At 44.8% G+C, this 65,932-nt stretch overlaps 3 protein-coding genes across 5 annotated transcripts; 1 reads left to right on the forward strand and 2 right to left on the reverse strand.

Moving 5' to 3' along the window:
• Window positions 1-8,081: 8,081 nt before the first annotated feature.
• TSPAN2 (tetraspanin 2) lies at window positions 8,082-31,837 on the forward strand. 2 transcript variants are annotated; one of them, XM_068995906.1, is made up of 8 exons: window positions 8,082-8,253; window positions 10,191-10,293; window positions 22,996-23,093; window positions 23,517-23,591; window positions 24,102-24,203; window positions 25,404-25,478; window positions 26,207-26,290; window positions 27,833-31,837. In XM_068995906.1, exons 1-8 carry the CDS (start codon window positions 8,185-8,187, stop codon window positions 27,896-27,898), a joined length of 672 nt encoding a protein of 223 aa, XP_068852007.1. In that variant the 5' UTR covers window positions 8,082-8,184; the 3' UTR covers window positions 27,899-31,837. The 2 variants fall into 2 exon arrangements, with proteins under 2 accessions (XP_068852007.1, XP_068852006.1); XM_068995905.1 differs by having other exon boundaries at window positions 8,108-8,253; window positions 31,772-31,837.
• Window positions 31,838-36,004: 4,167 nt separating this feature from the next.
• TSHB (thyroid stimulating hormone subunit beta) lies at window positions 36,005-37,112 on the reverse strand. The gene is made up of 2 exons (XM_068995897.1): window positions 36,951-37,112; window positions 36,005-36,253 (listed from the first exon to the last, which is right to left on the reverse strand). Exons 1-2 carry the CDS (start codon window positions 37,110-37,112, stop codon window positions 36,011-36,013), a joined length of 405 nt encoding a protein of 134 aa, XP_068851998.1. The 3' UTR covers window positions 36,005-36,010.
• Window positions 37,113-46,592: 9,480 nt separating this feature from the next.
• LOC138098905 (bile acid receptor-like) lies at window positions 46,593-59,675 on the reverse strand. 2 transcript variants are annotated; one of them, XM_068995812.1, is made up of 11 exons: window positions 59,439-59,675; window positions 54,979-55,104; window positions 53,461-53,817; window positions 52,447-52,587; window positions 51,715-51,854; window positions 51,521-51,625; window positions 51,331-51,430; window positions 50,105-50,233; window positions 49,720-49,839; window positions 48,536-48,649; window positions 46,593-48,382 (listed from the first exon to the last, which is right to left on the reverse strand). In XM_068995812.1, exons 2-11 carry the CDS (start codon window positions 55,067-55,069, stop codon window positions 48,153-48,155), a joined length of 1,527 nt encoding a protein of 508 aa, XP_068851913.1. In that variant the 5' UTR covers window positions 55,070-55,104; window positions 59,439-59,675; the 3' UTR covers window positions 46,593-48,152. The 2 variants fall into 2 exon arrangements, with proteins under 2 accessions (XP_068851913.1, XP_068851914.1); XM_068995813.1 differs by lacking the exon at window positions 59,439-59,675 and adding an exon at window positions 56,394-56,721.
• Window positions 59,676-65,932: the final 6,257 nt, after the last annotated feature.

Raw genomic sequence — 65,932 nt, forward strand, 5'->3', positions numbered from 1 at the left:
GCCCCTGCTGTCAGTGAAATCTTCATCCCCTGCCAGCTGGAGGCAGCTCTGAACTGCAGCCAGGCTCTGCTGGAGGGAGCACACCCAGCAACGCATCCCTCCCTCCCCAGGAGCTGACCCGGCTCCCAGACCTCACTGGTGGAACTGGTATTTCTCATGGTGTTACAAATCAGCCCAGTCCCCGGTGTCAGTCAAGTGAAAGGCAGAGACGACGTGGCACGTTTCACCACTCACTTCTCTGATTTCACATTCCAGCCGTGATGCATTTTTGAAGGACCACAGAAATGTGCAGTTTAAAACCTGTCTAGTAAACTTCCTTGATCCTGAGGCATAAGCTTTGAATTTGAGTAACTTTATTATTTTCCATTGCTCTTTGGAGCAGTTTCCTTTTCCTACTTGGCTCAAACAATTTTCAAGTCAAGACAGCAGCAGCAGCAGCAACAGCTTGTTCCCTCCTGTGATGCAGATTGTGAGTCAGGGCCTTTGGGACCTCCGTGCTGACTGCATGAAATTCCACGTGCCCCCAGGGGATCGCCCCAGGGGTATTCCTGGAATGGCTGGCAATGTTTGGAGTGCTGTACAGCACCCTGGGTTTCTGCTGTTGCTGCTTTCCAGGCTAAGGGCAGAGCTGCACACCCTCCTCTAGCTCATAGAATCATTAAGGTTGGAAAAGATGATGGAACACAGCTCAGAGATTAGCAGAGCTTTTTAATAGGCTTTCTGTAATAAACAGTCCCAGAGCACTATGAAATAAGTCACTCTTAGACCCTTTTATGTGTATTAGATTTTAATTCCCTAAAGAGAACAACAGATTATATGGGAGTAAACCACAGGGCTGAGCTAGGACAACACTCAAGAACTTACAGTTCTGGGATCACTCCAGTGGCCCAATCTCTGCAGAAAATCTCCACTTCACCCTGGTTGTGATACGTGTCCCCTGGACCTGTGGAACACTCCTGAGCCCAGAGACAATGAACACACAAAAGTTCTAGAAAAAATGCCTTTTCCTTTATCACTGGGCACTGAGGTCAGGCAGTACCTCGAGGTGTTCAGTGTGTAAGAATGAGGATTAGAATGTCAGTCCTTCTCACTGGGAAGGCTGTAAATGCAGGAGAAATGTCCACGTGGAAGTAGGGACCCTCTTTTTCTGGGAACTGCTCCCACTGTAATCCACAGCAGAGACTCTTTGGCCTGGGCAAAATGAATTAATCCCTGTCCAGCTGTCCCAGACCCCCTGTGACTCATCATGGAATCAGTTCCATACCTCATTTTCCATGCTGACCCAAACAGCCAGATTAGCTCAAAAAGCCCTCAGCCATCACACATAGCAGAAGAATTCCTTCTAATTAAACTTGAGCAATAGTTTTGATAACCTGTTTTTCCTTAGTGATTTTTGCAGTTTGACAGACCATGTTATTATCTTCTAGGCCAGGTTTCCTGGGAAACAAAGCATCTTCTTACTTTTCTAATCCATCCAGGGAAATGATGCCAAATTAAAACATTTCATGAGCATTCATTACATTTTATCAGAGATGGTTCATTGATAAATCAACATCAACTTCCCAGAATGTGCTACTGCTTAATGGGGAGCAGAAACAATTAAACTTGCTTTTTCAAAGTCTGCTTCATGGCCAGAGGCAACATTAACCAGGGACAAAAGTTCCTCTCTGGCAGTTCTGTGTTTTGGCCAAGGACACTCCACTGCTGAGAATGGGATGTTGCTACGGAAGAATGTGGGAAAGGGGCTCTTCCTGTGGACAGCAACTCCAGCTCTTCCTGCATCACAGAATCCCAGAATGGTTTGGGTGGGAAAGGACCTTAAAGCCCATCTCGTTGAATCCCCTGCCATGGGCAGGGACACCTTCCACTATCCCAGGTTGCTCCAAGCTCCGTCCAACCTGGCCTCAGACATTCCCAGGGATGGGGCAGCCACAGCTTCTCTGGGCACCCTGTGCCAGGGCCTGCCCTCTGAGGGAAGCCATTCCCCCTTGTCCTGTCCTTCCAGGACCTTGTCTCTCTCCATCTTTCTTGTCCAGCCCTTCAGCTCCTGGAAGACCACAATAAGGTCACCCCAAAGCTTCTCTTCTCCAGGCTGAACAATCCCAGCTCTCCCAGCCTTTCCTCACAGCAGGGCTGCTCCATTCCTTGATCATCCTGGTGCCTCCTCTGGACTCACTCCAGCAGCTCCAGGTCCTTCCTGTGCTGGGCCCCAGGGCTGGAGGTAGCTCTGCAGGTGGGGTTTTACCTGAGCAGGGCAGAGAGGCTGAACTATGATATGGAAGCTTCTTTTCCTTGGCAAGGGAAGATTTAGTGGGAATGTTCCTTTGGAGCACTCACATCTAAGAGGCTGTGGAGGCTGTGGCTGTTACAAGAGCCTGCAAACCAGATCATCCTCTGTTCCTGCCCACCAAAATCACACACAGGATGATCATCTGGGTAAGCGTCAGGGACCACTCACCTGCACCTTGCAGAGGGACTCAGCAGGAAGAGTTGCTTAATCCAAGTGGGATTGTGCAGCTCACATCTACCTGAGTAGAGAGAAACCAGGCACAAGAGCAGAAGGAATCTGCAAAGAGAGAATATAACTGGTAATTGGACAAATCCCTCTCATTAGTTTAGTGGAGAGCTGGGATGGGACTCAAAATGCCAAGCTGGGACTGGGAAAGGCTTGTTGGAACACAACAGAAAAGCAAACCTGGTGTTCTTCTATTTTCCTTCCCACTTTGGCCTTCAAGGGGTGATGCTAGAAATAATATCTAGATTATGCTTGCTATAGAAATTAAGTAGTTTTCAGGATTCTGGGATTTTACACCCTTGCAGTGCATTTTCTGAGAAGCAGCATTCAGAGACAGGCCAGGACTTGAAGCACAGCAAATTCTGAACCCTCCTGAACAGAGAAAACCAGGCCAGTGCAGTTGTCAGGACATCCAACCAGTTCTCAACAGCCTCATATGAGCTTTGCAGACTGATCCAGCATGCAAGTGCCTGATGCAAAGCAAGTAAATATATCGAAAACAAATTTAAAAGCATGGGAGGAAACAAAGGAGCAGACGATTTGCCCAGACACTTGGAGAAGTACAGTCCCTTCTGATCTTCTTTGTATTCCAGGGAGCAATTCCTGAGCTGCATTCAGAGACAGAGACAGTGTTGCCGGGCCCAGAATTCCAGCAATTACTCAGTGGAAATGGAAACAGCAACACAGATGCCAAAGGTATGATGCAAGTTTCATTGTCCCTGGAAGAATGGGAGTCCAGTATGGGTTTGGGGTTGTTTGCTTGGAATTTAAAATCAGTTGTAGTTCCATGCAAATGAAATATTTAAGTCAGGGAATAAGATTATTAAGGAAGCTCCTCTTCATTCCCTGGCCATGGCAGGGGGTGGCACTGGATGAGCTTTAAGGTCCCTCCCAACCCAAACCATTCTATAATTTTATTCTATAATGCTATGAAATCTGAACAATCCTCTGCAGAGCTAAGAAACACTCATAGGAGTTCTGCTGTTCATAAAACATAAAACTGGAATTGTAAAACACTTAGGAAACAGTCAAACACCGGAAAGAAAAAAGAATATTGTGTTCTCCTGGTATCTGAAAGGTTAGTGGGTTACCAGAGAACCATTTGGAAGACTGAAAAACAGAGGAAGTGTAGGTCAGACCTGGAAGGAGAATGGTAAAATTCATCCCCTCCCTCATCCAAATACATTTTAAAATATTTTAATTCTGAAGTCAGGATGATCTTTATGGGAATAATAACTCAGGCTTTCTTCTAGTAATTGAAATTAAACTGCACTTGCTCTAGCAAGGACAGTTTCTTTTTCATCTCTCACTACAAGTACAAGTAATTCCATGTTTTTAGCAGTATCTGAACTCCTCGTGCCACAGCTGGACATCACTTCACTGAGAAGTTTCCAAGCATGGTCTGCAATCAGAAAATAACCAAAACCAAATAGTCTTTGCCCCAGAATCTGCATAATTGTAAATCTAACTGCAAATAAATTGCCAGACTTGAAGCCTGTTACAAATATCCACATGCTTGTTTCATCTAAGAACCTCAGGGGGAAAGGACACTTTGATAACAGAAGGGTCTTTAATATAAAAAGCAATAAAATCCATGGATTTTGAAGCTGGACATGTTCAAGATGGAAAGCTCACTCTTCCCAGCAAACAGGACTAACTAGAGTAACTCATGGAATAATACTGTGAATTGCCTACCAAGCAAACGCCTCCTTCGCAATCAAAAATTCAACGCCTCTCTTCTTTCCTTAACGATACTGATTTGTTCCGAATAGCCTACGAAATGAAACCCCTGGCCGCCTTCGTGCTTTTCCTCAAACACCCCCTTGATCCATGGGAAAGCCGGAAACCAGCGCCGCTACCGGAGCGAGCCCGGGCCCGCGGGGCCGCGCGCTGAGGGGAGCAGCGGCGGGAGGCGCAGCGGGGCACGGCCGAGCCAGCAGGGGGCGCTGCCGCCCGCGGGACGGACGGGCCGTGAGGGCCCGAGCGGGAAGCGCGGAGCCCTCATGGAACTGAGGGATGTATCCGCGGAGCCCTCATGGAACTGAGGGATATATCCGCGGAGCCCTCATGGAACTGAGGGGGTATATCCGCGGAGCCCTCATGGAACTGAGGGATATATCCGCGGAGCCCTCATGGAACTGAGGGGGTATATCCGCGGAGCCCTCACGGAACTGAGGGATGTATCCGCGGAGCCCTCATGGAACTGAGGGATATATCCGCGGAGCCCTCACGGAACTGAGGGATGTATCCGCGGAGCCCTCATGGAACTGAGGGATATATCCGCGGAGCCCTCATGGAACTGAGGGGGTATATCCGCGGACCCCTCACGGAACTGAGGGATGTATCCGCGGAGCCCTCATGGAACTGAGGGATATATCCGCGGAGCCCTCACGGAACTGAGGGGATATATCCGCGGAGCCCTCACGGAACTGAGGGATGTATCCGCGGAGCCCTCATGGAACTGAGGGATATATCCGCGGAGCCCTCACGGAACTGAGGGGATATATCCGCGGAGCCCTCATGGAACTGAGGGATATATCCACGGAGCCCTCATGGAACTGAGGGGATATATCCGCAGAGCCCTCATGGAACTGAGGGGATATCCGCGGAGCCCTCATGGAACTGAGGGGATATATCCGCGGAGCCCTCATGGAACTGAGGGATATCCGCGGAGCCCTCATGGAACTGAGGGATATCCACGGCCCCGCAAGGATCATCAACCCCTGTGTCACGATCCGCTAATGCAAGCGGGGGTCGTGATGGTTCGTTTATCGATCTCAGAGTGTAAAAGGACACAAGAGATTTCAGTTTTAATCAGAACAGTGCACCTTTATTAAGTGCCCACAACACAGTAATGCGATAGAAGAGAGAGAGAGAGAGAAACACAAAGTAGAGAGGAAGAAAAACAGGGGGGGGCAATAGCTACCAACGGATGAGACAAAGTCCTCGTGGTCTTCCGCCAATAGATTCGTCTTCTTTCCGTGGGGAGATCTCCGACTTGGTTATTTCAGAAAGTCCCTTTATAGTCCTTTTCAGAAGCGAGGGGCAACTGGCCAAGAGGTTGGGAAATCTACAGCCGTTGTTATGGGGTCCGTTGTTTTGGGAGACAGGTACAGGACAGATGCACAAGACCGGTGTGCAGGACAGGTGTGCAGGACAGGTCGTTCCTTTCCGCTTCAGCGCAGTCCTTCCCACCTGGGCAGCAAGAACGGCGCAGTCCATTGTTACCTGCACTAATTTTCCTCAGGAATGCGTCCCAGTTCCCAGTGGGCACACCCATAGGCAACACTTGGCAGACATCCCACCTCAGCCAGGCCAGGACTCCTGTGTTCAGTCTCTGTCGTCAGCGATGATCGTGAGGCAGATGAGGGATCTTCGGACCGTCTCTTACACCCTGCCCTGCACAGGGCACCCCAACAGTCCCACCGCACCCCTGGGAGCGCTGTCCAAACGCTCCTGGAGCTCTGGAAGCCTTGGGGCCGTGCCCATTCCCTGGGGAGCCTGGGCAGTGCCCAGTACCCTCTGGGGGAAGAACCTTTCCCTGATATCCAACCTCACCCTCCCTGACACGGCTCCAGCCCTTCCCTGGGTCCTGTCCCTGCTCACAGAGAGCAGAGCTCGGAGCTGTCCCTGTGCTGCCCTGCAGCCCCCGATGAGCTCTGACCTCAGGCTCGTTCAGGTTGAACAAACCAAGTGCCCTCAGCCGCTCCCCATGTGGCCCCTCGAGACCTGTCACCATCCTCGTGTCCCTCCTTTGGATGCTCTCCAACAACTTTATATCCTTCTCATATTGTGGCACCCAAAACTGCTCCCCAGGAGTGGAGGTTCAGCTGCCCCAGCCCAGAGCAGAACGGGACAATCCCTCCCTCACCCAGGCTGTGATGCTGGGCCTGGTGCCCCTCAGGACAGGGATGTCCCTCCTGGCTCCAGGACACACCGACTCAGATCCAACTTGCCATCGACAGGACCCCCGGGTGCCTTTCCATGCACTGATTTCCTGAGTCTCATTCCCCAGTCTGTTGGCACATCCAGGGTTACCGGGTTCTGCAACTATTCAGGTGCAGAATTCAGCACTTGCCCTTGTTAAATGCCACATGGTTGGTGATTGCCCAGCCTTCACATTTATTCAAGATCTCTCTGCCTCCAAGGAAGTCAACAGCTCTTCCCAGTTTAGTGTTGTTAGCAAAATTTCTCAGTATCCCTTCAAGTCCTGGTCCAAGTTGTTTTTGAAGACACTGCAGCACACTGGCCCTAAAACTGAGCCCACCAGTGACTTTTTGCCAGCATCATGTAATCCCTGTCCCCCGGGCATCCAAACCTGCCTGAACCCCCCGGGCACCCGAACCTGTGGGACCCCCGGGCAGTGCAGGAGGAAGCTGTGAAGTGCCTCCTAGGATGCCAAGAACTATGTGCTGAAAATCAGCACCTTGGGATTTATTCATTGCAAGAATTATGTGGGAAGGAGACCTACAACTTATGAAGGCTGAATGCTCCATTCCTACACTTTTAGAGAAAATCAGCATGAAAATTACTAGAGAAACAGAGAAGCCTAATAAAAGACTTTTTAAAAAACTATTTATGTTGCCATCATAATCCAAGGCAAAACCGCTCCCTCGTTTTTTCGCTGCTTCAAATGTATCAGGGAATAATGAAGTCTTTTGCTACTGTTTGATCTCATTTTCACAAAGTTCTTTTGATTATTCAAATGCATTCATGGTTGTGTTATTTTAGAAGGAATACATTGGAAACTCTGTCATTCCAATTCAAATAAACTGTTTGGAATTATTTTTTGAAAATGTGGCCGGGCTTTAAGACAACTGAAAATGAAGAGCAAAGTGAGTGAAAAAGGAAACCACCTCCAACATCCTTTGGTATTACTGCTTCATTAGATGAGTGTAATTCAAAATAACAACAGCAAACATCTTTTCCCACGCATTTTTGTATGGTTTCCACACACACCTCAGGGAAAATTGATTCAAAACATGAAAATAATCTGAATAGGTAAAACTCTACAGTTACGAATAAAGCACAAACTAAAATAAATTGGAAATAAGTGCTTTATTCGTTAAATGAGGAGAGGAAATATTTAATGTAGAAACCCCACTTTTCCAGAGACACAGCCTTACCTCGTGCTCCCCTGTCAAAGCCCCACAGGCAACTTTGGACTCAGAGTTCCTGGAGACCTCGAAGGAGCAGCTGAAAAAAATCGTAAGAGGAGAAAGCTGTGAAATTTTGACAGCAGAGTCAGCATTTTGGGTCAAATCAGAGAACAAATTAGTGACTGGAAAATTAACTTTAGGGGCTCTTAGCTATGGAGGTGAACCAAGACAATTTTAACGACATCACATTCTTGATTCTGCCTGTAATTTTGTGGGCAGCATCTGCAAGATCTGAGCGCCGTTTAGAGACACACAGGACGCCGAGAGGGATTTCATTGAGTGCCCGGGGCAAACGGGACGTCCGCCCCGCCCGTGCCCCGCCCGGGCAGCTGCGGCCGCAGGAACCCCCGGGCACGGCGCCGGGCACAAAGTCCGCCCCGGGGCGGGCCCAGGTCGGCGGATCCGCCCGGGCAGCGCCGGCCCCGCCCGGCCCCGCACCTGCCCCCGGGGCCGCCCCGCCGGAGTCGGGCCGAGCCGCCTCGGGAGCTGCTGCCTGAGCCGGCGCCCGCCATGGGCGTGGGGTACGGGGGGATGCGCTGCATCAAGATCCTGCTCTTCATCTTCAACCTGACCTTCTGGGTGAGCGCCGCGCCGAGCAGAGCGGGGCCGGGCGGGCAGGGGCACCTGCTGCGGGCGCTGCGGGGTGCGGGGGGCCGGGGTCGGGCGGGTGGCACGGGCGCGGGTCCCTCCCGGCAGCCCTGCGGGATCGGCTGCCCCAGCTGAGGTTGCGGGAGCGCCCGGCCAGCGATCCCGGCTTCTGCTCGCTCCTGCGGAGACACAGCTGTGCCTGGGGAAGCACCGACTTGGTGTAACATGACATTGCTGAGCAGAGACAGCATCTGTCTAAACTGATCATTTAAAGTAGCGACCATTTCCCCAGTAACTGCGCGGCTGCAGGAGGAGGCTGTGAGAAGTTCCCCCGGTGCAGTGCATTGAGCAGAACATTTCAGAGCATCACGGTGCTTTTTACTAATGCCGTTTCAAATAGGGAGCCAACAGCTGCTACAAGTTCATCCTAAGACAAAGTCCTCGCATCACCCCCAAGAGATTTAGGGAATGCTGTGTCCATTCTCCCCTCATTGCACCTTTTCAATAGTCTCACAGTTCCACAGCCCAGCTGAATTCACGCTTTCTCTTCTCTCACTTTCCCTCATGCTCTGTTCTCCCTTCAGCTTTCCAGAAAACAATCAGCAATGTTATCGTCTTAAATGTCTTTTTCTTTCCTTCTGATTCACTGGGGTCTTTTTAAAAGAAGTCACAAAGTCATCCTGTTCAGCCTCTCCGGACCAAGCAGTTTTGGGCTTTTGTCTCCTTTATGCTTGAAGCACAGTTAAACCAAAGGCTGTTCCCTCTTGGTGACAGCGCTGCGAGCTCCGGGGACACAGTGCTGCTGTGCTCGAGCTGGAGGGGCAGAGTGATGCTGCCCAGCTGCAGCTGCAAGGCAGCAGAAGGACAAAGCTTTGTGTTATTTGTTTCTAAAAAGTGACAAGTACTGTGTTTTGTTATCTGCCTTTCTCTGAGATGGAAGGAACCATCTCCTCAGCTGACTGGGACATTCATCCCAGACTGCCAGGGGCACTCCACAGCCTGGAGAGGCCCTGGCAGCCTTGGGCTGCCAGCGGGGAGGTCCCCATGCTGTGACAGGGTGGCAGGGGACCCTCACCCTCTGCTAGGACACATCTGTGAGGAAAGCTGTGATCCCGAGCTCTCCAGCTGTACAATTGCCTGCTCTCTCGACTGGTGGAGCTGTGCCAATGGATCAAGGGCCAGGGAATGCAGGACAGGTTAGAGGAGGCTGGCACGGACATGGGAAGCAGCAGGTGTTTGTGAGCCTTGTCCAGGTTGTGCGGGTGCCACAGACTGAGGCTCTGGGCCTGGATAGCAGCAGGACACTGTGCCTGGTCCTGAGGGATGCTGGAGCTGTCTGCAGGACACGCAGCACTGATCCTGTGGGATGCTGGAGCTCTCTGACGGGGCACACAGCATTGCCTGGCAAGCTGATGATCTGTCTAGCATGTGGTGAGGCTGAGACCTCTGACTGTAGGTCCTTCGCCTCAAACAACATGCTGTGACACTCCTTTGTGACCTAGTTTTGTTCACATTAAAGGGAATTTTTCCTTGCATTTGACAGCATCTATCACTGGTTTGTAATTTCTGTGATCCAAGATACCTACCCTGTAACAATCCTTGTACCTCCTAGTTTTGGTGGGTGTCCCCTGCCCCACTCCATTTCTCGTGGCAGTTCAGGCCAAGTTTTGATGATTAAATGACTGACAAGGTTTGAGAGTCACTAGTAAGTTCAGAAGCACCACTACACTGAAGAGCCGAAAGAAAGGAGTACATTGCACTGTAATAAGAATTTGTTGTTATCAGACCCTGGCAAGTGCTGTATGAATTTTCTGACAGGGCAATTCTGAGCTGTGAGATTTCAAGAAAGCAGAAGGTGCCAAGACACCTCTGTGATGTTCTCCAGCTGTTTGTCACTGCAGCCCTGACTGCTCTGTTTGTGTTTGCAGCTGGCGGGACTGGCTGTCATTGCCTGTGGGCTGTGGCTGCGCTTTGGTGGGCCCATGGCAGAGTTTGCTACAGACAAAAAGTCCCCAGAACTTTTCTTCATGGGTAAGTTACAGTGCTTGGGAGGGCAGCAGCCTTGGTTTCATCCTGGGGCAGGTGACACACCTTATGCATTGACTTATAGAAGGTCAACAATTCGTGGGCTGACCTACACAAACTGGACATTCTGGTGCTGCGTGCCATGTGTGTGATGGCTTTTGACCTTTCTCTGCTTGACATCCACTTCCTCAGATCTAACTAATCTCTTCTCCTGGATTTGATCCAGTCCCCACATATCCTAAGTGAATTGTGCTAATACTCTCAGAATAGAAGGTGAGACAGGTCAGAGACTTGTGGGGCTCACCAATATATCCCTACAGAGTTTTCTGTGCAGCTGCCAGCCAACAAAACAAGTGTTTCTTCAGAATGTTCCCAGAACCAGGAGAGCAGCAAAATTCTGCTCACCAGTTCTCCCTGTGGAGGCCTCAGTGGGACTGAAGTGTCAGAGCAAATCCTTCCACAGCTGAAAAGTGAAACTACCTGGTGTTCAGTCATCTCAGGAACTGTTTGTCCAACCTGGGCAGGAGTCAGCTAGTTCCTGTGCCCACAGAACTGGGATTAATCACATCTAATTTTAGCATTTAAGATAACTTTTTTCTCCTAGAATTTCCAGGTGGGTTTTCTGGAAATGCCACCTGTGTTTTGTATCTATAGACACCCTTAAATAGCAGCTGTCTGGGACTGCCAGCAACTGCAATTCTCTGTCACTAGTAATTGCAACATACCTTTACACCAGAAAAGTCGGATTATTTCTGTTTAATACATCACCCCTGGAGATGGATTCAGTAAAATCCTATTGGTGCAAACATTTTTGCCATCTACAAATGCCAAGTGTGAGTGAATACCCAGTCCTGCCCTGTCTATCCAGCCACTCTGACAGGGTGGAAGGACTGGGAGTTGACCCAAGGTGTCCTGCAGCAGTTACCCATCACTCCAGGATTGTGCAGTTAGTTTAAATACCCCTCTCTCAGTGGAGACTTTGACTCGGATCCACCACAGCCCTAGGCCCAAGTTTCTTTAACATCTGCAGCCAGGCTAGAGGCACAGAATTGGCTGTGCAGCTGTGGGAATAGATGGGGAGGATGTTATGTCCAGCAGTGTTTCTATGGGATTTTGTGAGGCTGAATAAAACCATTCAGATGAAAACGTTGTTTGGGACCTGAAGGTTATTGTAAAATACCCTGCAGCACCTCCACTGACACAGAGAGCCAGGAAGTACAATTTACTATTTCTCTTACATCTGAGCTGCTATGACAGCAGCATATTAGATCACCAACTTCGTTTCCAGATCCAGTTTATACCTGCTGAATTCCCTGTGCTGTAGATTGGAATGCTTCCCTGCCTCATCCACTTACGTTCGTCCCAGGAGAGCAAACAAGACAGAAGGATGTTCTGGCCTTCAAAATCAAGTGCTGGTTTGTTGGAAGCCAGAAAGTGCTACATCCTGTGCTGTGAATAAGCACCACAGGTTCACAGTACAGCCTGGAATACACGGTGTAAACAAGATATTCTTTGGTGCATGTGCATTTAAATCTCCAAAAGATTTAGTCTGCTTCTGCCCTGAGTAGAAATTACAAAAGTTGTTCAAAGTTGTTAATTTTGGGAAGTCCTGGGGAATGTTCTTGTAAAAGTTTCATCAGATACCATGACATTCAGCTCTTGGGCTGCCACCCATATTTATAGACCTGCCCGTTGAAATACGTTAACTGTGAGAGGAAGTGCTGAGGAACAGGGTACAGAGATGTCAGAATTCTTTTAAACTTGCACTTTGGACTGCATTCTAAAGGTTTTGCCCTTTTCTGTAATAGACACAGAACAAAGCATTTCTGTGAAAGAAAACCAAAGTTTTCTGCTGCCCTCCCTCCCTCATTACAAATCCTGCTGAATGCTGTTGTGACTCCTGAGCATCTGATGGCACAGCCGTGCTGGGGCTGTCAATAGTCTGGGACCAAAGCCGTGGTAAAAGGACAGTGAGAAGTTCAGTTACAGTGAGGTTTGCAGCAGACAAAGCTGCATTTGAAGGTCATGCTGAAGAGCTTTCCCTCTCGAGGAGATTTCAGCTCGGAGTCCCCCTTGGCAGTTGTGTATTGGGCCTTTCCCAGAGTCTCTGGGACTGTTGTTTATTTGGCTCTGTGTTTGCTCTCTAACATGCTTTCTGGGTGACAGCCAGGGTTTTGCATAGGAATTCTTAATATGGAACACTATGCAGCACACCAGGAGCAGCTGCCCTGAGGGCTGAAAGAGAAAGCAGATCAGCAGTATGACTTAAAATATAAGCATATAGCTATACAGCCAAAAATAATTTCTTTATCTCTGTTCCACTGATGGCTTTTGTGGCTCCTTGTGATAACCCAAGGCCCTGTGATCACATCAACTTTGTGTCAGTGCTTGGAACAACAGTGCAGGTGCATTTGGAGTTTGCTTTGTAGGCTGAAATGCCATCTTCTGAAAAACAGTTAATTTTCTTTCTTCTAAAGCACAGCACATTCTGCTCTTTCTGTACCTGGATTGAGCTGCCAGCCGAATCTAACCAGCTTCTCTCTTCTGCTTCCTTGTGATGGTTTTTTTCCTGGATCTGAAATGTTGGGTTAGTGTAAAATAATTGATAATTCTATCCTTGCATTTTCCATTAGGCCAGAGTGAGTCTCCTTAAATAGCCCTTGTCTTTACCAGCAGTCCAGCTGTCTTTTCTGCCCCTGGAATGATTCGGGCCATGACTTGGCAACCAGGCCTGTTCATCTTTTCCAGCCACTGAGATGTTTTTGTTGGTTGGAGAACAGCTTACAGGCAGCAGTGCTGTGGGCAAGCACATATGTGTTCTTAGCTTTCTGTTGCTTGTGGTTTTGTGTTTGGTGATCCATATTCCCCACTGCAGTTTGCTGTGAAAAACCTACAACAGCAAAGGTTGGAATTGGAACTTTTTGACCCACGCAGCCTCCAACCATTTTACCAGACATATCTTACACTGCAGCAGGCTCCTAAAATTGGACATCCTCTCCCTGCAGCTCCCCAGCTTTTGGAGTTCCCACTACAGCGGGACAATATTTTTGTTTCTCCATCTCACAGTACAGTTTTTGTGCCTGTGCTTCAAGTGGTGAAGCAAAACTGTAGCTTCCCTGTTCGGCTGCAGTTCAGCTCAAGTAGAGTTCATAGATCCCTGCACTTGAGAGAGAAAAAAGGAAAGAAAATAATATAATTTCAGCAAAGGTCCATAGCTGGCAGATACTTTTCATCTGAGCTGTCTGTGACACTGCACTGATCAAATGGAGAAAAAATCTGTAGAATTCAGGGAATTCCCTTGGACTGCTCATCCTTATAGAGACTCCTTTACCAAGACTGGCAAATTTTTTTACTGTGCAGGAAAGTCTGCAACAGTCAGAAGGAAATAAGACGCTTGTGGGAACCCAAGGTGTCAGCATTGCTGTCTCACAATTAATTGGTCCTTAATTAATTCCTTGTAGTAGTGCTGTTCTTAATTTTAAGAATACCTAAAGCACAGTAGTACAGACCAAGTGCTGCTGAGTGCAAGTGGAGCATTTGTGAATTAAAAGCTGACATGGGGACTTTTTAAGGATCAGTTCCAGACCCCCATTCTTCCATCTCTGCTTTTGGTGGACAAAGGGCAACAAGCAGGACGAACTCTCTGTATTCCTAAGAAATGAAGTGCAGAGGGTCCCATCCCTGCCAGCAACAATAAAAGTGAAGTGTATGTACTCAACAAGCCCCCTCAGGAATGGTAACAAAACCTGGTGAATGCAAACAAATCAATCTGGGTGGCTCTTTCTCAGCCCTGAAATGTTGCTCCTCCTGCACAGCCAGAGCTCACAAACCCTCCTGCTCTGTTCTGTTCTCTTTGTTTCAGTCCCATGATCCAGTCTGTGGTCCAGGCATCCAACAGGGCCAAAACAGCTGTGGACAAAAGTTTTAGGGTGATTGTGGCTTTTTCTTGGGGTCTGTGAGAGCAGGAGTGATGCTGCTGGCTTTCAAAGGTACAGTTAGATGGAGCGTGCCTTAGGATATGAAGTCATGTCTGGAGCTGAAGGATATTAGTAGTTTTTCTCCATAGTAGTGGATGCCCATACAAACAGGAGTTGGCTGGAGTTACATCCATGTGAACTGCAGTTCTCTGCTCCTGTGCCTCACTTTGTTCTAGTTCTATTCATCTATTTTGGAGTCAAGGACTATACCCTTAGTCAACAGGATCTTCTCTCCTAAATCCATAACCTCTCAAACTCTACCAGCCTTTAAAATGAGAGCTGTTGGCAAAACAGCCCCTGTGTAGAGATGTGATACCACAAGAAGAGCATTAAGTGATGCTGTCATCATATATTGGAGAGGCTTTTAGTCAGTACTTAAGACTTAAGTAATGAATTTGTCTTTCTTCCTATCATCTTGTATGCAGCTCTGTTTTTCTGCCACTCAGGAAGAGTGGTTTAGAAAAGGCTGATAGTGGACCTGAGTGGAAAACGGAAGCTGCTGCACTGGAAATTTGCTTTAAAAATATGACACCACCACTACCACCCCCTGAAAAAACCTTTCTCAAAATGAAAGTTGTTCTAAAGTCCACAGTCTCTGTTCTGGATCATAAAACCTTGCAGCAGTTCCTAAGAGTCAGTATTCCCCCTGACGGAAAAAAGGCAATTCTGACCAAACAAGCTAATTTAGTCTAATGGAACAATCTGTCCATCTGCCTCAGGGTAATTGTTGTATATTTGCAAGATGCTAAGGTTCAGGAGGCTTTTTTTTTTCTTTAATCACTTAAGCATGATAATGCACTTTATGCTTTTTGCCCATTAAATTGTTCTCCTGGGTGACTTCTCCCACCCTCCTCTCCCTGCCGTAGTTGTGTAAAAGCCAGCCAGTCCCATCCCACAGCAGCAGCTGAACCCACAGTTACCCCATTTCCTTCTCCTCCCTCAAGGCAGCTGGAAGCCACCCTGGTTCCTGCCCTCTGCTAGCACTGCTGTGACTGCTGAGCCCTGACAGCACCGAGTGCCCCGAGTGCCCTGAGCTCCCCTCAGGGAGCACCCAGGCTCCAGGTGTCCCTGGTTCTGGTCAGGCTGCCCATGGCCAGCCCAGAGCTCACCACACCAACACTTGGAGTTCTCTGGAAAGAGCCACCTGCAGGAGGTGACTGGGGATAAACCTGCCACTGGTCCTGAGGGAAGTAGAGGCATCAAGGTGGTTCCCATTCCTGGATGCCTCCAGGATGTGGCTGCCCCATCCCTGGCAGTGCCCAAGGCCAGGCTGGATGGGGCTTGGAGCAATCTGGGATAGTGGAAGGCGTCCCATGACAGGGGGCTGGAACTACATCATCTTTAAGGATCCTTCCAACCAAACCATTCCATGATTCCATGATTCTTCTTGCTGGAGCAGCACACCACACTCCGGGGTTGCCCAGGCTCCTTTATCATACACAGTCTCTGTAAAAGCAGCTCTACATGCATGAAGATGGTTCTACATAACAACCAAACCAGTATAACCCATTATAACTCCCATAAGGGAAATGTCCTGTGCTGTGTTTCACTCTGACAGAGCTGTAAATACACTTGGACTGCCCACTCTGAAGCCATTAAGAGGAAAGTGTTTTGTCTGCTGGAAAAAACCAAGCCAGCAACCAAAAAGCCCTCAGGCTTGTTTTTGGGGTGTGTCAGTTCAAAAACATCTTCAGGAGGGTTTGGATTGAGCTGGTTCATGCACTCACAGGATTATCCAGAGTGTCCTAATCTTGAGAGGATTGCAGAGAATCACGAGATGATTTCAGAATACCAAATGACTGAGTATTACAAAGGCAGAAGAAATACAGTATCAACAAAGTGATGCAAGTGGTAACAGATAATGTAAGCAGTATAAACACTGACAGACTTTAAATTAGCTACAACCACACATGAACATGATCTTAGATTCACTATCAGTTGCTCTTGACAACAAAGTGCTTTGCTTACTGCAGTCAAACAGGCATATGAATGTCAGGAATTATGAAGAAAGGAAATGTGAATCCAGTTGAAAAATCTTAATGTCACTGTGTACATTTCCAGTGCACTCAGTGTCCTGAATGCTCTGTGGTTCTAGTCCAAAAGGGTGCAACAAAACTAGAAAAAGTACCAAGGCATTTGACATGGTTATGACCATAGTGTGCACTCTGAACAGCTCCCATATGAGGAAGTTTTTCCACACTATTCACATCATTAAATTGTAGAATCCATTGCCACGGGGTTCTGCAAAGTTCAGCCAGGGTAGAACAGCTCCAGCTGGCACAGGTGTGTTGCTGACACCTGAGTTCAGAGCAGTCTGTGGGGGTGGCAGACACTGACAGAGCCTTTGGGAACAGCTTTGGGAACACACTTCGGCTTGAGTGAATTTGGGCCATAATTGTTTAGGGTTCTGGGATGCAAGTGAGCAAGATAGGTAACAAGGGCTGGTGTTCTGTGGGAAAAGGAGGAACTGGACTGGGATGTTACATTACAGTGAGGCTGCTTTAAAATTGAAACTCAGGATTTGCGCATCAGCAGAAGCCTCCAAACTGGCTGATGCCTATAATGCTTTTGTGGTTCTGGGAAGATTAACCACAAAATCCCCGCTGAATTCGCACAAGACACTTAATCAGATACATCCATTATGCTCAAATTAAGGGTATGTTCCACTTCTCCAGAAATTCATCTTACTTTAGAGGCCTCTGCAGCTCTTCTCCAGTTCTATAAATGTCTTTTATAAATAACTATACAATGGAAATTTCTAGTAACAAGCCTGTTTCAGGGGCTGTGTTTGGTGCCACACACACAACTGTCCCCGTCTGGCCGCTTTTTTCCAACTCCTACGTGTGTTTCTCATATTTTCCAAGAGTGTGTCTGTGCTAGAGGTTCCTTGGTGCTCTCCTAAGGGTTGGAGAGCCTCAGTCCTTCTGTGGAGGAGGACATCTGCCTCCTGGGCTGCAAGGAACACATAACCCCAGGAAAATCCCTTCAAGCCCTGTCTGGGTCCCGGGCTCTGCTGTCGCTGCCGCTGGGTCCCTCACCCCAAGAACAGAGCTGCTTGTTCTCTCTGTGGAGTAGGAACAGTTGGGGGTTTGTTCAGTGGTATTTACTCAGCCCAAAAGAGAGCAAAAAAAAAAAAAGGAGAATTATTTCAAATGGAAAGTGCCCGTAGCAGCCAGGTAAACAAGAAACCCATGTGAAATAAAGCCAGACAGAGACAGGGTGTGTTTGTCTGCTCCTGCTCTTTGCAGTAGGCTCCAGGCAGGGATTTGTGCCTCAACCTTCAGTAAGGCTTGGGGAAAAACAAACAAGCAAACAAACAAAAAGCAGCTCTGGGAGTGGATTCTCTTCCAGAGTCTGAAATCAGACCTCTTCCAGCCCAGGCTGATTCTTCCATCACTCTTGATATACATAAAGATACATTGCAGCCAGTAAAATTCCATCCTTCTCTTCTATCTGGTCTAAAGTAATGGAATTCTGTATCATTGCTAATCACAGAGCTTTTGTTCACTCAGAAATAACACACAGAATACCTTGGTCCTTTTTAAGGTGCTTTTTCACACTTGCAGATCTGCTGTCTCCCAGTACAGCCCAAGGAGATGTGTCTTGGTATCCAGAGGAAACAGTGTCTTAGGGAAGAGCTCTGTGCCACGAGCACTGAGGCTGATCCAGAGATCTGCTGAGTTGTGGATTTGCCATTCTTCGCTACTGGGAGCCACAGGAGATTGCCAGATGACATTGTAATTCCCCTTGTAATTGCAAAGCAGAGTCTGCTAGAAAATGGGAATCCCTCCTGTAGGAATTTTCACAGGGAATACCCTCCAGTTGACAATTTCCTTTCAGGAAAAAATTATTTTCCCCATGGGATGAATCAAAAAATCAAATATACAGAAAACCTGCTGCTTTATGGCTTTCCAAATTTGTCTTTGCAAAATAAAACAATGGCAGAAGAAGGGGCTTCCCCCTCTTACACTCACTACGTTACAGCCAGAAGGGAAATCAATTTGTTTCCAGGTGTTCTCTCACTTGACTCACTGCTAAAAGGAGAAGTCTTCATTTCTCTTCACACCTATAAAAAGCTGTGTGTGGGGGTGGGTCAGCACAGCAAAACAAACAAACCACCACCCCAAAACCTCAATATTTCCTCACAAAAAAAGATGAAGAGAATAGGCTCTGTCCAAAAATCCCCAGTCCTGTGACACGTTGTTTTTCATCCTCTTGTGGTTACAAAGAAGCCCCTATTTCCTCCAGAACCCCCTCAGTAATCAGAGCACTGGCTGTGACTGCCTAAATCAACCAATTTTCTGTCGGATTTACACATGGATTTTAATCTTTGGAATGTGCCTCTTCATCCCTTTGCATTCAGGGGCTGAGAGTGATCTGTTTGTGGGTCCTGAATGCAAGTGGAATAAATATTCCAAGCGTGGGCAATCACAGATGGCAGAGCTCTGTCACTGGGGCCAGTTTTGCCCTCCTCAATGTCACAGCAGTATTCCTGCTCTCTGCATTCCCTGCTCTCAATTTAGGTGTCAAACCTTCTCTCCTCTTCATTAGCACACACAGGTCAAAGTGCCAGAATTGCAGGAAATGAACAGAGGTGACAAGAGGTGAGAGGAAAAATTTCACAAAGGCCACAAACCTTTGCTTCCTTTCTACCTTGTACTTTTTTCCTTCTGCTGCACAAAAAGCTGCAGCTGGACAGTTCTCTCATAATTTTCCACTCACAAAAACAAGCTCTCTACCCTGATCTGACTCACACACTTCTTTTTGCCATGTTGAGCTTTGTGGTGAATTTTTTGTGTCAGTTTGTAGCTCTCAAACCTGTTCCATTTTGTGGCTATAAACTGTCTTTTTTTTGTTTCCCTGCTGTGCTGTAGATGCCAAGTTGGAGGCCATGCCAAGGCTTTGTATTTTACAATGGAAGTGCTGATGAATAGAAGCTGATTTAGGCTTTCCATCCTGCTTTTTGGGAAGGAGTGGGTTTTAGCGAAGCTGAGGTACTTCTGACACTGGTTACTATTGCAAGGCAAGGTGTGATATTGACACCACCCAATGTCTGGATTTGCACTGGTGACCCTGACAGCTCTCAGTGCTTGATGGCTTTAGGTAAGGCTGGGATGCAAGGGCTGTGTGCCAGACATTGCCACCCTTTGCTTCTCTTCTCTCTAGAGAGTCTCATTTAAAATTTAGGTCTATTCTTATTAAGAATTTGAGGTGATCATGCCTACATTGCTGTGTACAGCCCACTAGGAAAAGAAATACCAGATCCCTGTCTTACACCATCCAGGATATTTCTGCATCTACTGCTTTGATATCGTTACGAACCGATTTAAACACAGAAGAGCAAAGTAAACTAAGTCTGTGAATAAAACAGATCGAACCCAGAAAGGTTCAAAATATACCCAAAAAACATTATTAAAACCAAACAAGGTTAGATGTTTGGTGCCAAAAAATTGATACATTTTATTTCATAGTAAAAGAGGCAAAGAGAAAGAAAGAGAAAAGGAAGAAATAGAAAAAGCGGGGGGGGGGGGGGTGTTAGGGGTTAGGTAGAAGCATATTAGCCTTCTGGGGGTCCCAATGACGTCTTGTTGCTCCCCTCCATCTGCTCTTCTTGATGCTGCCGCCAAAAAGTGTAGAATCCAGTGAATTAATTAACGTTTTGGGCCAGGTGGTAACACCCCCGTGCCTCCTGAGTGGGGCTGGGTTTGACACTGCCCCTCGCAACACTGTGGATCTGTTGCATCCTGTGCAGTGTCCTGGTGCAGGGTCTGGGGACACCTTTGGGCGGGGCCTTTGACAGGCCATGACATCTCCTCCGTCCTTCACGGGGATGCGGCTTCTCCCGGAGTGAAGGGCTCCTCAGCTGAGTTCCCCAGCACCGCGGAGGATGGGCATTCACTGCCTTGGACCAGAGGCTTTTTCACCACGCACCCAAAGCCTCTCCTCCCACCAGCCTTTGGTGCGAGGGTCTGTGCGAGCCTGGCAGCTGATAGCTCTGGGGCTGCGGTCTCCAGCCTGGAAGTGCTGGGCTTGATCCCTCTGTGAATGTATCCCCAGACCTGAGTCCCTTTATCTTATCTCGAGGAGTGAGCAGGGTAGGGCCTTAGTCAGGGTGCAGTAGTCTTTTCTGCAGCTTTTGTAATATAGTTTTGCTATAATAGGCAAAAGTCCTTCATGAAGATGTTTAAGCCAAAAATTGTAGCATTTCAGTCTCTGACAGATATCCTTCCTGGAAGGAAGGATCCTCTGCTGAGCATCCCTGGATGTGGGTGCTGGGAAACCTCTCAGTGCAAGCTGAGAAGTAACTTGGCCCCTTTGACTTTTTTTTCAAGGTACTTTTCATGTGTCTCATGGAATATTCTGAGTTGGAAGGGATCCACGAGGATCATCGGGGCCAAGTCCTGGCCTCAGGACAACCCCAAAATCACAAGTTTCATTCCTGTGTGAAAGATTACATGTGTTTATATATAGTAGAAAAGTAAAAATATCTTTATTTTCGTGGAAATTTTAAGTGTCAACATTATTTTCCATCTAGAAATAGCTGGGTATCAGCAAGTGGTAGTCCCAGGCTGAGAAAGGACAAAGTGGGACGAACTCTCCTGAGCAGAAGATGGAAGAAGGTGGATTTAAACTCCTGGCTGGCTCAGCTGTGGGGTTCGGCTTTGTTTAGTGAGTGGTGCTTTCTTCCTGTAACACGCCTTAAAAGGGAAGTTCTGACTGAGGTAGTGGTTTAGCTCTGAGTCATGCGAGTGAAATGCTCAAGCTGTTTCTCTGACAAATGCAAATCCAAATCCCTGAAAGTGGTCTCACCCCCCGACGCTCATCGAGCTTTGTCTTTCCCAGCTGCAAATACCAAAAAGAAATGGGAAGACTCCTCTCCTGTCTCCTTACTCAAATTTATCTTTGTGAAGTGGCCTGATAAATGATTACAGGGACGGGAGCAGGGAGTGACACACAGAAAACGTCCAGGAAACATCTTTGTACTTGCCCTGTGTTTGTTACCAGGGAGATCTCAGGAAATGGCAGTGTTGGTGTTTGGCCGTTGAGCACCAGGTTCTGCACCTGAGAGAGGGTTTTCTGTCTTTTCCAATTCATCTTCCACGAGGGCTGGCTGACCTTTCTCCCCTGAGCCATAAATATCTTTGTACATCAGTAAAAACCAGTGCTGAGAATATGCGTACCAGTATCAGCCTGAAGAATGCTCAGTCCTAGTGGTGGCTAGTCCTCACAGGTGGCTGAGTATTAAAAATCCAGAAAACATGGAATAAGAACTGCCAACACAGTCAGCAGACAGCATCCCCCTAGCACCACGGATACTACAATTAGTAGGGCAAAGCCATATTACCTGTAATTGTGTTATTGCTATTTAGCAGAGTCTATTTCTTAGCAGGAACTGGGGCAGAAGGAGGGAGGGGAGGAGAAAGATCACAATAAATGGGATAGATACAGAGACTGGAGAGTGATGTGGCAGTGAATGGGCAGCAGGCAGGAGTTTGCCTTCCCTGAGCAGGCTGCATCAGCGAGGCAGAGTAGCTGGATGGAAGCTCTGCACTCAAACATTGACTGTTTTTACATTTTCCTAGCAATTGCAAACTGCCATCTGTAAGATTTTCTAGTCTAGGTTACACAAGGCCTGCTAACAGCAAATTCCAGCAGCTCTGCTAACCCTGGGTCGGATTTTATAATAGTGTTTACACTGGTAACTGAGCACACTAAAGGTTCTCATTGGAAGTTTGGGTAGTCCAGGCTGGGAGCAAGGCTCGCTGTGCCCTCTAGTGCACTCTGCCTGCAGCTCCACTGTCCCCTCACCAGGGAGGACACGAGGAGAAGAAAAATGAAGCTCTTTTCCCCAGCAGTGGCTTGGCACAGCAGGTTTCTGCATGTCCTGCACAGGGCAAGGGCTAGAATGACACCAACATGGTACCAGAGCCAAGGCACAGCCCCAGTGGTTGTGGTCTGGTGGGAGCTGACCCCCACGGGAACCCGTGTGTTGCCTAAGCACAGATCAAAAAAATGTACATTGGCAAGTGAGGAAAGAGAAACTGTGCTCTGATTTCCTTTTGGCCTAGATAAAGCCCATACAAAACAATAAAAACAAAACCAAAAAACCTGTGGAATATGAGCATTTCTAGATGTCAGGTTACAGCTGAGGTCCTAGATCTGTATGGGGCTATGCTGCCATCTCCCATGTTCCTTTAAGTTCCCCCCTGCAGAGCAGTACAGCACATTTCCAGCCCCAGGTTTCCCAGAAATAAGCCCTCTAGCCATGTCGGGGTTTACTTGCCATACATTGCTTGTTACAGAGGTGTAAGGGGGTTCTGGATGGGTTTGTTCTTCTTATGCTGAGCCGTCCCTGGGACAGGAAACTTGGAAGGTAGAAGTCACAGATTCTCATCACAAAATATTCTGAGTTGGAAGGGATGGACGAACAAGGATCATCAGGTCCAACTCTTAAGTGAATGGCCCATCCAGGAATCAAACCTGCAAAGCTGGTGGTTTTAGCACCATGCTCTAACCAACTGAGCTGATCTCACATTGTCTTATTTAATTCTCCAAGAATTCTGAATAAAGCATTGCTCTCTTCCTGTGGTCAGAGAACCTTTTCTGTGTAACCAGCTTTGTGAGAGCCAACGACCTTGTTGGCTATAAGTGGGTGGGGTTGATGAAATAGGTAGCAGGCTTTGGGGAGAGAAGCCTTCTCAGATTGTTGCCTGGCCCTGATTTTCCACAGGACTCTATGTACTGGTGGGAGCAGGGGCCATCATGTCGGCAGTCGGATTTTTCGGGTGCTGTGGAGCAGCGCGGGAGTCCCAGTGCTTAATTGGAACAGTGAGTAAAAGGTTTCCAGGGCCTGGGCTGTGCAGGAAAACCATCCAAAGCATTCAATGCTTGGTGTCATTAATGGAAAGATCTTTACATTACACCTGAAAGGTCTTATGTCCTTTTATTGGCTAATCAGTTTCTCTGGACTCAGTAGCCACCATGCTACTGCAGAGCTGGCATACGTGTAGAGGTGCCCTTGTTTGTCCCTTGTGATGTATTCCCTGGAATTACCCTCTGATTTTCCTGAAGCTCCCTCTGAGCCACATCTTTGCTATTTCCCCTTTGTTTGAATATGACAAGAAATCTGCCTTGGCGTCCTCAGTAGCTTTAGTTCAGGGTGGGGTGTTGAGGCCTGGGGAGGACGAGGGGCTGGCTGCCAGCCCCTGTGAACAAGATACACTCATGTGAGACTCTCTCCTTCCTCTGCAGTTCTTTGCTTGCCTGTTGGTGATATTTGCAGGTGAGGTCACTGCTGGAGTATTTGCCTTCATAGGCAAGAAAGTGGTAAGTAGCAAACAGCCTCTAATGTAATAATGGGGTAGTTAGGGATTCCAGTGCCCACGGCTCTTCCATAGGAAAGCTTTCCAGGAGACTTTTCCTAGGAAGACTCTCTGACATTCTTATCTGGAGCCAATGAGAGCTTGTGTTATCACAAGTTTGGAATAGGATGAAGTTTTTGCCTTCTCTGTCCAAGAAAAAGTGGAGGTGTGGTTCGGCCTTGAAGGAACATCAAGGGGAACTGTATGAAAAGAGTGTATTGCCTGGGAAAAAGGCAAACAAATTCAGGCACTGGATTTCCCCAACTTAAGAATGTTTAACCAAAGCACAGAATAGAGCCTATGAACATTCTGACCCTCTGAATGCCACCAGGCCACAAACCCTCCTGGCTTTTGAGTCATCATACCTGTTTACCAGGCACAACTTTTTGCCCTGGAGGTTGAGGACACAAGGTGAAAGTCTTGGATTGGGGGTAAGACTGATTTGCAACACACTGAGAAAGTCTGATTTCTGCAGGCAATACAGGAAGCCCAGAAAATCTATGATGATGCTTACGAGGACTACCTGAAAAACCCAGTGGGGAAGGTCAACAGTACCATCTATCGCTACCACGTGGCTGTGAGTACTCCTCCACCTTAACACCTCACTGCACTGCTCCACTGTCACACTGCCCATCAGAATCCAGAATTCCTCCCTCTGAGGTATGGAAAAATAGAACTAAATGTGCTTAAAATCAAGTCAGAGGCTCTGACAACTCTGAGAGTTTCCTGAGGGGTCTGTCGGAATTCTGGTTTTCGGATCTCTACATTTGAAAGTGCAATTAGCCAGGCTCTGAAATTTCTGATGCTTCTGGTCTTTGTGTTCAGAAGAAATGACTGTTATGACCCTTCTGGATATTGAAATCCACAGGCAAATACTTGCAAATGCAGAGAGAGGGAGAAATGTCTGCATCCCTCTGCATCTGTCAGAGAAAATGTGACCCAGGACCTGCAGTGGGGCACATCCTGTCTCTGGTTGAACTATGTAGGTGAAAGACCAAAAGCACGTGTGGCACAGTTCAGGCCACCCAGAAAGTGAATGTCTGAATCAGAATGACAACCTGTGACTTCCTGAATCCTATTTGTGTCCATCCTGGATCTACCGCTGCCTCCCATGGAGAGCAAACCCAAGCTTTGTTGCTCCTTACAGCAATTCCCACGTTCTTTAGAACAAACATTTCACAACCTCAGACCCTTTTGCCCTTCTCCCATAGCTCTTATTTCTGACCCAAAGAGGAATTCCAAGCATTTTGTGGGAGATAGGCAAACAGGAAAAACAAACCCTCTGAAACTCTGATTTATTACTGCCTCCAAAGCCAGCACGATGTTGTGTCAGAAATAAAATTCCAGCATTCTCTGCTGTAGCTTTTGTGCATTGCCCATAATTCTGTATGTGATATTTGAACTTTCTGCATTCTCCCTTTAACAACTCCTGTTTTCTTGCAAGCCAGGGATCTGCCTTTCCCAAATCCACTTGTTTGCTTTGTTATGAAATACCATAATAAAAATCCCTTCTGGACATTGTTGTTAATACAAATGTGGCTGTTTGCTGTGGCCCCAGACAATTGAAACTAATTTTTGAGAATTCTGTCCCACGCAGTTGGAACTCTACCAGAAACAGCAGTTTAAATATAGAGAATAAGGTTATTACTTGATCTGTACAGATTCTTTTTTTTAGTTGTTTATTGTCTCACTTTCAGTATGAAAGTAATAACTGACTTCCAGTATGAAACAGTCTGTGGTTTTCCCCTCTTTGATCCTTCATCTCTCTCTCATTCAGCTCCAGTGCTGTGGTAAAGGTAATGTGGAACAACAAACAGGATTACCCTGTCCAGAGAACATCCAGCTGCCAAAGGCAAGTGTCCTCTGTCCTGCTTGTTCTAATCACTTTTTCATGTCAGTTCTTTAGTAAAATTGGAGACATTCTGTTAGTAAAAGAAAGGAAGTTCCTTTTTACCTTGCAAATTCCAGCATGAAATTCCTTATGGAATGGAGCAGAGTGGAGGCAGAATGAAGCTGGAGGTCATATTGCCCTCAGTTGTGACGCCTGTTTGTGGCATTGCATGGCAGCTGAGACAATATTACATCATCTGAAAGGAAAAGGGAGAAGGAGGTAACAGAACAGGACCCCAAATTCCCCATGGAGGCCAAATTTTGGCAAGTGCCCACCTTAGCCATGCATGGAGCCTCCAGACTAGAAACCTCACTGGTGTCAAGAAAGATATTTCTGTAATTTCTGCCTTTTCTCGAATCTGCTTGTGAGTACAATGTCAAAATGAAGCACAAACCTCCTGATTTAGCATGGCCTGTTATATAAAGGATTTTAAATTTAGGGAAAACCGAGTGTAAGAAAATTACTTGCATGTGTCAGCCTTTCCAGGCAAGAGGTACAGATGCCTCACTAGAAAATTGAAGATACTGGGAGAATTATCCAACAAAACCCAAGGTTTAGATTCAGGAATTAGAATGGTGACTGCACTAATATTTTCATGTTTATCTGTTGTTCAGTAAGAACAGCTGGTAGAATTGATTGAAATAAAGATTTTCAGGAATAAAAAAATATTTTAATTTTGTTCTTAACAGGACTGCCTGGTTGAAATTCAGAATGTAATTGATACTAATCTGTACTTAGTTGGAATTGTTGGAATTGCAATTGCTAGCATCACAGTGAGTAAATCCATGTTCTCAAATCTCTCCTTGAGCCCAGTACCCTGTCCTTTATTCAAAGCTTTGTGGAAGGTATTTTGCAGCAACTGGTGAGATTCCTCAATTCTTATCGTATCCAGTGTGTCTTCTCCCTGGGAATTGCCCCCATCAGTGCAAGCAGAGCTGGGTGACTGCTTTACAAGTTCATTTTGTGTCCTTAGAGAGGGTCCAAAGTAATGGTAATCTTTTGTTGCAATAGTAGGAAAGCAGAGTGCACATGAACCAAACTGAAAAGCAAAAGGCTGTAGCAGCATTTAATGTATTCCAAAACAACTGCAGGCTGATGCTTTAAATTCTTTAGGACACATTCCTTAGTTTTCATAGGAATAGAGAGTACCCACTAGAGCTGTGACCAATAGATGTCACCCTGTCCCAAGGACACAGCAGGCCCGGCAGGCTGGGGCTCACCAGGCTTTAGCACAAAGCTTTTTCCAGCACGTCTGTGCCGTGACTTCCTTCAGACTCAGACACCAGCAGCAGGAGGAGCCATAATATTAGTAAAGAAACACTCCTTTAGCTGCTGGGAAGAGCAGGACGTTCACAGATTTATGTGGGCAGTGAAAAGCAGCTGAAGGGTTTCTGCGAGTAACAGAAACCATGGTGTGTGGATGGTGTGTGGATTAAACAATCCTGGGGTTTGTATGAAACATGAAGGGACTCAGAAATACAGCCAGGCAACGAGGGTGGAACAGAGTTCAATAACATCAAGGACACACCAGAACCGGGATCATCTCCCCTTGGATCCCCACCTCAGACACAGCGAAGGTCCTGAAGTGCCCATAACCTCTTCAGCAGCAGAAATGCACCTGCACAAGTTTCTGTGCTTGTTTCTGCCACTTGCAGGGCTGTGAGAGCTCAGCTGTGCCCGTCCCTAGGGAGATGTGTGGGGAGGAGACACGATCCCAGTGCTTTAACTGCCCACCTCCCACCCTTAGCGGTGCAGCCACAGGAGGGAGCTGCTTTGGAGAATCCACCTGTGGCAAGAAAGCAGAGCTCTGGCAACACCCACTGTTCTCTGCTTTTATCATTCCCTCTAGGTAACAAGTTTCCTGACATGAGTGGGGTTATAGATTTAATGTATAGTCTTGCTCTTGAGCACAGGAACTATTAAGAGCTCAGCACCAGCTCCAGGGACTCTGGAATCACCCTCTGCTCTTACTCAAATGTGTGTAATATTCCATGTAGAAGCATTCTGAAATGAAGAACCTTCTGGTGCAATACTAGGATACCACCAATAGTCACAGTTATGATGTGACTTAAATTGATGTTAATAACATTAATATTTGGGGCAGCTGTGCTTGCCCAGACATTTAGAAAAACTAACAGTGAAACCAGTGTGAGCAGCTAAAATCAGTGAAACCTCTTCCGTGTTTATTGTCTGATGTTTTTGTAGATGGAAGCAGTCACTACTCTGCCATAGGGACCTTCAGATTGTTCTGTTATGCAGATTGTTTTATAATTGTTTTGTAAGTGGATCCCTAAATCACATCCCTTCTCTTCTAGATCTTTGGCATGATATTCAGCATGGTTCTGTGCTGTACGATCCGTAACATGAGAGAAATGATCTAAAACTGTCACTGCACAACTGTGCCCCAGGAGTTCCAGACTAAGCTTACAAGAAGTGTTCTTCTACCCAATTTAATAATTGTAATGCATTTTAATCAGTGTTTTAACATACTGAGAGGAAAATATCCCATTAGGTGATCAGGTGAATTGTATTAGTTACAGTAAAACTGAAGTGAACAAAAACAAGGGGGTTAAAATGTCCTTTTTAATGAAAAAAAAGCAAAGGTGCATCTAAGACTAATTTGATTTTTAATGTATGTATATGTACAATTAAGAGCTTACACATGTATAGACTTTATGTAAGCACATGCATCTCTCCCCTTGCAAATACATATGCATGTGAGCAGGTCCCTGGATGTGCAGTACCTTGTCTAGGTAAGTATGTGCAAATGGCACATGTTGTGTGTGCATCCAGTGTCCCTGTGCAGGATGAGCACATCCCACAGGGACACAGTGCTTGGAACCCTCTCACACTGAGCCCCTGTTTGCCAAGAATTAGCAGAGGAACAAATGCCATTTTAAAATGTAAGACCTAGGATCCATTTTGTGACTTTATTTTCCAAAGCCCAAACAGAGTAGAACTAATAAAATTGGACTTTATTTAAAAAAATAATTATTGCCTAAGGGCCTGCTCCAGCAAACTTCAGTTCATGTGAGTAGACCCACTGACTTCACTGTCATGCAGAGACTGGGTATTTATTTTTTGTAGGACTGGACCCTTCATGCAAATGCAGAAAGCTCTGGGGGAGAAAACACGTCCAAGGAGATCCAGGCTAAAGAAAGAGGGGGAAAGAGGTGGGAAGCTGGCAAGACCAGGCAGTCATTTGGGACCAACTGCAGTGCAAAGTGTACTTAAGCTTCCCAAGCTAGGCTGAGATACACCAAAAAACCCAACTGTGAGTTCAAGGGGCCACTAAAATCCACATTCAGCAGCCCCTTTGTCCCAAAAGCCTCACTGTGGCTACAAACTGGTGCAGGAGTGGAGCCTAGGTCCAGAAAAGCAGCCCCTTTGTCAGATCTCTGGAGAATCTAACTGGCCTGTGGAAGCCAAACAAAGAGTGAAAGTGGTCAGAAAAAGACACACAGCACTTTAATATCCTCAGTTTCTGCTTCTGTGACTATCACAGCTTCCACGGGGCTCTTACCTCAACCTCTCGCCCTTTCCTGGGGGCGGAAGGCAGGAAAGAAAGATGGGACATTTTTACAGAGCCATGAAGTAAGTTTTCTTACTGGCACCTTTATTGCATGTCAGGTATAAAAATTACACTGTGTGCTTGAAATACCTCAGGGCTTGCGTTTACATAGTTTGTTTCTATATTTTAGTTTTTCTATTTGTCATATTTATTCATAAGAGAATGTTCCTTTTGAACCAGCCTAGAAGGGAGAAAGGTTGTCCCCAGAAAAATAAATTACATCAAAGGCTCAGGATCTCTTTAATTTTTGGCTTACTTGAGATAATTGACCATTTCAGAGAACAGCTTTTCGCTAACTATACCCCACAGCAGCAGATCTAGTGATCACCAGTTTAGATTCCTGATGCAGTTGTTCCATACATGATGGGGAGAAGTTCAGTTAAACTACACATTGCAATAGTCCAGTGTCTAAGAGGCCTTGGACTTCACAAGTCATGGGGTCTTTGTTCCACTGAAACACAGTGGAACAAAATGGAATTTCAGGAAATAGGTGTATTCTAGTGCACGTTTGTGTGGGATATATCACCCATTACCTATTATTTATTTGTTATCTCTTATTCCCCAAAGAAACTCAAACTCCCATCAGTTTTCTGTCACTTCAGGATTTGGGGTAGTGCTGCTCCTCCAAGTATCTGATTTAGCTGACACATCTTGCTGCCTTTTACATGGATTTCTCTTTTCCAATCTTCCAACCATGAGCTGTGGCACTGCACTAAGAGCTGGGCATGGCAGGCACTGCTGACTGAGCCATGCCCAGGCTGAGCTTTAGACTGGCAGGGACACATGAGATCACACACCAGGAGAGAGTCAAGCTCATGTCACTCTGTCACAGCTGATTAGCAATGGATGTTAATTAAAAACAGGGCCTGGGACCTCATTCTGCAAGAACCAGAACAGGAAACAGCCCTGATCTGCTGCTTGCTCCTAAGAAAGGCTCAGCTGGGAGAATGGCACTGGCAGCAAATTCATGAGGGTTTCAAGCTGAAACTTAGAAATTAGTTTAACACAGCAGCCAGCAAAGCAATTTCCTGGCTCCCAGGTGCTGCTGGCTGTGTCCCTGCAATGGTTCTGCTCTGAAGAGATGATGGGGTAGTGCCCAGCTGGGGTGTGTTGTCCCAAGGTAGTAGTGGCAGAAAGAAGAAACTCTTGTAAAGTATAATTTTTACCACTCAGAGCAAGCCAGTTTTCCAGGAAAATCAGTAAAAATAGCACCACAGCCAGTGGTTCAGGTTCCAAGATTGTTGCCCTACAGGGATAGAAACTGATTGCAAATAAAGCAATTTCCTTCTGTTACATTCCATATCATAGTGACAGTATTCTATTCATTTTAAACACACCTACACATAATTGGGTTTCATTCCTCAAATTCATAGCACCAGAATGTAATGACAGGACCAGAGTTTATCTCTTTATTTATTATTTCTTGAGTAAGTTGGAAGATACCCACTCCTGCTTTGAGATGCACTGAATGCCAAGGCAGCTTGCAGAACCTGCTGTTGCTTCCCCAGCCCTCCACTCCCCCCAGAAGTACAAAACCACCCCAGTGCCTTAAGAAAACAGGAAAAATTGTTACAAAAAACCCTGTAAATTCAGACTTGAACCACCAAACTTCATGCTGAAGTGTTTTGGGTTTGTGATTTGTTTTTTTCTTCCTCTAAACAGGGTATTAATTTTCTGAGCATTCCTGCAGAAGCTCTAGGGTTACTGTTATTTAGGTCTAGGGGATACTTGCACTGCATACCAGGAACAGGACAACACCTGTTACTGGTTTAGTTCTCTAAGTTATTGGTATAAATTAAGCTGGAAATCAACATGTTATTCATATACTAGTGCCTTTAACAGAATCCAGGGATAAAGGTCTTTTGTAGTTTCCTGCTGTTGTGAGGTGCTTAATATAATTGCAGTTTTCTCTGCATCTTAGTAACTGAAGGTATTTTTTAACTCATTGAAAGAGTTGCTGCCACATAAGGCAGCAAAAATACCCATTTATCCCGTCCCTGGCGCCTGTGTCAGAGGAAAGTGACAAAAGATCAGATCCCTCCAGGTGATAATTCTGAAAGCACATCAAATACATTTTCTTGTTCTCCTGTCAAAGTTTGTTCTTAAGCATAAAGATGTAAGTTGCTGATGGCCTTATTGTGTCTCTAAACATCCCTTATTCACATTTCCCTTGTCTAATTTTTCTAAGTAACTGATTTCAGTGGGAGCTTCCTTTGTCACAGGGAAACCTCAGCCAGTTTTGGTACCTCTCAGAGACCACACAGCAGCTGATGAAGCTCAGCCCTGTGACATCCCTACAATGAAGAGTCGTATTTCACTTGTCTTGATACTGATAGTTTTATAACAAAACACGTTTCATGTGTCTTGAAAAAGAAAATGAGTTGTCTTAAGCCCTCAAATGCTGTCTTGTACAGCCTTTGCAGGCTACAGATTAACAGCATCTGATGCTGTTCATAGAAAATGTACATAAATAAAGCTTTTCAATCTTTTTCCTCTCTATTGGTGCTCCAGCCACGAGGTTCTCCAAAACACAAACCACTTCCAGGATAACGTGTATGGTAGAGCATAAATTCTGATTTTGGTCAGAACTGGTTCATGCTGCCAAGTCTGTGGCAGAATTACCTCTTGCTTTGAGAGAAAACAAACTTAGCTCTGTGGCTGAAATTAGCTTTTGATTCCCTAGGATGTGTTCCGAAGTGGCGTTTTGTGTCTTGAATTTGAAACAACTGCCTAATAAAAATAACCTGGAATAAACGACTCCCGGAGAGAGCTCGATGCGCGCGGCCAGAGCCCCCCCAGGCCCTGAGGGCACCCCGGGGCTGCCTCCGCCTCATCTGCTGCATCCAGGACACCGAGGAGGCTCCAGGTGACGGAGCAGCCCTCGGCCAGCGAGGCCGGCAGGGCCCCGGACAGGATCGGGTGCGGGATGCGGATCGGGACCCGTCAGGATCCGAACCGGCACCGCCAGAATTCCCCTCAGGCACCCGCGTGCCCGGGATTGGCTGCTCGTGCTGCGGGTGGGGCGGTGCCACAATCCCAGAATGGTTTGGGCGGGAAGGGACTTTAAAGCTCATCCCATTTCCCTCTGCCCTCAGCAGGGACACCTTCACTATCCCCCGTTGCTCCAAGCCCCGTCCAGCCTGGCCTTGGACACTTCCAGGGATCCGAGAGCAGCTACAACTTCTCCGGGCACCCTGTGCCAGGGCCTCACCACCCTCACAGGGAGCAATTTCTTCCTAATATCCAATCTAAACGTACTGTGTAAGCCATTTCCCCTTGTCCTGTCTTCCTTGTAGTCTCCCTTCAGGTACTGGAAAGCCACAGTATCGTCACTCCGAAGTTCCTCTTCTCCAGGGCTGAAGGCAGCTCTGCAGGTGGGGGTCTCACCTGAGCAGGGCACACGGGCAGAATCCCCCCACAAACGCTGCCCACGCCGCTTTAGGAACGCGGCGCTTTTCCGCGGGGAAGCGGCGCCGGCCCGGCGGGCGCGGAGCGGGGCGGAGCGCGGGGCCGGTAAAGGCGGAGCGCGGGGCGGAGCGCGGGGCCGGTGAGGGCGGAGCGCGGGGCGGAGCGCGGGGCCGGTGAGGGCGGAGCGCGGGGCCGGTGAGGGCGGAGCGCGGGGCGGAGCGCGGGGCCGGTGAGGGCGGAGCCGTGCCCGGAGCTGCCCCTCAGAGCCCTCGCCACAGCGCCCCCTGTCGGCCGGACCGCCGCAGCCCCGCGCGGGTGCGGAGCCCGCGGGCTCCTTCTCTCTCCTTCTCTCTCCTTCTCTCTCCTCTCTCTCTCTCTCTCCTCTCTCCTCTCTCCTCTCTCTCTCCTCTCTCCCTCCTCTCTCCTCTCTCTCTCCTCTCTCTCTCTCCTCTCTCCTTCTCTCTCCTTCCCTCTCCTCCCCTCTCCTCCTCTCTCCTCCTCCCTCCTCCTCCCTCCTCCTCCCTCCTCCTCTCTCCTTCCCTCTCCTCCTCTCTCCCTCTCTCTCCTCCTCTCTCCTCCTCTCCCCTCCTTCCCCGGGCTCCGTATGTTAATGCGTTCGGGTCTGCGCTTCTCTGAGCATCTGCCGCGGGCGCGGAGAGCCGGGAGCAGCCGGGGCTCCAGCCCCGTGGCCCCCAGCCCGTTCTGTGACCTCCCCACCGGGACTGAGATGTGGACTAAAGGCGAGGATGTTTGCATTGCCTGCAAATCCATCCCTCAGTTCTGTGAAAAGAATCTTAGGATAAATGGAAGGTAACAAACTCTTGTCTGTAAGGAATCATCACCTTAACAGGGATTTACCACTGGACATGGGGGTCTTAAAGTTGAACATGAAATCTGCTTAAAGGTCAGAGGGACACAGTCCTCCGAGGGCATGGAAATGGATAGTTAAATAAATATGTTAGCCCAATGCAAACGTCTCAATTTGGGTTTTTCTGAAGTGCAAAAGAAGACACATTAGTTATTTTTCTCTCAAGGATTTTGCATAGGCATTAGTCATAAAAGTAGACTTGGTTTTTGTTTGTAGTGAAGAGAAATCTGTCAGGCCATAAAGAACATTACAATAACTTTGCAGTGCTGCTGATACTGAAGTAGGCCAAGTACCTTTTTTATGTTTTGCTAAGTACAAGTGCTGCTTAACAGTAAACAGAATTATATTTTCCTGGGCTAAATAACATTTTTAACAGTCCAGACACCTTGCGAAAGCTCTGGCTGATCTTAAAGCTGAACACTTTGTTTCTTTGGCATTTACCAGATACTGTAAGGGCTGCTTAGTTCAATAAATAACTTTTTCCCAATTTTTTTCTACAATTCCTGTGCTCTTCACCAACTAGAGAGCAGCAGTTCACGTTGCAGCTCTTTCTTTGAGAGCTTGGGAGACCACAGCTCTCCTCTGTGTCATACACAGAAGGGGCTGGGCATACCAGACTTCTCACCACCAGAAAATATTTGTAACTTACTTGTAACTCACCTTTCCTGCTCCAAACAGTTTTAGAAATAGTCTTGTACAAAATTAGCCATAACTGGATCGTCTACACCAGAAGTGTAAGGAATCGGTTTTACAGAAGTAGGGCTCCCACTGCTCCTGCAGATGCTCTGGACTTTCTGTAAATTTCAAATGTGTTTTTGGAGAATTAAAATTTTCAAACCTTGCCTGTGAAGGCATTTCTTTATCTCCAAATTATGCACATGATAATTGCAGCTCATACCTTGTGTAGAATCCATGACACATATTCAAATTACCATGGATTGCTTGAGGTTGGAAGGGACCTCTGGAGCTCATCTGGTCCAAACCCCTGCTCCAGGGGGGCACCAGCAGGTTCCCTTGGGCTTTCTCACAGGTTTTGCTGCAGATGAAATAAAATGAAGGTGTTCAGAATAGAGAAGCAAATTCCAGGAACATTTGTTGAAAACTGCAATCCTGAAAGCCAGACTTTTCTAAGAATGTTAAATTTCATATTTGTATCCTGTGACTTCTGATTCCTTTATTTACTATTTCAAGCAAAATCTGAATGGAATATCTAATTTCTTGGGAGCTACAATCTCAGTGGAAAGGAAGCAGTTGTTAGTTGACTTAATTACATGCATTACTTTCCTTTATTCCTGGCTCTGCGCCGCTCACCTGTGCATGTTCAGCACACAGGGTGGGCTCAGCTCTCCTTCCACTCCCAGGGGACCTGTTGACCTGTGAGGAAAAAGGGGATTTTTTGAGTTTTGCTTTCAGTTTGATGGCACCACACTCCCCTTGTGGAGAACAGTGCAAAAAGTTTTGAAGCTTCAGTGATTCCTCAGTGCTCACAGAGATAAGTGTATTTCAAACTGTATTTCAGCAGGAAAGGAGGAGGTTATGCCATTCATGTAGAGCCATGGAGAAGCATTCCCAATAAACACAGGTCTGGACTGTAGGGTGTGCCCAGCCACTGCCCTGGAGGGACGTCTGCTGAGATAAGGAGATTGAGCAATATCCCAGCAGGAACTCCCCTGGAAAGGCAACCACTTTTTCAGTTACGGTGAGAAGAAGACAAACCCAGAATCCTCTGGGAGACCCTGTGCAGATCCTTTGTAGCCCGTTGGCCTTTACCCTCTGCCACCCACCCCCTGTATCCCTATAAAGCCCCCTGCCCCTGCGAGGGCAGAGAGAGCCCATCCCTGGCCTCCCCTTCGCCGGAGTACAGATCAATAAAGCTACTTCGTGCTGAACAGCTACACGGGCCTCTCATATCTCTCTGGTCTGGCCTGGAGGTGCCCTGCAGAGCTGAGCTGGAATCACGAGCTGACAATCACTAAAGAGCTGACAGCTTCTGCAAGGGCCCTCCTGCCAGCAGCTGAGGGAAGACACTGGGCCCTGGGAAGGCGATTCCTTTCGGGATCATCTCCCCGGACCGGTCACAGCTTCCCTGGTCAGAGCTACTGACCCCACACCAGCTGTCATACTGGACAATAGCAGGGAGGACACAGATCTACAGTGTCTAAACTAACATTACATAGATGGAAAAATACTGTTGCTAATTTGAAGGCTGTAAGTATGTGTCAAAATCTATTTAAAATGTTCAATACCAAGAATGTATATGGCCTCTTTTTTAACTCCAAAATCTATCGAGTGAAATATGTGAACTCTGAAATCAATCAATATCAAATTCTGAAATATGTCAATATATTGAATCTCTGAGCATCTGTTTACAAAATATTTGGGATTTATGGGCAAAGGCTGATAAATCCACACAGTCATGTCTCCTTCTTCCCCAAAGTAAACTCATGTGGGTTCTAAATGCAAACATGCAGCCTTTATGGTTCTTTTCTGCCTGTCTCAGAACACCCAATTAATTGAAGCAACTAATGATACACCTTCAGAATAAATCTTTGTGCACACCAGTTTGCAAACCAAATACGAAGTACACTTTTATTTCTGTTCAGGTGTGAGCAGAGCAGTACATTTCACCCACATCCCATGAAAGCTTTACTCGTTACAGAGCTTCTGTGGCTTAGTGCAATAGTTTGTCCTGACCCTCTCTCGGACACAGTCACTGTAGTCAGTGTTGCACTTGCCACACTTGCAGCTCACAGCCACGGGGTAGGAGTAGTAGGGGATGGTGTGGTGAGGGCAGCCCGGGATCAGTGCTGTCTGGTACAGCATCTCTTTGTATGTGCACACGTTCTGGGACAGAGCACTCTTGAGGAGCAGCTTCTTGCCATTGCTGTCCTACAAAGGGAAGAGAAATGTATCGTTTCACAGAAGCACTCGTGTGTCAGAATGTCCTGTGAAGTGCAGAGACCAAAACTCATACACTGAGCCTGGCTCTGGCACTACTCAGTTCAGAGCTCTGAGTGTGACCGGGGCTCCCCCTCCACACAGATACATTCACCTTGTTTTTATAGTTTAACTAATCCATGGCTCAGGGTGTTCCCTGTGCTTTGTGATCTCTTTTGGCTCCCTGCTGCCCAAGCTGGAACTCAAAATGCTGTGTTGAACAGTGAACTTGTGTGCAGTGGTGTGGCTGCGGCAGAGTTGTCCCCATAGCCAGCTGAGATAGCAGCAGTGGGAGCAGAAGTTACCTAAGTTATTTACATTAATTAAGAGTGACCCAATATAATCTGCCCCTCACCTGTTCCATCCTACCCTCAAAAACTGCCCACAGAGGCTCTGCAGTGGCAGCAGCAGTCAGGTCTCTGCTGACAACTGGTGTTGTCAACTCCATAGTTTCAGAGGCTTGGCATTTTTCATCCATACTTTTGCACAAAACTAACTTGAAAACATGGTGACAGTGCAGTTTTTCTGCCAGCGATAAACTCTATTAGAATTAAATAATTTATACACTATTTTCTGGGAGAACAGACCCTTGGTTTGCAGTGGTGGCTGTTACAGAAACATCTGCCTAGAGCAGAGCAGTGCTTCGTACCCGAGTCATGCAGAATCCAGCACAGATGGTGGTGTTGATGGCCAGGCAATAGGCACATTCCCGTTTCTCCACATGGATTGTGTACTCAGAAGGAGCACAAAGTGATGCTGTTTGTCCAAAAGTCAGGCCAAAGAGGAGAGACATTACAAAGAAGGGACTCATGCTGGATGGGGAAGAACAGAGCAAACCACAGGTAAAATGGGACAGGCCTTCCAGCCCTGTCCTCAGCATTCAACAGGAACAGCCAAGACAGTCACAGACTTGGAGTAATCTTAACATTTCTAGCTACAGCCTGACAATTTCTTTCCAATCTCAGACCTTACTGAAATAATATTGACCATTAAACAGAGAACATGGGCAAAGAGGCCATTAACAACATAGAACAAATTCACTTTCCCCCCACTAAAGCGTATTACATGGAACTTCTCACTAATGAGTGATAAAATCCTGACACAGAGCAAATAACAGGAGCTGAAAGATTTGAAAGTGTGACATGTAAGAGAACATGAGCTCTAGAATTAACCAGAGATATTAAAATAATCTCACAGTTTTAAAATAATTTTCTAAAGAAAGCATCTTATAAAATGTTAAAGAGAGAAAAAGACAAGGCTGTGCATATCAGGCATAAAACTGGATTTTTCAATTTCCAGTGGCTTAGAGGCATGATGAGATGGGAACACTGCCAAGAATTAAATAATAGATTCAAGCAAATTACAATAAAGAGTATCAGCAAAGAGTTCAACTCAATGAATCCTGCTTTATCTGTCTGTTGTGCTGACCTCGTTTCTCAGGGAGGGATCCCAAGAACAAAGCCTCAATTAGCTCCAAGACAATTTCAGGAACGACTCTAAAGCCTCTAAATGACAAACTTTAAATGACAGTATCTACCAACATCTGGACATCACCCTCTAGTCTCTTCTAGTTCCCAGTTTCCCATAGCAAAGCCATCCATTACACAGGCTGGTTTACCCTGTAGCTGCAACACCACCAGTCTGGAAAGACCGACCTCTTGTCAGCAGAATTCTTCCCTATTACAGGAACCTGATTCTGCCTTGAGCTGGGAGAGGCAGTGACCCAGCACAAGCTCTGTGTGTGCTTTATACTCTCCAGGCTAATTCCAGGCTGATCTTACTGTTTATATAATTGCATCTGAATTGCTGCTTTCTTATCACAAAGTCATCTATTGAAAATTCATACTGAACCACAAAGCAAATATGATAGGAACAGACGTGTCAATAATATCCTAACCTGGAAACTGGAGCTGGAAATCTAATTATATTAACAGTCATTCTCTCCTCAGGCTTTTAAACTAACCAGTGCTTTAAAAAAGTTGTTATTATTGGTTAATTTAATCGCTCCATAGGACACCAAGACCACGGCAGGAAGGCTTGCATGGATATGGAGTTCTCCATGATCACAGACGATGAGTTTTACACTTGTGTTTTGCTAAGGTTTAACGAGGTCTGGTTCACTCTGTTTGCTCCTTACCAGGCACACACAGCTGGGAGATGCTGGCACAGGTTGTCCAGAGGAGCTGTGGCTGTCCCATCCCTGAACTGTTCCAGGTTGGAGCAACATGGTCTAGTGGAAGGTGTCCCTGCCCGTGGCAGGGCGTGGGATGGGATGAGCTTTAAGGTCCCTTCCAACCCAAACCATTCTGGGATTCTCTAAGTCTATGCAGTGCCCATGAAGCAACAAATCTGAAATCAAACTCTGCAGTCTGCTCAGGCACAGCCTGACTTACCTGCTCAAGCAAAACACACTCAGAAATTGTCCGGCCTGGAACCTACTCAGCAAATATTGAAGTAACAAGCAATTCACTCAATACTAATTGATAGGGAAAAAACTTTTACAAAACCACTCTTCACAGCACAGTAAGAAGCAAAATATTGCACCAAGGAAACAATGTCCTCAGATGGGGGAAAAACACTCACATTTAGGGGAGCAAGAGGGAGAACAGGTGAACAAAGCCACCATTCTCTGTCAGCCTTTCCCTGAGCTCCCTGCCTGCAGCTCTGGGAACAACACGTGCCCTTCCCGGTAATCACCTAACTCCCAACTTGATCTGATGGATGTCTTATGCAGGTCAATCACATCTCCTGATTTACATAGCCATAAGAAATATGGAAAACATGAGTCTGAGATGGTAAATGTGGTCTTTGAGCTGTTGGAGGAGTGATCCAGTCAGTCCCAATTCCTGAATAATAGTGTCTCCTTTTCACACAGTGTTTTCACACACAGGTATGTGTCCTGGGCTAATTTTTCAAGCGTTTTTTGGATAATGTAATAGAGGTTTTGTTCTATTAAGACTAGCCAAATGCTTTCTGTTTTCATGGAATCTTTAATTCTGGGTTAATTTCTACCATATAATTTCTCAGGAATTAAATATAATTTAATTATATTTAAACCTCTTTCTGGCTTAGGGACATGAGCAGAGTATTAATTGTACTCTTTGTAACATCTGTCCGTCTCACTTACAAACAGCAGTGTAACACTCACTTTGCTACTACCCTACTATGTTATTTAGCTCTGTACTTTTCTGCTATATTTGAAATACAAACACTCAGGTTCTCTCAGCATACGCAGCACAACTCACACAGAGATAACATATGTGTTTATATATAGACACTTTACATACACATACACACTACATATACATGTATGGGCTTGGTCGTTTAAAGCTTTAATCACAGAAAAGAATTTTTCTTCTTGGGAAATACTAAGTGTATTTCAAAGGATGCAAAGAACCTGGAAGGAAAAGAACACAATTCCTAAAACTAAAACCTGGAGAGGACAAAAAGCATTCAAAGTAAATTAAAAAACAGCATTCCTAAAGCAAAAATATTACATGTGACCCTTGCATGCACAGCTGATTCTTTCCTCTAAAGAATTTACTGCTTTAGGCAGTTGGAGCTGGATTTGTGCACCCTGGAAACCCCCCGCAGCCAGGTTTAAAGTGTCTCAAGACCCCTTATAAGAACATGGGAGAGAACAGGTCAGAGTGTGAGGACATGTATTCTTTGCTCCCTAGAGGTGCCAGTTTCTCTGAGTTGAGAAAAATGGGTGTAAGGAGGGTGGGATTGAGATTAGGGTGAAAAATAAAGGTTTAAGAATTTGCTTTAACAAGATTTAGGGAAATGTCTGCAAACATCAGTAGCAAATTATAACAATGCTTTAAAGTCATAATGAAGATGAAAAAGAGACTGCAACAATAAAAACTATAGCAATAAAAATAGAGAAAACCAACAATAACTGTTGGAGGTGAGAAAATGCAGAAAACTTGTAAAGGAAGCTAAAGAGTGGGAAATACACTTTTGCCAGGCCAGAGGCCAATAATGAAGTCAGGGAACATTACAAGATGAAGACAAGCTGTTGGTGCAAAGTACAAAGGCTTCAGCAAGTACTTGTGCTTTTGAAAACATAGTGACTGAAAACCACACAACAAAAATTATTAAATAAATCATATAAGAAATAAATATTTGAAACTCAACATGATTAGTTAACTAATGCTCATTTCAGCAAGTCTGGAATACTGAGGAGATTTCAAAACATTAAAAGAAAGTGCTAATATTATGGCAATATTTAAGGAGGGAGTGTTGACCCAGGTAACTCTCCACCACCAGGTAAAATAACAGAAAATTGATACAGGATTTGAGCAATAAAGAATTAACAGATGAAAACATAATTACTGTTGTTACATAAAATAGGTCATGCCACAAAAACCCAATTTCCTTGTTTGCAGTGATTACAAATTTGGTTGTTAAGGCAATTGCACAGACGCAATGTCTTTGGTTCCATCTGTCCAGAGCCCCCCTGTCAGGAAGTTTTAGAGCTGTCAGGCAGAGCCAGTATGGTGGATACAACCAGTGTGGTGGATACAGAATGCTGGAACCACTGGAGCAGTCAGTGTAGTCTCAGCAGTGCCTTTATTCACTTCAGTGTTTTTACCCAGCCTCTGAACACACTGCAGTGCACTAGAGAAATACCCGACCGGGTATTAAGAATGAAAATTCATTCATCTGGAAGGGCAATAAATTAGTCAGAGTGGAGCTTGGGACCAATGTGACTGCTGCTTATCAGCTCAGCCTCATGCTGATATGGTCACAGAACCTCTTGGCTGCTGCCTCTCCGTTGCTGGCACCATTATCTTGCCCATCTAAAGAGCACCAGGGTGGTATTCACATATCTTCAGCAATTTACACAAACTACCAAGCTGGTAAAAAACTTCCTGGATTGTCCTTCTGACTATGACCATGGAGCTCATTCACTTACTGACCTCTCTGATGGGAGTGAGATCCCACGAGCTACAGAGAGCAGCAAGACAAAAGACTGGCAGGACAACAAAGTCCAGTGTCACAATCTATGAGTGCCTGAGGCTTCTCCCATACAGTTTCCTAAAATCCATCATCCATAGTCTGATGCTTATGGATCTGTTTCTTTTGTTGCCCTCCTGCTGACCTGCAGAGACTCAGTGACAGAAATTTTTAATGTGCTTTTATAGCCCAGCTTTGCAGCCCTGTTCTGGAACAGCCAGTTACACTGTTAATTATTTATCTTTAACCTTTCTGTTAACTAAACCAATTAATTCCCTGACATCAGTGATTTTACACTTTCATTAAGTGAATGATGGTGTGCTGATATTCTACAGGAAGTGTTTCAAGTGATATCTGTAAATAGAATTTAGTAATTATAAAAACCTTGGGTTAATTCCCCAGGAGTCTCTGTAATGGGCTACAGAAATTCAGTGCATACCAGAAGCTCATATCTAACAGTAATTCAATAGGATTCTCTGTCACTGACCAATGCCTAAAATAAAAGTAGGAACAATGAGAAGTTATCAGACATTATTCCTACTCACCCTGCCCCTGGTAGTGGTACAACACAAAGAAAATGTTGTGATTTCATGAGCAGGTTACTTACAGAGCAGGGCCACTCTTATTTCCATGAAACATGGAACTGTAGATAGTAAAGTAAAAACACATCCACACTTGCAAACAACCAAGAATTGGAAGCTCTGCTGATGAAAAACAGACAACACCCATCAGATTCTGAAAGATGAGTATTCTGGTAGAGGAATTATTTCCAACCCCATCCTGTTGCAGCCCTCCACTGATAAAAGGAAATAAGATCCTGATATGCTGCCATAGAAACAAGTGTTTTTGCCAGGTTTTGCATTTAAACAGCCTGTAGCTGCTGAATTTCCAAAGCTGATCTGCCTATTGCCAATCTCTGTAACAGCCCGAAACACAGCTCTCATCTCTGAAATTTATAGATTCACAGACTGTTCTTCTCTTTCTTTCCTAGGATTAGCTGCAGCATTTCCTATCAACCACAGATTAAAACAGCAAATCTCTTTGTTGCATATCATATGCCAGCAATCTCCATTTATGGTCTGAAAATACTTCATAATCCTATTTGCTGTTTGGCTCTGACAGTAGAGCCCTTTGGATTTGGTTTCATTTCTTTGGAAAGTGCTAGATATTTCTGTTAGTCTAAGATACACAATCACTGTGCTGAGGGCAAAGCTAAACACAAAACCAAACAACAAACCACCACCAAAGACAATCCAGAAGCCTTCTGCAGTATTGTCAAGGATGAATGGATACCAACCCAGGATCATAATAATGCTGAAGGTAAAAGTCTGCCCCAGGTGTGACAGCCTAAGACCTGCCAGGTGAATGCCTCCCAACAGGGAAACCACTCTCAGATTGCAACTAAAAATGAAAATGGCTGTAAGGAAGGAAAAGGGAAGGCTGTTTTTCCCCAGGAACTCTTCCTCTCCAAGATACTCCTGGTAGAAGCAAGGCACACTGCATTCAGCTTGTCACTCCTGGGTGAGTCCTAACAGTAAGACTTCTTCAGACTTGTTCTTATTTTCCACATTCTATTTTGCACACTCTGCTCTTGCAGCTTTATACAACACAGATTTGTAAACACCCCGGGGAAACGACTTCCAGTAGTGCTGAGTGGCAATTACATGTCCCTGGAAGTGCCTGTACGTGCATTCCCTGTACTGGAGTTTTAACTTCTGGCAGTGGTTACATTCTTCTTGTTCAACTAAGATACAACATGTGAGTTTTCTCAAGTTATCAAAATAAGCTTGAGGTCTGGGAGGAAATACTTGTTATATTGCATCAAGTTTTGTCACCGTTCTAGAACTGCATTCATGACACAGTAGGTACCAACCCACACTGTCCCTACAAGGTACTGTGCATTTAACAACAAAGAAAACAGACCAAAGAGAAGGATTTGGGGCTCCCTTGCTGGGGAAAGGCCTCTCTTTACACAGGGCCACCACAAAGTATGAGACTCTTGCTGAATCTCTCAGTATTATGCAGTATAGAAGTTAACTCTACGTACTGGGTAATAACAGGAGTTGGAACATTCATTTAAAAAGTTCAGCTGCTGAGTAAACCCCCAACACTGTGTACTAATGGAATAAAAGGCTGATAATTTTGAAATTTCCTGTGCTTACTAAAAATATGAATGGACAAATGATATCAACTTGTCATTTGAATATTTTATGAGAGTACCAAGACAAGCATTAGAATAGAAGAGGTAAATGCTCAGTATTTGTTTTTTCAGGACTGAATTTTCAATTCAACTTTATATTTATATTTAAGAAAAATAGGATATTTACTAAAAAATGCTACAAAAAATGTAACATTACGTATATTTATAGATTTTAACAAAGACCAAACATACTTGCATTATATAATATAAATATTTTTTGTATATATTGCTTAAAATATTGAAAATCAGGTTCTGAAAAGTAAATTTCCTCAGTAGAACCTGACTGTAAGTTTGCAAAACTCAAGTAACATCTTCTCCCCTTGTAATCTTCAGAAGTTCTCACTAGTTGACTTGCCTAAAACCTACCCTGCTAGTCCTGATCTCACATCAGCACCTTCTGTTCCAGACAAAAATAAGGCCCGCAATGCCCCAAAATTCTGCTGCTGAAAAGTAACAGAGTAAAATTATCACAATCCTGTTTTCTATACCTCTATAAACAATTACTTTCTACTGTAGCAAAGTGAACTCTTACTTTTTGATTCTATTAAGTCAGCAAACTTATTTTGTGAGTCCTGCAGCTGAGCCTTGATGTCTTCTATTGTATCATGTTTTTCATCACTCTTTATGGTCAGAGCTGAAATCTAACAGAATGAGAATAATGAAGTGTAGAAAAAGGACAGATTATATTTTCATTTGTCCCTGTGTATAATAAGCAGACATTCAAGTTAGATAAAGTGGTTGGTCCTAGCCAAATATTGATCAAGTCATGAAAAAGTTCTCCAAAATCAAAACACAAATTCCAACAGAATTAAAAGCAGAATTAAAGAGCATTTACATTTGCTGGACTTCTCTGTGAAGTGACGACAGGTTTCCTTAAGCAGATTACACAGGTATCTCAAAGTGGTACTTCTCAAAGACAGAAAAACCCCATAAGGTGTCACGGGAATGCACAAACTTTGTGGACCTGAGGATTAACAATGTAATGACCTTCACCATTTAACAGCTAAACATACCTGCTCACACTAGCACAGTTCTCAGCACAAAAACTGTTTCACACATAAAAATTTTGTCTGTATTATTACTCTTTCAAGAAATCTCTATTTTCACATATCTCATCTTCCAGTTTTAAACCGGGCTTTTCATTTTCAAACTAATTTCAAAGGGAGTAAATAGAAAACCACATCGTTATTGAAAAATGTATTAGAAATACACTTTTGTTTCTCAAATCTCGCATGAAAAAGTAATTTTGTTCATCAGAAGACAGAAGTCTGTTTTATCTGGTATTCCATGCTGAGTCATCTTTTGCAGGAAAGGCAGAATAATAAACAGTAATTTACCAGCAACTGAAATACTTGCAGGTATGTTCTTCATCCACACATCCACACAGGACAGGTGCACACCCCTGCTCAGAATAATCATTTTCTCAATGCAAAAATCAACATGCAACATTTATTAAATATTTAATCATATTAATAATATTGTCATGCTAAATCAGGAAGCACTTTCTCTTTACTTCATCTATTCAATGTATGTTGTACAATACTGGCCTGACATTCTTGAATGGCTTTATGCTGTGCTTCAACAACCTTTCTACTTTCCTGCAGTTTCTTTCTGGTTTAGTTCTGATTCCACAGTCATATTCCACTGCTTGATCTTCTCTGTCTCTTTGTAGAGGTTTGAGTACAATTCATCCATTGTTTCTATATTTAAACAAGTTCCACAATTTAATATCAAATTCTGTTTAATTAATAATGTTATAAATATATATTTATCTCTTAGAAACAGCACAAGAGTAAATTATTTTCCACAGAGGGTGACACAAGCTTATGTACACGATTAGGAACTGAAGTTCATCTTTGTGCACCCACTGTGCCTGCATGAACTGACACTGCAGGACAAGTGGGAGATAAAGACAAGTGAAAAATCCCCCACTGTCTTCAGCCATCACCAGAAAATGGTCTTAAAGATGTGGATGACTGCACTCCACCAAAATCAGCATCCTGGGAGTGTTGTACAGGCAGGGCTGGGTCAGTGCTCTGGGCAGGTGAGGGCAGCACCTTGGTTGAGGTGTGATGTCCCCTAACACTCCCCTGCTCTGGTTGCATCACGGGATTACTGCAGTCCTGACTGGACTTTAGGAGCTGCCAGGATTCAAGGAAGTTTAGTCCTCAGGGATATGAAAATCAGCAGGAGAATGGCAAGAAATTAGTTCCATTTTGTGGCAGCAAACAGCATTTTGTATCTGAGAAGCACAGAAGCTACTGAAAAAAATGAGCTTTGCTGAGTTGTACTGAAGCAGAAAAACACTTCTCACAGTGTCTTGGTGAAGACACCCTGAGAAGAATCAAATTCTTGAGGAAACTGCTCCACTAAATTCATTGTTTATAAATAAAATAAAGCCGGACAGTGCAATTGGGATAATCTATTTCATTTTTCCAAAGAATACTTTGGAGGTCCTTCTACCTTTCATCAGACTATTCAGAACCAGTTTCACAAAGATATTTAAGTGCCTAAATCTTATTCTGATTAAAACTTAGAGACTTCCCAGGCACTTAAAAAGAAAAAAAAAAAAAAGAAAGAAAAGATAAAACCCCACAACTAACAAACTTGGAATCACCGTAATTTTTGAAGGTTTGTCTCTAAGCATGCTCCCTGAAACACAAATATCTCCTCTATGTGATTCAGCTGTAAACAGGAAGCAGAAAATTACTATTCCCCTTTGACTACTTATTTAGCCTTGAAACATCCACTGAATAATGCTTTAGGCACTGTTTGTGAACAAATTAAGAGGCCCTAAGAATTTAGATAAGCAGAGTTGATGCGTAACTGACTTCCTCATCTGCTTCAGAGCAAAGTTTTACTTGCTGTGAAATCATATCTGAACTATGAAGAGATTTTGATCAATGTATTTTTTTAAAAAAACTAACAGTGAAACTGTGTTTAACATTTATAGCGATTAAACTGTTGGACTACTCATGAATATTAAAACTCGAAAATTATAAAAAAAATTTAAAGAATGTGCAAGGTAAAATTTATTTTAGTTTTACCTGAATCAGTGATTTTGCCACAGTACAGGGACAAAATAGCAAATTCAAATCATCATCTGGGCATTTGTTAAACCCCTGCACAAACTCCAGAGTTAGCTTCCTATGGGTAGATTTGCAAAGAAGGATTATAAAATCCAGAAGAAACAAAAATTACCGCTAATGTGAAAATACTATTTTTAATTAATAAATCAACTGCCTGCAATTTTCAAAATTACCAAAATTGGTAATGGCTTTGTAACTCACTTGCTTCATACTTCACAGTTGCTTTTCAAACCACTGGTGTTTTGCAGTTTGCTTCATAGACTACGGCCAGAGTGCAAGGTTTTGATGATGAGAACTCATCAGCTGCTGCCTGTCTGTGCACAGGTGCATGATAAAGGATTCAGGAGGCAAAATGATTTCTTTAAAGTCCAGTAGTTGATATTTATTTTTTTCTTTACTCCATGGGTAGTTCTAAACACCACATCTAATTATGTTTTAGTATGAAAATGCCATTTTACAAGATTTTCAAGTCACAAAAAATAACATAGTGTAACTCATCTCCTGTCAGAACACCACATTTCAATCTAAACATATTCCGTACGGAGCCTCAGCATGAAACAGTAATTTTTTAAATTCACGTAACTCCGTGTGGTGACAGGACATTTTCACTGCACATTTGGTCTGGTGTAAGCAGGACTTCAAAGCCGGTGCCAGCATCCAAGTGGGGCACTGCTCACTGCTGAATCACCCACATCAAAAGGGGATTTATCATTGGTGATGTGCAGTTACAACACAGAGCAGATGATCGAGAAGATGATTTCCTTCAGTCTTGATAGAGAATAACAGCAGAAGTCTTTGAAATGAAAGTGGAAGATGTTCCCTCCAGCACCAATCTTGGCAGTCTGCAGAGAAATGAGTTCAGCGAATTTCACACATACACAGAACCATGGAATGGTTTGGTTTGGAAAGGACCTTGAAGGTCATCCAGTTCCACCCTCTGCCATGGGCAGGGACACCTTCCACTATCCCAGCTTGCTCCAAGTCCCGGCCTTGGACACTTACCGGGACAGGGCAGAATGTGTGTGCTCAGGCCATGGCTCTGCCCGGGGGCTCTCAGCAGTGTGTCCCTGGAAGGGCTGTCCCCGCCCGCTCGCAGCTCAGCCGGGCCGGCCGCTGGCACCATTTGCCTGACACAGCCCCGCGGCCCGAGCGCTCGCCGGGGTTTGGCCGCGGGCCCTGCCCGGAGCTCAGGCACGGCGGCAAGAGCGGTCTGAACGGCTTTTCTTTCTCCATGGGCCCGAAGAAAAGCGGTGACACCGACACCGACATCGCCGCCGGTACCGATACCAGCAGCGAAACCGACACCGGCACCAATACTGGTAGCAACACCAACACTGCTACCGACACTGACACCAGCAGCGACAACGGGCACCAACACCAGCACTGACACCGGCACTGAGAGCGGCGCCCAAACCGCTACCAGCACCGGCACCAGCACCGACACCGGCACCGACACCAACATTTGCACCGACACCGACGCCGCCGGCACCACCGACACCGGCACCTCACGGCGCCCGCTGAGGGAGGGCGAAAAGGGCGGGAAACGACGGCGCGCACCCGAGGCGGGAAGGGGCGCGCGGGCCGGCGGCGTTGGCGCCGCCTAGTGGAGATCCCAGAGGTCGCGCAGCGGCGCGGCCAGGCGCGGGTCCCGCGCGCGCAGCGCCCCCGCGTGGGCGTGGCGGAGCGAGCGCAGCTCCGTGAGGCGTCCCAGCAGCCGCGCGAAGCGCTGCGGGTCCCGCGGGTGCTGCAGCTTCGAGTGCTTGTACAGGATCCCCAGCAGCGGCTCCTGCAGCTCCTCCACATGGCGCTTGTCCCTCAGCAGCGGGCGGTCTGCGGGAGAGCGGCGGCACGGAGAGCGCGGTGAGAGCGGGATCCTCCGGGCGCCGCCGCCCCTCACGGTCTGGCCGGCGCCGCCGCGCCTGAGGGGACAAATGGGAGCTCCCCCGGGGCAAGTGACAGCTCGTTGTCACCTTCCCAGCTTACCTGAAAAGAACACTGTTGTTGCTACGAGCAGAGCGTATTCGGTCTCGGTCACTTTGAGTTCTCCCATGGTTCTGTAGAAGCAGAACAGGGCGGTGATGAACTCCTCAGTTATGCCTTGAAAATGGAAAAACCCAACATTTTTTTGTTTTAAAAAAAAAAAAAAGTGCAGAATAATGATGATGTTATCTCAGTGCAGAAACAGTTGCAAATCATCTTTGCCTGAAGGATGCAAGGTGACCCTCCCTGGATCCATCCGGATCACTGTGTCCGGTTCTGGGCTCCCCAGGACAAGGGACATGGAGCTCCTGGAGCAGGTCCAGCCAAGGCTGTGGAGGTCACGAGGGGACTGGGGCATCTCTCTTACAGGGAAATGGTGAATGCTTGGACTCCATGATCTTAGAGGTCTTTTCCAAGCTAAGCGATTCTATGATTCTGTGAAGGGCTGAGGGAGCTGGGGCTGAGAAGGTCCCTGAGCCCTGGGTGTCCCTGGCTGCAGGGAGGGCTCTGAGCAGGCTCTGCTCTGGGGCCCAGCGATGGCACCAGAGGAACGGGCAGGAACCGATGCACAGGAAGCTCCACCTGAACATGAGAAAGAACTTCTTTCCTGTGAGGCAACAGATTGCCCAGAGAGGGTGTGGAGTCTCCCTCATTGGAGGTATTCCAGACCCATCTGGATATAATCCTGTGCCATGTGCTCTGGGATGACCCTGCTGGAGCAGGGAGGTTGGATGAGGTGACCCACTGTGGTCCCTTCCAACCTCACCCATTCTGTGATTCTGTAATTCAGTGATTCAGTGAATCTTTTAAGGCTCGGGGCTGTTCCATTGCATGAAATAGTCAACAAACTTTGTGGAAACAATGTTAATTGCTAAAATAATAACAAAAGTTGTATTGCAGTTGTACTGTGGATCTTTGAATGTAACTCAAGGCTGTATAGTGGGATGTAAGCAAACATGAACACACCTCTTCCTGCCATGAAGATGCAATGCCAGTGTGTAATACCTGAAGATGTAATACCAGAGCAGCTCAAGGGAGAGGGAGAGGAGAAGGGAAGGGAGAGAAGAGGAAGAAGAGAGGAAAGGAGCTGGAGCAGTGGCCATAGGGACAGTGTATCTCGGTGTAATCAAAAATAGGGCTAGTAAATCCAAGCATTCACAGTATTCAGATTCTGAGACCTCTGTTACCTGTGGTAGTAGTAGAAGTTGGCCTCTCTTCATTATGACACATTTCCATGGAATAAATATTGTTTTTATCAAGGTTTTGAACATGACAACATGTCCCGTGATCTGAAAGTCTTACATGACCTGGAACAAGGCAGATGACAGTTCCCAGTCAAGCTTAAAGTGATCTTAAATATTTGTCTGTATCATTGCTGAAAGTGCATTAATTTTTTCCAGATCCGTGCAGGTATAAAATCCTTTTTGGCATCTGGCTCCAGGTTCTTTGGTTGCATTTTTGTTGGTCAAGGTCTCTTGTGTTAAATTTGACACAATATGTAATATGTAATCAATATAGCTGATATTATCCACCCACCCCACGATGATTGCAAATCAGGTATTTGAAACGTACTTTCACTGGTGGATGGCTGGCACTCGCTCATTCTTTGGTTGTAAATTTGGGCTGATCTCAAGAACATCGCCTCCACTGTGGACCCTTTCAGCAGAGCAATCTGGTCCTCACTGGCTAAACTCTCAAACCCTGCAGAGAAAGGTGCATGTTTAGTATCAAGGAAGGCTGGGCCTGCCTTTAAGCCCCCAACATGATGTGAAAAAAATGGTTTTTTTCTTAATAAATGCCTTTACTGGAAAGGAGCAGCCATAGTTGAATGAAGCATGTGCCAAAGACTTGGGATCTTTCCTGCTAGTTTGCGGGTTAGACAATTAAAAAGGAAAAAAAAAAGGGAGGGGGCAGTTTTCAGTGTTAAAAGAGTCGCAGGAAGATACAAGTAAAAATTTTGGGACTAAGCAAGATGTTATCAAAACCTTCTTCCTCATATCTGATAATTATCACATGGGCTAATACCTGATAAATCTGCTACATTGTTTAGTGACTGTGGATACTCCCCTTCATTCATTGTTATATTATTTTCTTTTTAGAAGTCGTGTTAATCTTTTGACAAGTTCATTGTCTGCACTTGTAATTCAAGAGCAAAGGAACTTTACTGATTTTTTTCTTAAACCTGATCAAAGCAGGATATGTAACACAAGAAAACAGACAGCCCTTCCTTCAGCTCTGTCCCACAGAGATGCTAAATTACATCAAATACCTGCTTTAGATATGGTGATTGACCTTTGTCGGTGAGTTTTGCAAAGAAAAATTATCACCCTCCCTATTAAATGTTGCTTTGTCAACTTTACATTGAAATGCAGTGAATTTAATTGCATGTTCCTTTGTCCTTTGTGAAGGAAAATATGAATAAGAACACCTGGTTAAGTCCCTTCTGTGCTGCCTTTTCCTTTGAAGGAACATCTGTTTTTTCCTTTGATGATTATGATAAATTGCAAACTCAACTGGATTTCAGAGAATGTGGTGAGATAGTAATTCCCTCAAGGTGGTATTTTGAGGTCCATGTGCTTCCAGAAAATGTCTCTACTCCATGGCAGAAATGGAGAAGAAATCTAATTATAGCAATGTTTTGAACTGAAAGCCTCTAAGTTATCCTCATGACACATAAGTGGCAAGTGAGAAGTACAAATAATCAGTTTAAAGCCTTTTCTTTAAGCTTGTATTTTTCTCGGGTTCATGCCATCAGTTTGGTTTGGTTCCTGTAACATTCCCCAAAGGAAGAAACTTACCTGGGAGTCTTTTTGTGAAATCCACCAACACTTGGACATGGACAACGGCTGTCTCAGACAGACGGAGAAAACTTTCCTCAGGACTTGCAGTTTCCTGTAGCTGCATGAAAGGGCATTTGGGCATTGGATACAGCCAAAATACATGACAACAATAACTTAGCAATGCAGGCTGGGTGTGCTGGATACCTACAAACTTCTTGGCTTCCTCAAGGGGTATTGTGTATTTTTGGTGTGCTGCTACAATGTGGTCAAGAAGCTGATGTTCTCCTGGAGTAAGTTCCATCTTCTCTGGGATCTGTTAAAAAACCAAACCAATCAAGTGGCAGTGACTTGGGGTAAGAATAAGTGATAAAAAAAGATATTTAAAATAGAAAAATATCCCACTTTTCCAGATCTTGTTGTAGATGATACTTGCTTACTATTCAGTCCCTCATCTTCCAGCTTTATGTTGCAAAGGAAACCACTCTTCTGCTTGAAATTCTTCCTGAGTCGCTTTGACTTACACTGGACTTCAGTGAGCAAACCTGTGAGGTGTGAAGTGGCCATCAGTGCTTGCATTTTCAATTAATTACAGTTTGAAATCATCACTTTTGTTAGAGATAACACCAGTCTTGCATCACAGAAGCTGTCAACTATAATGAACTATGTTTCCTAGAGAATGTGGCCCTGTGTTACTTATCAGGTGAGCTGATGTTCAGTAGCCACCAAAGGCCTGAGGGTCTGTAGTCATCTTTGTCCTTGTGGCTCTGTGACGAACAGGCATCAGAATTTTTCATCAAAGCCCATCATGCCATTTTTATTTAATTTATTTAATTTTTTCCCCCATACTCTAAAGCTCATCTCATCTGCTCACTGCTGTCCTGACAAGACTCAGGATATTTATCTCCTCTTGTTAGTACTTTCTTTTTTTTTCTTGTACTGTCTTTGAACAACAGTTCTCTTAAGGTGAGGGGATACTTCCCAAGCTTCTGCACACCAAGATGCTACCACAGTCTCTAAAGTTAATTTTCCTACAGCCAAATGAAGTTCAGATCAGTATCACTGGGAAGGGATTGACTTTGGAAAAGGTTTTATCCGCGGTGATTAGTAAAGAATCCAGCAAGCAGGAGCACTTACATTCTGCCAGCATTCCCACAGCTTTGCACTTCTTGAGGCGGCACTCCTGGCACTTCCTCCTCATGTACATGTCCATCTCGCAGTGCCCCCCGCTCTTGCAGCGGTACACAGCGTTCTTGGTTATGCTGCGCCGGAAAAAGCCTGGGAACAAGGCCCAGGTTATGGCTGAAGCAATCTAAGCAGGTTCATCTCAGAGTGAGTTAAAGATGTCTGCCGGGTTTGGTTGGGTTTTTAAAATGGAAACATCACCTTGATTTTAAATTTGCTTTTTAAAAATATAGTTATGTTCGGTTCTTTCTGACTGATGTTAACTGATGTTTTCCCTACATAGAATCATAGAATATGCTGAGCTGGAAGGGACCCACAAAGATCATCCAGTCCAACCCCTGGCCCTGCACAGACACCCCAACAATCCCACCCTGTGCATGTTGTCCAAACGCTCCTGGAGCTCTGGCAGCCCTGGGGCCGTGCCCATTCCCTGGGGAGCCTGGGCAGTGCCCAGCAGCCTCTGGAGGAAGAGCCTTTCCTCATCTCCAACCTAACCCTCCCTGACACAGCTCTGGCTGCTCCCTTGAGTCTTGTGCCTGGTCACAGAGAGCAAAGATCAGAGCTGCCCCTTATGAGACAGCTCCCATACAAACAAGTTAAAATATAATTAGCAAGTAATTACTACTTGCTTTTATTCGATTTTAGTAATAAGTAAAATTAATAATGCTGGAGTAAATCTCTAAGAAATGTTCATGAGAAAACCAGCACCTGCTTAAACTGACACTGTTCTAGCCAGTCATCAATGCAAAAATGAGATGCTTAAAGTTCTCGTATTAAATACAGACTGTGAAAATATTTCTTCAAGGAATGTTATAAAAATGTGAATCTGGAGTAAGCATATTAGATAAGGGGTTCATCAGATAAATTAAAAGCCACTGTAGAAACACCAGCACAAAACCCAGCCAAATCCGTTTGCCTCAATCCCAGCTGTGGAAGGTTGCACTGAGGCCCTGTGTCCTTGCTCACCTTTGCAGCCCTCGCAGGTCAGTGCGTTGTAGTGGTACCCCGAAGCCTTGTCCCCACACACCACACACAGCTCCTCCTGTCCCTTCAGCCTCACCGAGTGGTTTAACCTGGGCCTCTTTAGCCCCTGGTACCCCCCGTCCTCCACGTGGGGAGCCAAGAAGGGGCCTTTGCTGAGCTCGCAGCTGCTGCCGACACAGGGCCCCTCAGGGTACGGGGGATCCAGGCTGTAGGAGCCGTATGGGGATGGGGCAGGCTGGGACTGCAGGGCTGGAACTGGGACTGCTGAGTACTGGCAGTAAGGGGCAGCCTGGAAATCCGGGTCCTGCAGCTGGTAGTTCATGTGCTCTGGTAAAACATCTGTGACGGGGGAAATCGAAAGTGGAATAAAAGCCTGGAGAATTTCTCTGGCTGCTCCAAAGTTTAAAAACATTTTGTAGCTTTAGTAACATAAATATTAGAGGAACACATTTTCAGAAGGGAAATCTGACACATTCTATTTAAATGTGCCACCTGTAATGTGCTTAAGTGAAATCTTAAATGTAGCAAAAATGGCTCAGTAACGGCTTGAGCAATATCATGTGGGTGCCACTGGATTAGTGTTAGGAGATAATTAAATATCACTTGTCATCTGATGGCACAGCAGCCTTCAGATCTTACTCCTGAGGGTTGTTTTTATTAGTCATCCACACTACAGTCAAATATCTTCCATAAGTGAATTTTTTAATGAGTGAAGTGTTTGTTACTGATAGATATCTCAGGCATCACTTTGAAAATGGGATCTGAGAAAAATGGTGTAGATATTAGAGAGTACTGCAAATTACTGTGACAGGAGTCTTAAAGTTGAACTTCAGAGGAGTAAAAAGCAGAGACTTGTTTTATTTAGTATTTTCCCACACATGTGTCTTTATAGTTATGAGATTTTAGTTTAGTAAAATGTAGATACAGAATTACAAAGAGAGTTTCTTCCTGCCTTTTTGTCTGTTGAGTTTTAATTTTATCCAGGCTCCCTTAAATACACACAGCTATACCAAAGAAAGCCTGTGCCACATGCATCATGTTTCATTCTTCCTTTGGGATTATTAAAATCTCTATAAAAACAAATTGGAAAGATTTTTAAAAACAGTTTGGAGGTTTTTTTCCTTTTAGTGGGCTTTGGGTCCTGCCTTTAGTCTTCCAGAATCAAATTAGTTATTGCAATTATAGTTACATAAGATATAGAACAGGCATTATCTATTTATAATGCACCTGGAATACTGTAATAAAACCTGTATCTTCTCCATGCAAGTCAAAGGGAGACAGCACTGGGAATGTTTATATGGAATGCTCAGTCAGAATAATCACATTGTGCTCAAAAGTCTGTATGAGCACACAGTAATAGATTCCAATACACTTTCAGTGCGAGCTTGGTAAGAGCTTTCAAGTGCTTTAAAGATCAATTAAAATGAAGAAAAAAAAAAAAAAATTCCCACAGGTGTTCATTTTCCCGTATTTCCAGAGTACAAAACTTGCTTTACTCACCATAGTACTGGATGGGCTCGGGGAGGCCGTACCCGTCAGGGACGGTGACAAATGTGTTGGCCATGTTCTGCTCCCAGCTGCACTGCTTCATTCACTCTACTGGGGGATCAGCCTTTAAATGGCAACCTGGAGAAAGGGGAAAGGAAGAGAAACATCCCATGGGAAAGAATTATTGGGTAGGGTCAGATACAGAGGTAAAACCAGAAAACTCCAGAATATGGGAGAGTTTTCAGATCATAAGAAAATCAGATGTCTGTGTGAAGTCACACAGCACCCTCCGTGAGGCTACAAAATGTTTGAGTGTCCCAGTATTACAGGTTCAGGGTAAAACTCTTTCCTAAATTTCCAAGTTATAATTAGAAATGTTTTGCTCTGAGTTTTACACAAAACCATGTGGGGGAATTGGGCTAATCACTAGAAAATTCTCTAGTTCAGGGAAGGTTAAAAGGAGCTTCACTGGATAGAATAAACTTGCTTTGAGCATGAATTAGAGCATTTGCTCTAGTGTGCATGTGAGACTGTTCTGTTTGTGCACAAAGATGGGCTTTTAATGAGTTTATTTCATTCACTTTTTATGCAGAGTTGAAGCAAGGAAAATAGCATGGAAAGGCCAACATGGAATATCTGTTCTTTGTCATTTAAGTACTCATTTATGCAGTAAAAGTCAACTTTGCCTTGCTTAAGTACTGCCTGAATGACACTTCCTGTGTTCCTTTAACGGTGTAAAGTATGCAGTGAAGACCAAAAATACCGATTTTCTATAGGATGTGCTGCCTCTAAAGAGCCTTTCACTGTCCCTCGGTCTTTGAAGGAGCCTGGGCTCCTGGCTGGATTTGTTGACATTCCCAGTAACAAAGTGCACTGAGAGCTCACAGTGACACAGTGAGAAGAGCTGCTGTGCTTGGAGCTCAAAACTTACCTCGTTTTTCAGTAGTTTGAATTATAAATTCAAATTTAGAGAGAGGTTCTGAAAATGTGTGCTCTAAAATATCTTAAAAGAGTTTTAGAAAAAAAAAGTCAGTATGGACAGTGGCACAAGCTGGGTTTGAGTTCACATACCTACAGCAAACCTCTGGTATTGCTTAGAATTGAGAAGTAACAGAGTAGCCATTAGAGGAATAAGTAAGAATATTTTCCTTGCCCCCTTGCCCCTCTGCATGTGTGGGATGTGGCCATAGGTTCAACTTCTGCTGAGCCAAAGGGCTGTAAGAGACAATTTGCCCATGAACCACTCACAGGCTTTCCCTGAGCAGACAGGAAGGATAGAAAAGATGAAAAATGCATGGAAGTGTTTGGAAAATACAGCAAATCCAGCTGGTATTCTGCAATGGGATTCTCTGCAGAATTTACAGCAAGCTGGGCTTAAAGATCTTCCCTGAAGGACTCAAAAGGTGGGGTTTGTGCTATACCTGTACCTTGCTGCAGCTGAGACAATGAATGGATCACCCCAGGGAATCTGAAGTCCTGATTGGAAAAAACACACATCTCTTCCCCCAAACTGGACAGAGCTTTGGGGCTGACCACTTTCGCTTCATGTTGTCAGCAGAAGGTGAAAGGATGCAGTGAGGCTGGAATGCTGGGGGTTTGTTATCTCTGCTAGTAAATATTTGTTTGAGAGAAAAATGAGTCACTGAATCATGAGGTCTTATCAGTTAGATCAATTTGGCCTGGGCAAAGTCTACATTTTTTCCCAAAAATGTGTGTTTGCTGAAGAAATGTGTTTCTGAATTCCAGTGGATTCTTTAAATAAAAACCATAATTGAGTAGTAGATAAAAAAAAAGATACACTGATCCAGTCTAATAAAAACAGTATATTGGGAGTATGAAGTACCAAATGTAAGGCGGTCAATTGCTTAAACATTCTAAATCTTGGAAGCAGATTTTCCTTAGGCAAAGTTTTCTCAGCTTAGATATTGTATGAGAAAGCATTTAGCCCTTCTTACTGATTTTTATGGCCAATAACAGTAATGAGGTGCAACTACAAAATTTCCAGCTTAGACTGAGACTTTGTAAACTGAAATCTTAAATTAAGAGGATGTTAGAACAGTGTGAATAGTAAATCCAACGGTTGCCTGAGGAATGCTCTACTGTCTTTGAATTAGACTTATGCGTGAACATTAAGAGTTTCATTTTCTGACATTTGAGAATTTAGTGTTGGCAAGCTAGTCCTTCTGATAAAACAAAGCATTGGGCTCTTTAAAGCAAAAAAGGAAAAAAAAGAAAGAATAGAATAAGATATGTAAGGAAGGAACTTCATTTCCTAGACCAGGCAAGTTTTGATTATTTATGAGTGACTGTGAGAATTGTGTGTTCCAACCTTTGCCTCACCCCTGGTGAGTGAGGCAGCACCAGGGAGGCCTCCTCCAAACTGCAGCAGTCCCTGGGATTCTGTGATCCATGTGCTGCTCTCCCCAAGGTTCTGTAGCCATCCCAAACCCCTCACGCCTCACGGGACTGAGCCGTGACCTGCGGGACATTTCCCCAGCCCTCACAGATGCTCGTTAACCCTGTGCCAGGCAAGGGAATTCTGCACGTGCCCAGCACAGTGAAGCTGCTGACAGAAGGTAGCAGACATGCCCAGGTGTAATGTCCAAAACAGGAACTGGGACAAAGCTGAAATAAGATTGGAGCAACAGGTTCAGATGTTTGGGGCAGTTGCAGCCATGCCATTCCCAAAACAAAATGGTTTGTGCCCATTTTTCTCTTTTCCATGTGTTCCCGATATTACCACACGTTTGTGCATGAGTGCTTTAAAAGGAAGCAAAAATCTAAATACATTCCCAGAGAGGATGCATAAAGGTCTTTAGCCTAAAAAGTGGAAATAACTGGGAACAAAAGATGAATTTTTTAATTACTTGTTTTGTAGAATCCCAAGCAGAAACACACATAGGGTGGGAGTCTTCAGTCCTCACTCACGCAGACTGAGCTGACAGAAAATGTCACCTGCGTAAGGCACACGCTGTTCCCGCTTTTCCTTCTTTCACTGGGCATTTTCACAGTGAAATCCTGACCAGGTGGGGAGAATGGTGTTTTTTGGAAGAGGTGACTTACACTCAAGGTGGCTTAAGCATGTTTGAAAATGTTGTGCTTTTATAGGCTTAGTTTTGCCAGTCCTCATCTTCTGAACTACAAACGTTCAGTATAAAGCAGAATGTGTTGATTCAAGGGCTTGGTTATCCATCAAATGCAGGAATTTAGTTCTTAGTCCCAACTGAAAGACTTGACAACTTATCAAAAATTGAATCCACTAAAGAAAAAAAAAAGCCATTGATTGATAAAAGTAAAGTAGAACCATAAACGTACACATTCAGACTAGAATCTGAACTGTACCTCTATTTATTGCTATTTATGGCGAAAGATGTGGGGTTTATCATTTTTATTGCTATAAAACCCCATATCATAAAGCAACATATCATCAACTTATCAAATTTATTGTGATACAAAACATCCTTCATGGAGCAGGGACACAGGGAGCCCTTTCAGAGGTCGGTACTGACAGTGCTTTAGCTGCTATCGTAAATATTTTGACAGTTGAGTCATGGGGAAAATTTTTGTTTACAGAGAATTTTAGGAACTCGAGCTGAAGGTCTTCACCATCTAGCACACCTTGGGGCACATTAACAGTCACGTAGTGGAACTCAGAGCACGTTTCAGGCTTGGGTTTAATCGCTGTACTTTGCTTGCTGCTGGAAGGCATTTTTTTTTAATTTGCAAAAATTTAAACCAAAAACTGAACAAAAAATGAACTAAGCATAATCAGTACCAAGTAGGTGTGATGCCAGCCGACCTATTCCATTCCACTCAAGCAGTTCAGTAATCACTGCTTAATTAAAGAATGATTTTGCAGGGGAAATTGTAGGATCACTTGATTGATCCTGTATGCAGCTTACATGCATCATTAAGGGTTTTCCTGTTCCTCTTGGTTTCAATGTGCCAAGAAGCTCCCCAAAGCTGCTCTTTGAAGAAATTCCACTTCTCTTCTTATTAAATGTGTTCCTTCCAGGTCATATAATAACCATAATAGGAACTGGCTTGTTTCACCAATGGACTGCGTTGCAATTCTCTTGAAATTTTCCTTTGGAATTGTTATTCTGTGAATAATTACTTCAAAGGCATAACCTTTATACATTGTAAAATAAGAGGTTAGAGATTGTTTGAAACTCAAAGCTTTCTGGGCATTTTTGGGAAGAGAAACAAATAATTGAATTTAAAAGTTGTTTTTCTTCACTTTGTGTGTCAAATGAAGTTCTGTTGGAACAGATCCTTGGCTGTAGAATACCAGGTTTAAAACTGCCTGTCTTCCGTTTTCATTTAGTCAGATGATTTTTAAAAAGAGGAAAAAAGGAGGTGAAGAAGAAAAAAGCCCAGTGCCTGGAATATTTTCACATAGCAAATTGATGTATGGCTTGAGCACCAATTTATAACCCCAGAGCATGCAGAGAAGGAAATTAAATACTCACGGTGGTTGCAGGGAGCTGCTCTCTGCCAGCACAGAGTCCGTCGGGCTGCAGTGCCGGTCCCAGCTCTGCTCCAGCTGGAGCAAAGCAGGCCTTTCCCTATTTATCAGTTTGTGTGCACACCCCGGGCTCCAGACACTCGGCAGAGCAACGCTGCGGCTCCGAGACACGAACTTCCCACACAGCTCCTCTGGGGTCGGAGCAAGGGCAGCTGCGAGCCCACATAAATCAAATCAGAACTGGGTCATCAGGGACAGAGGCTATGGGGACCCTCACGTCACCGCTTCCCAGAGTCCTCCCTGGCCCAGCACAAAGATTCTGCTTTCTTGCTAGAATTCAAAATTCTCCCATTTTGATTGCTTCACCTTGACATGTCTGGGGTGGTGATGGAAAATGTTCAATTCCCAAGCAGTAAAAATATTGCAGTAGAATTATTTGGAGATTTTTACGTGACATAATAATTTAATTTGGAAAGGCTGGATTAGGCCAGGGCTTCCAAACACCAAACATTTACTTTGTCCTCTGTGTTCTGATCTGGACATCCCTGTGGTGATGCAGCACACACCAGGCTCACACTAAGTTCATTGGTATATTCAGTGAACTTAAGTTCATGTTGCTGTTAACTCAGCAAAATTTCATTCCTAAAACCCCAACTATTTCCATTATTAATAACTTCTTATAAATTAGTACTGCAATTTGATATGTTCATTGTTTCCTAGGTATATGTGACCTTTTGGATAGGGAATTGTCTTGTTAGGTATTGTGCTGTTCCAGTGCTCCCAGCAGGCTGCAAATCTCCTCACTCCAATGGAGCTCACCTGCCTTCTGTGTGACATCAGTTCTCCATTCACCTCAGGAAAAACTGGTTCTGTTGGATGCTGCATGGAATTAGATAGGAAAAGGAAAATATAATTTCCTGTTGGGTATCTTACAACAAAGTCACTTATAAATAGTCTTTTGGGACAGTAGGTTTTCATGGGTACACAGTAAACTGACACCACCCTTCAAAGGAGGGACATATTTATATTCCATGGGCTCCAGAGAAGAGCAGCCCTAAGGCTGCTTATTTCCATGTGCCATTTAGGAATCTGTCTTTGGAGGGGAGTGGGTGAGTCTTTCAAGAACAAACAGCATTGACTGATAAATATTATTTGAGCATATTATGGGGTTTTCTAAGTTTTCAGATGTCCTGCATTGATCACATATGGTGACGGGGGCTGGAATGCAGTGATTATGCAGTAGAGACAAAGATAATGATGTTGTAAGCTTAATTATGATCAGCACTTGTCTTTCTGGTAAAAACAGCCTCATACAGAAACTTGCCAAGTTGCCAAAAACTTGAAAAGTAAAACTGAAGGTTTTACAATTGACAAAACAAATATTTTTTTTTAACAGCAGTATCTCTTTCACAATACCCCATTGGCTTTTTCATCCAGCCTTTCTCATGAAAGTTGGAAAAACAAGTAAAGGTTTGTGAAATATTGTGGTTATCTTTTAAATGCTACTGACTTTTATTTTTAGCATTTTTTTCTGATAGAAGCCACCTTACTGATAAACTGCTCAAATTGCTGTAGGATGTGGGTATTTAGAGCCTGTTGACTCCAGGGAACTTAAGCCTGAAGCCCAGGTTTTTAAAAGGCATCAAATCCCCATTCTACTCAGTTTATAAAGCCTGCTGGATTCAGGGTAAATTCAGTTTCTAAAATCAGTATATAAATAAGTTCATAAAATAACTATATAAAAGTGATCCTATTCAAAGCTTAGCATGACAAAAATGGGCGACTTGAGGGCACACTTGAGTCACCTAAAATACTGCTGCAAAGAAGAGGAAAATAAACTCTTTTCCATGCTTGTAAATAATCAAAAACCAGAAAGGTTATTTAGGAGTAAGGAAGATTTAAATTACAAACTAGAGAAAGCAATTACTGTGGTAAAAATAGCCCTGGAGTGAGTTCCTTGTCCAATCTTCTCCACTGGCTGTTTTGAAGATCAGTTTGGGCAACCAGATAGAACTAAAGAATTGTTTTCTCTGAGTTATTTTGGTTTGTAAAGAAGACTTTTTGTAAAGGACTTTTAAGGTCCCTTCCAGCTCTGCTTTCTGTTAATTTTCTATACATACATCAATTTTGTAAAACACTGATGAAGTTTCTGGTCAGTAACATGCCCAGAGCCACTTCAGTGGCAAAGGAAATAATCTCAGACTCCAAGCTTGCTTTACTAGTGGTAAGTAAACAAAGTGTCACTCATAGATATGGCCTGAAAATAGGAGCTGAACAAGTTCATGCCATGACCCAACATCCAGAAGTGGCACTGAAGTGGGGAATAAGGGACACACGTGTTTTGCATAGAAAACAAGCAGATCTGGTGACAGCAGCCTGACCTGGACACTGCTGCAGCACTTGTGCAGCCTCACTGCCACCGGTGCAAACTGGGAGCACTGGGCAGTCAGATCTCCGTGGAGATTGGGCAGCTGGCTCCGAGGGTTTGATGGGTGAGGGAGCTGGAGATGAAGGAAGAGCTTCCCTGGATCAATACCTGCTGAGAGAATCCATTTTCAAGGTCAGCACAATTCTTTGTTCATCTGGACTGGAGATTCCGGATTTCTGTGACTGGTTTGGTATCCGAATAGTTAAAGGAAACCGTATCTACTCCAGCTGCATCTTCTCTACATAAATGACCCGTTTGGCTTGATCTGCTATTGGATTGTTTACGTAACTTCAGTAATTAACCACTATCAGCCTCATTAATGAAACATAAACCACCTCTTCTGCTCATTTATAAAGCATTTGTCAAACAAAACTCAAACAAAGGGCAGAATCTCAGCAAAGTAACAGCCCTCCAAGAGCTACTGAGCCCTGACTGCAAGGCACGGCAGTCACTTTGTTGTTGTTTTTCAGTAGAACTGAAACAGAAGTGATGGCATTGTCTATTGCTCTTGGCTAACTTCTCCCTGAGCCATCTGAGATCTGTCACACGAGGGCAAAGATGCCTGGACAACTATTTTGGCCATTTCAGTACAAAATACTGATGTTCCAGCTCATTACTGTAAATCATTAAATGATGAAAGCAAGAGTCAAATACTAAACTACTAAAGCCCTCAGAAAACTAATTGCTAATTACAGTAATTGTTGTTCTATGTGAGTTAAAGGTTATATTAAAATATAGATTATTTCATTACAGGATTAAATCTCTCCTGTTGGTAAACTGTTCTGAGCAATATTAAAGAAAGCTGAGTATTAACAATACCGATCACGTATCAAAATGATCTAACTGAATCTTTACCTATTTTTGTGTCAGAGAAATAAAATGTTTTAGAGGCATAAAATACACTGGCAGACACATCCATGCCAAAAGTTTTGTTTTCCAAGAGCTTAGATTTCCTTTCCAATTTGTTGAGGAACTCATGAAAAAACGGCAAGTTTTCTGTTCCCCCCCTCTTTTGGATTATTTATGGATCTTCCAAAGGTTCAGGAATGCTGACATTGTTGGGATTGTTCTTCATGGCTGTGGATGAACCTCTTAGTCCTGGGTGAGAAACAGCACAAAGCCTTGTGAGTACTGATTTTCCCTGTTGGTGTTACCCTGCACAGTGAACAGCTCCCATTTAGCACTGCAGAGAAGTGTTCATTACTGTGAGATAATAGAAATACTCTTTGCTTTGCATCAAATGTATCAGACAAATCCTCATGATAGAATCGGATGAGAAATAACTCAGAAGATGGAAGTTCTTGTTAAGTTCTTAAATGCTTTTTCCGGGATTAAATGATGAAATATCAGACCAGACAGGAAAAACAATTTTGATCTTTTGAAGACTGATTTTTTTCTTAATCATGAAGTTGTTGGATAGTTTCACCTTGCCTTTTCTTACAGGCTTGAAAGGCAAATCTTGAAGAACTAAAGATTATGTCAAATTTCAATGCAAGAGCCAAACTGCCTTAAACTCATCTGAAAATCTCCGGGCAGGGCCCACAAAATGTTACTGTTTCTTCTGTTCATTCTCTTGAGCTTCATCTGCAGTGCCTGAAGGCAGAGTAGGTACAATAAGCCCATCCAATTCAACCTTCACAAAGTTCCTGGGTACCCTGACACCTCCATCTTTCAGTACCCTCTGCCAAATCTGTTTCCCCTTGGCTGGAAGACCAAGATTTGTTAATAAAATGCTCTAGCAAGGCACAAGGTGGAAGAAAGCAAAGCTATCAATTAAATTTGATTACAATCTCAAGAGTTGGTAGTTCATAGAGAATACTTGTAACTTTAGGCACTGAAGTGACTGTACTTTGCAGGTACAGCAAAGGGAAGACAAGTCCTGGACCTGATTTCCATAAAGCAGATCTTGACATTCTTAATTAAGCATTAAAAAATAATTATTGTGGAATCCCTTGCTCAGCATTTTATCAGCAGTGGTCTTGCTGCTGAGAGACTGAACTAACTGGATGTATCCATTTATCAATGATAATGTTTTTCCTTTTTTCCAGCCTGGATTCCATCTTGAGGACATTTGTTTTAGTAGTAGAAAGAATATTAGACTCATAAATGTGAGTGCTGTGGTGCAGTGCGTGACTCCTCAAGATTTATCAAAGCAGGATAATTAGGATGAACAACAAGACCGAGTTTCTTGGTAATAACTTTTGTCACAAGACAACTCTGTTTTATGCCACGTTAATCTACCTCGAAGTATGGGCTGGGAAGTGCAAGAGGAGGATTCATTTGGGCTCCTGGCCCACGAGTCTCTGTGCTGTACTTTTGTTGAGGGCGATACCAGTGAAATTGTGACAGTAGCTGGTGGTTGTCTTAACACCATCACTTGATTTTAAAAGCAAGCAGTCAGAAAGTGTTGGGGTGGGTGGTGTGAGAGGGGGCTGGTTTGCTTTTTAAACAGCTGTAGCTGCTGAAATCATTGGGTTTTGAAGGAAGGACTTGTAATGGAAATGAGAATTGTTGCGTTCCACTTTTAAAAATCTTGCGCCTGCTGCATCACTATGGGAGATTTGTGCTTTCAGACACTTAGCCACAATGTTTCTACCTGTGCTGACCACACTTACAATTAATATAATTTTACTGAAAATCCAAGAAGTATCCTAGAAATGTGCCCTTTATTCTCTTCTCTACTTCCAATATCTAGATGTCACTCAGTCTGTCAGAGAGCTTGCCATTTGATACCGGTCTGTTCATAGAATCCCAGAATGACTTGGTGTGAAGGGACCTTAAAACCCATCTTGTTCCACCCCCTGCCATGGGCAAGGATCTTCCACTATCCCAGGTTGCTCCAAGCCCCGTCCAACCTGGCCTTGGACACTCCCAGGGATGGAGCAGCCACAGCTTCTCTGGGCACCCTGTGCCAGGGCCTCCCCACCCTCCCAGGGAACAATTTTTTCCATATGTATAACCTAATTTTCCGCTCTTTTGGCTTGAATCCATTTTCCCTTGTCCTGTCACTCCAGTTCCTGATGAACAGTCCCTTCCAGCTTCTTTGTCAGCCCCTTCAGATTCTGGAAGGGGCTCTGAGGTCTCCACACAACCTTCTCTTCTCCAGGCTGAACACCCCCAACTCCCTCAGCCTGTATCCATAGTGGAGGTGCTCCGGTTCCCTGAGCAACTTTGTTCATTTTTGGTCCATCTAGATTTCTTTTCCTTGTGATTTTCCTACTGTTAGCAAGAACCTCCTCAGCTGCACTCACAACTGTTATGTATTTATCCTACCACAGAAATACTATTTCTGATTTTCCAAAGATGGCCTGGAAGCAGTTTGGACTCTGCAGCAGCATTGTTGTTCTGAGTGTCCCAGTACTCTGCTATCCAGCGTTCACTTCTCCTCCTACAACAACCCCATGTTCTGTTTGACAAAATACAGCCATGTGGTTAAGAGTTATTAAAAGCATTAAAGCATTAACCTCTTGTAACCTCATTTTTCACTTTGTACACACACATAAGTGTTTAATCGAATCGAAGTTAAACACTAAAAAGTTTGAGAGGCCAAATTTATACATTCTCTTTAGTTTACACAGAATTGATGTGATAAGCCAAAGGAATTATAAGGCACCACTACTCAGAAATGCTCTTCTGTTGATTTGTTTAAGCTCTGTTGCTACACACTCGAAGTTTTGGTGACAAGCATTCCCAGCATTTAAACCAAGGAGCTTTGTCCTACTGGGATCCACTCTGTGTCCTGGCGCCACAGGAACTCACTCTGCTGTCCCTTGGAGCTGGACAAATGATTCTGTGTCAGAAGATCTGCTGGAGAAGGGCTGAGCCCCAGCCCTGAGTGGGGGCACGGGCTGAGTTCAGTGTGGCAGTGGTGTCGGAGACTCTCATCTCCCTCATTCTGGAATTTTATTCCTAGAAACCAGAATGCCACAGAGGAAATAAACTGATCCTGAAATGACAGTCTGGTACAGCAGTGCTGGCCCTCGCCTGCCCCTGCTTGTCCCTATTGGCATGGAAGGCCAGAATGGCACCTCTGACACCAGGGAGTTTTAAATCAGAATTATAAACACAAG

Source organism: Aphelocoma coerulescens, chromosome 26, assembly GCF_041296385.1.
Source record: "Aphelocoma coerulescens isolate FSJ_1873_10779 chromosome 26, UR_Acoe_1.0, whole genome shotgun sequence".
NCBI classification, from domain to species: domain Eukaryota; kingdom Metazoa; phylum Chordata; class Aves; order Passeriformes; family Corvidae; genus Aphelocoma; species Aphelocoma coerulescens.

What these genes read in the sequence shown, in the direction of transcription:
- TSPAN2 (XM_068995906.1), top strand. Translation starts at nt 8,185, where the DNA reads ATGGGCGTGGGGTACGGGGGGATGCGCTGCATCAAGATCCTGCTCTTC. An exon ending in CCTTCATAGGCAAGAAAGTG is followed by an intron (nt 23,592 to 24,101) that starts GTAAGTAGCAAA and finishes TGATTTCTGCAG; the next exon opens with GCAATACAGGAAGCCCAGAA. An exon ending in AGAACATCCAGCTGCCAAAG is followed by an intron (nt 25,479 to 26,206) that starts GCAAGTGTCCTC and finishes TGTTCTTAACAG; the next exon opens with GACTGCCTGGTTGAAATTCA.
- TSHB (XM_068995897.1), bottom strand. Translation starts at nt 37,112, where the DNA reads ATGAGTCCCTTCTTTGTAATGTCTCTCCTCTTTGGCCTGACTTTTGGA. An exon ending in CTGGATTCTGCATGACTCGG is followed by an intron (nt 36,254 to 36,950) that starts GTACGAAGCACT and finishes TTCCCTTTGTAG; the next exon opens with GACAGCAATGGCAAGAAGCT.
- LOC138098905 (XM_068995812.1), bottom strand. Translation starts at nt 55,069, where the DNA reads ATGAAGCAGTGCAGCTGGGAGCAGAACATGGCCAACACATTTGTCACC. An exon ending in TGTGGGAATGCTGGCAGAAT is followed by an intron (nt 51,855 to 52,446) that starts GTAAGTGCTCCT and finishes CACACCTCACAG; the next exon opens with GTTTGCTCACTGAAGTCCAG. An exon ending in CTACAACAAGATCTGGAAAA is followed by an intron (nt 51,626 to 51,714) that starts GTGGGATATTTT and finishes GTTTTTTAACAG; the next exon opens with ATCCCAGAGAAGATGGAACT.